The sequence below is a fragment of the Macaca nemestrina genome, chromosome 4, assembly GCF_043159975.1.
Source record: "Macaca nemestrina isolate mMacNem1 chromosome 4, mMacNem.hap1, whole genome shotgun sequence".
Classification (NCBI taxonomy): domain Eukaryota; kingdom Metazoa; phylum Chordata; class Mammalia; order Primates; family Cercopithecidae; genus Macaca; species Macaca nemestrina.
In genome coordinates, this window is record NC_092128.1 from 49,316,010 (window position 1) to 49,388,098 (window position 72,089).

At 35.7% G+C, this 72,089-nt stretch overlaps 1 long non-coding RNA gene and 1 pseudogene across 2 annotated transcripts; one reads left to right on the forward strand and one right to left on the reverse strand.

The window, feature by feature from the left end:
- Positions 1-8,507: 8,507 nt before the first annotated feature.
- LOC105475880 (eukaryotic translation initiation factor 3 subunit I pseudogene) lies at positions 8,508-9,687 on the forward strand (annotated as a pseudogene).
- An 11,300-nt stretch (positions 9,688-20,987) lies between these two features.
- LOC105475283 (uncharacterized) lies at positions 20,988-57,316 on the reverse strand. Of its 2 annotated transcripts, XR_983246.2 has the most exons (5): positions 56,998-57,316; positions 50,588-50,690; positions 43,314-43,408; positions 42,735-42,811; positions 20,988-21,540 (listed from the first exon to the last, which is right to left on the reverse strand). It is a non-coding gene; the product is annotated as an uncharacterized lncRNA (long non-coding RNA). The 2 variants fall into 2 exon arrangements; XR_983245.2 differs by lacking the exon at positions 42,735-42,811 and having other exon boundaries at positions 20,998-21,540.
- Between the last annotated feature and the right edge of the window lie 14,773 nt (positions 57,317-72,089).

Genomic DNA, 72,089 nt, shown 5'->3' on the forward strand with positions numbered 1-72,089 from the left:
AGTTATAACATTTTATCTCTTGATATCCAAGATCAAATGGTATTGAAAGTTCTTTGTATATGTGTGCTCCTCTTAGCACAGAAAAATATAAAAACTTATCTGGCTCACGCCTGTAATCCCAACACTTTGAGGGGCTGAGGAGGGTGGATCACGAGGTCAGGCATTTGAGACCAGCCTGGCCAACATAGTGAAATCCTGTCTCTACTAAAAATACAAAAAACTAGCTGGGCGTTGTGGCTGGCACCTATAATTCCAGCTACTCAGGAGGCTGAGGCAGGAGAATTGCTTGAACCTGGGAGGCAGAGGTTGCAGTGAGCCAAGATCGCACCACTGCACTCCAGCCCGGGCGACAGTGCGAGACTCCATCTCCAAAAAAAAAAAAAAAAAAAAACAAGCAAACAAAAAAACTTATCTTTTGTTTTTAAGGTAAAAATGCTTTCAAAGTAAAATTTTGTGGAAACATATAAGTAGACAATTTCACTTATTTACATCATATATATTTTTTATACAAAAAGATTTTTTTAGAGCACAAAAAAGTACCAGCAGATGAACAGCACCTGAAAACCTGTTGTGTAGAAGATTCTCTGCCAGGCTTTAGAGAATCCTCAAAAACAGTAACTTTGAAAGTAGACTGTAAAATTTTTCTCCACTAAATGCTTACTACAATTTGGTTGAGATAATTACTTACATACATGCACATATAGCACAAGTAAAGACAAAAACAATATTATATATCAGCATGGTTTGTAACATTGCATTTTATATACATGCAATACGCACATGTAACAGCATGCTGGATGAACATGCTTTATTAGAGAAAGCATAGACTTTAAAATATAGATTTGAATCTTAGCTCATGCCTATATATGACCTAGAGCTAGTCATTTAGCTTCTCTGTCAGCTTTTTAATTTATAAAACAATGATAATTCTATGTTTTAACAGCTTTATTTAGGTATAATTGTTTTACAAAGAATTGCACATACTTAATTTGTATAGTTTGATGAGTTTGGACATAGGCAAACACTGTGATCCATTACTGCATTCAAGGTAGTAGACATATTAAACCCCTCCCAAAGCTTTCTTGTGTCCATTTGTCTTAGTTTCTGTTTTTGTGATTGTAATAAGAACACTTAAAGTGAAATTTACCCTCTTAAGTTTTGAAATTTGCGATATTTTATTGTTAACTATTGGCATAATGTTGTAGAGTACATCTCTAGAACTTATTCATCTTGCGTAATTGAATCTGTATGCCCATTGAATAACTCCCAATTCCCCCTTCCCCTAAACCCTGGAAACCACTATTGCATTCTTAGCTTGTTTGAGCTCAACATTATAGATACTTCGTATAAACAGAATCAAGCAGTGTTTGTCTTTCTGTGTTGGGCATATTTCACTTAGCATATTGTCCTCCAGCTTCATTCATGTTGTCATAAATGGCAGAATTTCCTTCTTAAATATGCCTCACATATAGAAGACGCTAAAAAATTATAGCTGCTATTTTTTATTATGTAACATAAAAAGATGATACCTTACTACTCTGAGTAGCACAGAAAGTATCAAATAACTTATAATTGCTTTATTTTTAAAACCCACTTGCTTTTTAATTAGCTATCTGTAGTCCATCTGCAAGAGGAGCTGAGAAGAAAACTGTAAAAGTTTCTTTTAATATAGCTACAAATATATAACTTACTCCATTATTTCCATTTTTATTATTGGAGATCTCTCTCCTGGAAGCCCTTTATACTTCTATTTCATTGTAGACTTGTTGCTTTTAACAAGTCTCACCTTACATTTTTTCTTTTGCCCTCATTCTGGGAATTGAGACTCCTATGTGGTTTTGATCCCAGGTCATCAGCTTCCTCGATTTATTTTCTTATTTTTGGCAGAATACATTTACAAGTAGCTTTCTGGGAAAAAAGTGTAATGGAGATATACTTTATAAGAACCTACAGGTTTGAAAATTATTTTTAAAAATCCTCATACTTGGTTCGTGCATAAAGACAATACAGGGTTAAATTTAAGGTTGGAAAATATTTAAGTTCAGAATTTTTAAGGCATTATTCAATGTCTTTTGATTTCCATTGTTGTTCGTATTATGTTGAATGACTCTAACTCTTATTCCTCCATATTTACTCACTTTTTGTTCTCTCTGAAATCAATTAGGATCCTCTTTTTATACCTGGAAACATAAAATCATGTGATATGTGTGCTGGGGAAGGGCTTTTTATTGAAGGTATTATTTCTTTGATAATTTTTATCGCCTCCAAATTTTGTTTTCTTCTTTTTGGAAATCCTATTAGCAAGATATTCAACCTCCTGGAGTTATCCTTTGATATTGTTAATTCTTCTTTCCTATTGTTCATGTCTTTGTCTTTTAAATCTTATTTTCTGACTCAGATTTCAAGTATATCTTTCAAACATCTACTGACATTTTAAAAATTATGTAATCTTATATTTAATTACCAAGACTTCCTTCTTTTTTTTATGATTATACTTTTTAAACCTTCCTTTTTTATTTCATGTGTGTAATATCTTTTCTCATGGATAATATCAATTATAGTTTGTTCTTTTTCTTTTTGAAGTTATTATTCTCTGTGTATAGCTATTTTCCTTTATTTCATTTTTATTTTTTGTTTCTTTTGGTGTCTTTTACATTAGAACCTTCATCAAAGGTTCGGTGATCCTCAGGTCTCTTTTATATTTAAGAGTGACTTCACTCTTAAATATAAAGGACACCTTGGTATTAGGTGGTTTTGTCAACTGGTTGGCTTCACTGTTCATTAAGTTTAATCAGTTTTTCGCCATCTAATTACTGTTGGCAGCCTTTTCAGAAACTACAGTCTGTAGTTAAGTTTCTTCAGAGAATAATCATGCTGGTGCAGGGCAGAGGTAAAAGTGTACTATTTGGGTTGGGATATTCAAATAACGATCAAGTGGTTTGTTGTTGTTTTCATAGGCCACTGTATTAAAAAATACTACCTGAACACACACTGCTTAGAGAAACATTGAATAAATGAAAGGAGAAAAAAGGTATTTAGGCAGTACTCCCAAGGTAATGGGGCATTAAAAAAGTCTGCTTAAGACCTAAGACTGAAGGCTGAACTGACAACTTCTCTAACCATTAATGCTACATGGCTCTGGCATCAGAATACAATGATCTATGAGCCATTGATTAGAAGTTTCCCCTTGGTTGTATTGAAGTGAAAATAGAGATAATACAATAGCAACCCGATGATGTTATGAAATAAATAAATGGTCTTACGCCAATGCAAAAAAATAAACACAACCTCTGAGTAGTGTGCAAAATGGAAAACAAGCACTCAAACAATTTTAATATTTATCTTAAGAAAGTTCCTTTTGTCAACAAATTGTATGATCAGTCACTGAGCTAAGGCGTTTTTTTAAGGAAGATCTCAATTGCATTATAAGGCTTGATGTTCTTTTCACTGTGAGGGAAGGTAAAACTAGAGGGCCTCAGAAAATATGCACTACTTCACATCACTGATGCTCAGAGAAGAGTCAAAGTCAACTGTTGGATCCCCAAAAAGAAAGATAGTTTTATTATGCTAGCCATGCATGTGAAACTGGTTATCCTCTTCCATTTCACTTAAAATAGCCTATGAAACTTATGGTATTATTATGTGTTACTGTTATTTCTTTGACTGGCTTGTCAACATAGCTGTTATTATTATTATTACCATTATTAGATTTTACTGAGAACCTTAATTTAAGACTCACTCATTTATATTAATTAATAAGTGTTTCTTAGATGGTCTTTAAGGTAGACCTAATATAATTGTGATACTTTTATTACCGTGAAGGAGACTAAGAGAACGTAGGTAACTTGCCTGAGGTAGTGCTACATAAGAACCTAGGTCACATTAAGCATAGCTGTAAAGTATTTAATGTATGCTGATTTTAGAATAATTTTGTCCACTAATGTGATAGAATTGCAATCAAAACACAAAAGTAGTTTTCTTTTCTCATTTTTTTTTCATATAAGCATAGGTATCCTGTAGGACAGGTGACTTCTCTGGTATACCCAAGGGACAGTAAACCATTATTGAAAAAAATATTAGGATTGTAATCAAAAGAAAGAAGGTTTCCCTACTTAGAGGTAAAAACACTGAATAATAAATGATGCTGAGATAAAATCATCATTGGGTCCCAGCTAAAGTGACTATTTAGGTCATTAGGATTATGACTAAATTATATTTATGCCTGATACAGTTTATGCCGAATCTGATAATACAATTAGGATTCTGTCTGAGAAGCTATTCTAGGAGAACATTCAAAAGTAAAAAAACTGTTATGATTCTCAGCAGAGGGAAATGCCAGTGTTACAGGAATCACATTAATAATCTGGAAATCTGGGAAAGACATATGTATGGACATGATTTTTAGCTACTTTAACATGATCAGTTGTATTGCTTCATCTTCCTAAAATATTTCCTCTATATTTGACTTCAAATTCCAATGCAATTAATGTTCATTTATTTCTGCTTTCTTATGATCAGCTTGTTAAATAATGCCTAGTTCTGATAATCCTTGTAATGTTTATGTAACCAGCAATCAAAAAATAGTGTGGGATTTTTACCCTCTTCATCCTGTTTCAGTTCATTTACAGCTCCCATCAGCTTTTTAATTTGACATCTCATAAAGAAATAAAAGTCTTTATTCAGTTTCATTTACATTGCATATAAATGGAACTTTCCTCAGCTCCCATGTTATTTTTCCTATTAAATCAATGATGAGGAAAGGAATTTATTTGTCAGGTAATTTAGTTTAGCTATACTGTTGTCTGGGGTTTTTATATGCAATACACACTATTTTATATCAAAGCTATAGCTCTCTATAGTTGGATAATGCTACAGCAATCTGTGTATCTGCAAAATGTTTCTCCTATCCTTTCCCTTATTTTTTGAGATTTGCAACAGTGGTGTTGAATATTTGGGCAGGGTCACGGGTTAGATTTCCCAGGAAACAGATTCTCAGACACAGATTTGCAGGAAGTTTATTGTACATAATAGGAGATCAAAAGAAGTACAACTGAGTAGAAAGGTGTGCAGTCATAAAAAGGCCTCAGCTGATAGCACAGGGAGCTCCTTTGCTTGGATGCCTCTTTAGAGTTGTCTTTAATCAAGGAAAGCAAGACAAGCTTTTATGTTCTATTAGTCCATTCTCATATTGCTCTGAAGACCTACCTGAGTCTGGATAGTTTATAAAGAAAAGAGGCTTCATTGACTCACCATTCCACAGGCTATACAGGAGGCATGACTGGAGAGGCTTCAGGAAATTTATAATCATGGTAGAGGTGAAGGTGAAGCAAGCACATCTTCACATGGAGACAGGAGAGAGAGAGTGAAAGGAGAAACTTTTAAACAACCAGATCTTGTGAGAACTCACACACTGTCATGAGAACAGCAAGGGAGAAATCCACCCCCATGATCCAATCACCTCCCACCACCTCCTTCCCCCAACATTGGGAATTATAATTCGACATGAGATTTGGGTGGGGATAAAGTCAAGCCATATCAATACTCTACTGCAACCAGTCATTATTCCTGGGCTGCTCCCAGGAAGAGAACTTGACTCTGGATGAACTGCTTTCTTCATCTGAGAATGATGACCTGAGAGGAACTCAGGAGAGAATTGTCAGCTGCCAACACTCCTGAAAAGCTGGGAAAATGAGTGTTTCAGGCCTGGGGTGCAGCAGGTAACCTGCATGGCTCACCAAGGCATACACTACCATCCACTGCTTGCCCTGTGCAGTTCTACATGTATCACATAAGTTCTTAGAGAGCTCCTTCAGGATTTTTGTGTGCCACTTTTCCTGGAGAAGTATATAATAGGAGAAAATGGTGAGATAAATCACAGACTTTCTATTCTCACTTTACTGCAGCTTTTTCTGAGGCTGCAAGTGATATTCTTTGTCTCCCTCCTATATCAACCACTAGACATTCCCCTGACCCTTTCTGTAAGCTGTGCTGACTTGGATGCCTTAACTATAAGGATGGTCCAGAGTTTTATATCTATTAGATTTGAGCCACTAGTCACCATGATCTGCTCAGACCAGGGCTGTTGTATTTTCTGTTTTTTTGTTAGAAATTGGGCTAGCATCACAACAGGGGCTCTCATCTAATTGCCAAACATATTCTTCTTTATCCCCACTTATTTGGCCTGCCTACTCCTGATGGTCAGTCTATTATCCCTCACAGAATGGTGACTCTTTCATTTTGTCTGGTGGTCTCTTGGCATGAGGATTTGGACCTATAAACAAACCACATAATTCAGAGTCCATGGGATGTTAAGCAAAAATAAATAGATTACTAGATGTGTTGGTGAGTGGAGCCATTTCTATGTCTATGTTTTTGTTTCTGGTCTTGTTTATTCTGCCTTACAAGGACATGAAGGCAAATTATTGGTCACTGGTTTAGGGTATTATTTTGTTCTAGTTCATGGTTTTCTGCCCTTTCAGGATCTCATCTCCAAGACGGTGCTTCAGTTGTATCTTCTGTAGAATGTCTCATTGTTTTATCAGGGCAGCAGCTTCTGGTCGGTGCTGTATGGATGGAGTCAGCGGTTATGTGGCTACCACCACATGGCCTTTGCGATAGACTGCTTTTTGTGCAATACTGTATAGGATCCTGTGCAGTGGATCAAATACCCTTTAAACCCAGGGAGAGTGATGCTTACTGAGGCCCTAATAGCACATTAGGCCAAACTTTACCTTGAATATGTGTGTGTAAATTCTAGTAAAGATGAATCACTGTCTCTTCCAGTCTGGAATAGTCCAAAGTAAGCAACCGGCCACCAAACTTCTTGTTGAACCCCTCAAAAGATGGTGCCATGGGTAGAACTGAGCTTAAGTCTTTGTTGTTTGCAAGTTGGACATTTTTTAGCAGCAGTAGCTTGATTAACTTTGTGGAGTGGACCCCAGGCTGTTAGCCTTTATCTGTCACTGTGCTACTTTCTCCATTAATGGCCAATGACAAAGGCTACTAGCATCAACTAGCTGACTGCTGCAAAGTTCTTTGTACCCATGCCTACAGATTTCTCCACATGGCTTTGCCTCTGACCTTTTTAGCTCTGATTTATCAATGTTTCTTCTTCTAAGCACCTGACTAAGCAACTAGGTTATTTGATACTCCCTTAGGGTTGATGACAATTCTATTTCAAACTACTTTTCTTTCCGTACAAAGTGAATTACCGAGAGAACCACATACAGTTCTTCCCATTAAGATTGATCTGAACCAAATTTTACCCTTAAACCAATTTTGACTTTTCTCTCCTCCATCAGCTGGTTATAAAATCCCCCATTAGGCTATAGCTGTGAACTGAGGGAAAAGCTGGTTCAAGAGAGTCAGAAAACATCGGGGTCTGGACCACTTGCTCATCTTACTTATGTCTGCATAACCCTTTTATTGCCTCTAGTCATGCCTAATCTATTATTTCCATTGTACTGTGACTTGGTGTGTCTGATAGAATACAACTTTTAATGGAAAATTCTGGCTAACTGGTATCTCTCTTTTTTAATGGGTTCAATAGCTCACAAGGAGCTATTTTTCAAAAGTGTTTATTATTCTTCACTATAGATAATCCTGAATGCTATGGGTCTATGTTGTGATTATTCTATGGGTACTTCCCATGAATCCATAGCTGTGTCCTTTCTAGCTATATGTTCCACAGGTTAGACCTGATGCAGACATCTTTTCTGCTCTGGGTCCTACTTAAAGCTGGAAGCCTTTTACATTACTTAGAATATGGGTTGAAGAAGTATTCCCAAATACTTCTTTTAAATGTTCTCATATTTAACATGAAATACTGTTCACCTTAATATTGTGCAATGCCAGTTTTAAAAGCAAATATGAGAACATTTAATTCATATGAGGAATTGCCAAAATGACATAATTCTTATTTTCTAACTCATGCATGTATATATACCTCACTCTTTTCAGAAATGGAGATGCTCCATAAAACCCAACCATTTTAATTTTACTTGTTGATATGCACACATTCTACCAACAGTTTCTACCTTCAGGTTACTATGAGTCAGGAATGTCTAAAGGAAAGGACGTAAGTTGCTCTCTTTTCTTCTACATCATTATTTTCAGCATAAGTGGTTGATGAATGCAGGCAAATAACAAGAGTAAGGAAGGAGATAAAAGGGCTCCCTGGACATTGTTTTTCTTAGAATGTAACTGCCTTCCTTCTGTGTTTAAAGCAAGTTTTGATTCAACTGGAAAATGCGGCCTTCAGGACCACATTATGTAGTCATAAGTGCAACACACTTGTTCTCACTCGGAGTCTCAATGAATTCCCATGCTTCCTTGACCCACTGAATTTCCGTGCTCCTGGGGTGATACTATGTGCAAATGGAATGACAAGAATCGGAAAGCACACGGATGGTACCTACTCAATCTCCTCTGCTTGCATACATAATCTTTGTTAAATCAGACATATAAAACACAGAATCAGTTGCAGCTTTCCTTGCATCATTGCTGGGATGAAGCTGGTCCTACTGTAGGGCCATGAGTGGTTCATTAGGCAGATGAAGTATAACTGTGAAGGAGACCTCCTCTTCACCGCGGCCAAGGAACCTATCGTTAATGCATGGTACTCTGTGAATGGTGAGAGGCTGGGCATCTACCTGGGCCATACCAGAGCTGTGTGGTATGTGGATGCTGACTGGGACACCAAGCATGTCCTCGTCCATTCAGCTGACAATAGCTGTCATCTCTGGGCCTGTGAAACAGGGAAACAGCTGGCCCTACTCAAGAACAATTCAGCTGTGTGGATCTGCAGTTTTGACTTTGGGGGCAATATCATCATATTCTCCACAGAGAAGCAGAAAAGCTATCAGTGCTTTGTGAGCTTATTTGACCTGCAGGATCCGAGCCAGACTGACAACAATGAGTCCTACCAGAAGATCCCTTGCAATAACTCTAAAATCACTAGTGCCCTGTGGGGACTGCATCATTGCAGGCCATGAGAGTGGAGAGCTCAACCAGTAGAGTGCCAAGCCTGGAGAGGTGTTGGTGAATGTTAAGGAGCACTCCCAGCAGATCAGCAACATCTATTTATCCACAGACATGACCATGTTTGTCACTGCATCCAAAGACAACACAGCCAAGCTTTTTGACTCTACAAATCTTCAACATCAGAAGCCTTTCTGAACAGAACGTCTCATCAGCTCAACTACCCTCTCCCCCAGCTATGACCATGTTGTGCTGGGCAGTGGTCAGGAAGCCACGGATGTAACCACAACCTTCACCAGGTTTGGCAAGTTTGAGTCCAGGTTCTTCCATTTGGCCTTTGAAGAAGAGTTCAGAAGAGTCAAGGGGCACTTTGGACCTATCAACAGTGTTGCCTTCCATCCTGATGGCAAGAGCTACAGCAGTGGCAGTGGCAGTGAGGATGGTTATGTTCATAATCTACTACTTCGACCCACAGTATTTTGATTTTTTTTTTCAACCTCTACCTTGTATGAATTCTTATTTTTTTATTTTTCTTTTTTATTATATTTAAGTTCTGGGATACATGTGCAGAACGTGCATGCTTGTTGCATAGGTACACATGTGCCGTGGTGGTTTGCACCACCCATCAACCAATCATCTACAGTTGGTATTTCTTCTAATGCTATCCCTCCCCTTGCCTCCCACCCCCCAACAGGCCCTGCTGTGTGATATTCCCCTCCCTGTGCCCATATGTTCATTGTTCAACTCCCACTTATGAGTGAGAACATGTAATATTTGGTTTTCTGTGAATGATATTATGTCCTTTGCAGGGACATGAATGAAACACTTTGAATTTGAGTTTTAGGCGTAAGAAGCTGGATCTCTATCTAGGCCACGAAATCTTCTCACATAATGTTTTGAACTCTGAGAAATAAATTTGTTTGGTAATTAAAAAAAACAGAGTCAAAGAAAAAATTAATAAGAATTTCATGATAATCACAGCAGAGCACTAAACCAAGCACAGAACGCTTCTGAGTGCAGAGGCAAATGATAGGCCCATGAAGCTGGTCCGGTCATAGGTTGCTTTGGAAGAAAACAGAGGAAGTCATTGCCATATACACTTGCCATAGTATTGCAGAGTACTTCCTTATCAAGACCTAGCTTCTTTTTTGGCCAATCAAAATCTGATTTCCAGATCTGAGATTTGGCTCAGGTCCAGAAACTATTGTGACATTTTATTGAGATAGCTGCCCTCATGCTCCAGGTCACTCATCCTTAAATATATTGTATTATTACAATTGATAAACAATCTTTGTTGTCCTACCCCTAGGAACTGAATAGCTTTCTGTGGGCCAGAGTCTCCTGGCTTCCACTTTGATTTTGCTGCTTATTACAGCAATTGTGCACACATTCCTGCTGATGTTTAAGCATATCCAGTTAGCCTCTATTATTTTGGGATCTCCCTTGTTACCAATGAACCTAGTTCTATGAGAGAATTTTCCACCATCTTCCCTGGCTTACAAAAGATGGCCATCACTGAGTTTTTCAATTATATTGGTCCTTTTCTCATCATTGTATTCCAGATCACCAGTAAATCCAGTGTCCTCTGAGATGTCACGTGTAACAGTCATCTGGTGACTTACACAGTATATTCCTCTAGCATGCATCTCTGAACCTTTTGAATCCCTTCTTTTACTACTTTTGATAAGAATTCTGGCACCTCTCTTGCATATAATATGGTCTATCACTTTCTTCACACTGCTGAGAGTCCTCCTAATAACATGATATCATTATTTCCTGGGTCTTTGTTAGGGTGTGAAATTTTACATTATAGAAGACTTTCCCAATATTAATAAACTTTTTTTTTATAAATCCTCCTTGATTCAGTACTCTCAGGATCCAATCCCATGCATCCTCTATCGCAGCCTACTGATATATGTTGCTGATACATGTTCTATACTGAACAGCTCCTCTGAGGTTGGTCTTTTTCTCTTCCAAAAGACCCAGGACTTTCCTTGTCAGGTTATATTGAGACATACTGGTGGCCAGAAGAGCAGATGGCAATAAATTCTGATAGAGTTTGTATTTTATTGCAAGAAACAATCATTTCCATCATCTTTAAGCATAGGGAGTGCTAGCCTTTAATAGAAGGGAGTGAGCTACCAGTGAAGGTCAAAGACTTAAGTGGAATCTAGTAATTTAAGTTTCAAATGCATCAATGTGAGTGTCCCTATCTCACATTTCAAGATCTCACTCCTTCCTAATCAAGGCCTTCCAGGATTGAAAATTCAACCTGTTCTCAACCTCTTCTGCCTGTAAAGGTTAAAATATGAACTTCATCCTCGCCTTCTTCAACCTTTCAATTATGGGAGATGAGAACGTCTTTATTTGCTGCCAGGACTTTCACACTTCATGATTCATTGGTGATTAATCAACCTCAGTCTTGCATTGTTTTTCTCCAGCACATTATATACCCCATCCAATTCTATAATTTCTGAAATCATTTTCTCAGCCTGAAACATTGCACCTGCCAATGAATTTCCTTCCGCCTGTGAAGTTTTAACAATCACATTACTGCAGCATGCCAGGTCTCCCAGCACTTCACATACCATCACGGCTGGATTCCTCATCTGCAGCCCGTCAGAAGGTGAAATAGCTCCAATATCTCCTTTCAGAGTCTGCCTCCTCAAACCCTTTCTGGAGCCAACTCTATAGGTCAGATTCCTAAGAAAACAGACTCTGATGTGGAGATTTGCATTTAGAAAATGCATTAGTGACCACCCTTCAGATCAATATCTAGGAACATTTAAAAAAAAAAAAAAAAAAAAAGGCTGAGTGCGGTGGCTCACACCTGTAATCCCAGCACTCTTGGAGGCGAGGCAGGTGGATCACGAGGTCAGGAGATCAACACCATCCTGGCTAACACGGTGAAACCCCGTCTGTACTAAAAATACAAAAAAATTAGCTGGGCGTGGTGGCGGGCGCCTGTAGTCCCAGCTATTCGGGAGGCTGAGGCAGGAAAATGGCGTGAACCCGGGAGGCGAAGCTTGCAGTGAGCTGAGATAGTGCCACTGCACTCCAGCATAGGCGACAGAACCAGACTCGTCAAAACAAACAAACAAACAAACAAACAAACAAACAAACAAAAAACAGAAAGTAAGTAAAAGGAAGAAGTTTATCTCTGACGGAATTCCTACAAAAGCCTCAGCTGACCCCAGGCTGAGGTCTAGTGCTCAAGAGCCTTTCACAGTTGTTTTGCTGTGAGGCAAGGGGTCTAGGCTTTTAAATTCCTTTATTGATCGTTCACTGGATATGGCCCTTCCTTGGAGAGAAGTCGTGACCTTGGGCTAGTCATATCTCTTCAGTCTGTGGAAATTTTCAGCCAGGAGGTACTCAAACATCCTGCAACTGAGGAGAGTATGGTAACAGTCACTAAACTTGCTTCCACAGTTATTTTAGGAAATACCATTAAGAAATGACACAATCCTAACCAATTTTAGTTTTCTTTAGTTCATTTGTTTAGTCATTTATAAAAATGAAATATATAAAGTAAAATGAAAATCTGACATTATTTTCCAGAAACCCTCATTGAGAGAAATGAAATTACTTAGATTTTCACCTATCAGTAATTTTCATATTGCAAAGAATGACAATATCCATATGTTCAAAAGTACTGATGCAAATTCAGTAAGATGCAAAGTCAGTAAGCATCAGCCATAGTCTTCTCACTCACCAAAATAACCTTATTTGCCTCATTTTGCATTTATCTGAATAGCCTCACTGTATCAACTAGTAAATTAGAGTCTCAGGCTTGGCAGGCAAACCAGCTTCGTCTCAAAAAGTCAATTTAGTTTGGCATTTAAAGATAGTGTTTGAACACTTCAGTTTATCTTATTTCTGTTTTGTTTTTAAAAAATACAAAGTATTAGTTTTAACTGATATTCAGCCAGTTTTTACAAAATTTGAATTAAAAATTACTCTTTTGGTATAGAGTTGTATGATTTTTCACTATTAAGTAATGTGACTAACACCACCAACAGGAAAGAGAACAGTTCTATCAACTCATGAGTTTTTCTCATAATACCTCTTTCTGTTTAAGCCTTCTGTTCACGCTCTGTCTTTCTCTTTCTCTTTCACTCTCTCTTTTTTTTTTTTAGACAGGATCTCACTCTGTTGCCCAAGCTGGAGTGCAGTGGTGCAGTCTCTGCTGACTGCCACCTCTACCTCCTGAGCTCAAGTGATCTTCCCACTTCAGCTTCCCGAGTAGCTGGAACTACAAACATGAGCCATTACACATGGCTAATTTATTATAATTTTTTTTGTAGAAATGAGGTCTTACTCTATTGCTCAGGCTTGGCTGGTCTTGAACTCCTGGTCTCAAGTGATCCTCATGCCATGACCTCTCAAAGGTCAAGGGATTACAGATGTGAGCCACCACACCTGGCCTTCTGCTTCCTTTTAATTCTTAGTAAACACTATTTTCCATCCCTACAGTGATTTTTTTTTCCCCAAAATATCATATATATTGACTCATATAGTATGTCTAGATACTATCAATTAACATAAAACAATTGAGATTCATTTATACATAAATAGTTTGTTCCCTTTATTTGCTGAGTAATATTCCATTTTTGGATATATCACCACTTATTTCTCCATCCCCTAGTGATATGGTTTGGACATTTGTCCCCTCCAAATCTCATATTGAAATGTGATTCCCAGTGTAGAAGGTGGGGCCTAGTGGGACGTGTTTGGGTCATGGTGGTGGATCCCTTGTGAATGGGTTGGTGCCCTCCCTGTGAGTTCTTGTTCTACTCCTTCACAAGAGATCTGGTTGTTTAACAGTGTAGCACCACCCTTTCCTCTCTCTTGGTCCTCTTGCCATGTGGCCAGTTCCCCTTCCCCTTCTACCAAAATTGAAAGCTTCCTGAGGTGCTAATCAGAAGCACTTACTGACACCATGCTTCTTGTACAGCCTGCAGAACTATGAGCCAAGTAAACTTCTTTTCTTTATAAAATACCCAGACTCGTGTATTCCTTTATAGCGATACAAAGAAAACTAATACACCTAGTTAAGGAACATTGGCTTGTTTACAGTTTTTGGTGATTTTGAATAAAGCTCTTAAACAGGATACAAAAATCCATCCTGTATTTATTTTATACATTTCGTTTTTATAAATGACCAAACAAATGAACTAAAGAAAACTAGAATTGGTAAGGATTGGATCATTTCCTAATGATGTTCCCTAAAATAGTTTTCGACGCAAATAAAAGGCTTACATTTTATATGGGTAAATATTTAGAAATAGAATTTCTATGTCATATGGTAAGAATATGTTTTAAGTTTATATTAAATTTTTAAACTATTTTCAAAAGTGTATCTCTATCAGCAATGTATGAAAATTCTATTTGTTACCCAAACCCTTTAGCTCTTGGTTTTGTTAGTCTTGTTGTTTTAGCTGGCAATATATCTATTTAGGTTTACACTATATGCTCTATTTCACCTCATTTACATTGTAGTGTCAGATTTCAAAACCTTTTCTTTGCTGTTTGTCCCCTGGTATCCTCCTCGCAGGTGTTTGTGACTTAGGTGTTGTTTAGATTGTAGTTCAATTCACAAAGCCTTTGTTATGGTTCTGAGATGCATTACATGCATACATACAGTTTGAGGATGACCCTGAGGTTGTATAGGTTCATATACAGAATTAGAAGATCCTCTTCCCTATATGTCTCTTCTCCAGGATATCCTTCACATTTTAGGCTCAAAGAATCATTTTTTCCAGTTTCGCTTGCAAGTGAGATTTTTTTTAACATTTTAACCTTCCATGTTACTGCACAGTTCTACCTAATGAACCCATCTTTGGTGAAGTATTTAAAAAGAGAGAGAAAAATAACAAGAATTCTTTCCATAGTTTTTGTCCCATAGGGACTCTTTTTCTTATTTCTCTACACAGAGAAATTATTTTCTCTTGAGTTTTAGATACAAAGCCACCTCTTCTGCAACTGTGCAGATCCATGACCTTGGGAAGAAATTGGTAGAGGAAAGAGAAAGAGAACAAGAGGGAGAGCAAGAGAGATAGAGAAACAAAAGGGATTTCCTCCATACTTACCAGCTCACAAAGTTTCTTTTTGCCAGTTATCCAGGCAGGAGGATGGATTTCCCTAGGATGTTTTGATGTTTATGCCTGTGGCTAAGTTTCTCAATTTGGGCCTGCCCTTAAGTCAAAGGGTGGAGGAGGGAGGTTCCCTCTAGAATCAGCCCGTTCCAATTGATTTACAGAGTGCTTTCCCACATGGGCTGTATTGGGCTTCTTTTATCTTGGCTATTACTGGAAGGTCTGGCTCCTCTGTCCAACCAAGTTCACTGTAGGCAGCATCTCCCTGCTACAGTCTAGGTACCTTCTTAGCATGGCGCAACATAGCGTCTAGAACCACGGAGAAGTGTGGGGAGTGGCCTGGGGAAAAGTATGACCATCTCAGGTACTGGTCTGGAAGAAAAAAACTCTTTATTTCAACTGTTCCACTTAGGTTCTGGGATTCAGTTTCTCTACCTTAAAACAGCCATTTTAAAAATACATTTTAAAGGTTTAATTTTTCTTTAATTTCAAAACTAGCTGACCAATAAATTAGCTTTCCATTATCTGATATTTGCTACAATTATATATACTTTAAAGCTGGATAAAAAAGTAACTGAAATTAATAACCAATGTAAAATTTTATAGTAATTTAGGAAACATATAAATATGCTTTATTTGTGCCTAAATAAAGAATATGGAATTAAATTAGTTTGCCAATATCACCATTTGCTGGGAATGTATCATGAGCTAAAGGTGAACACATGATAAATGAGCTTAGATGAAGCATTTATTTCTGCAAACTTATCTGAGAAGTCCTCTAATATGTTTGATTGTGTCCCCACCCAAATCTCATATTGAACTGCAGTTCTTGTAATCCCCACATTGTGCCATGAACCTGTTGGGAGGTAATTGAATCATGGGGGTGGTTCATGCTATTCTCATGGTAGTGAGTTCTTATGAGATCTGATAATTTTGTAAGGAGCTTTTCCCCACCTTTCACTTTGCACTTCTCCTTGCTGCTGCCTTGTGAGGAAGGATGTGTTTGCTTTTCCTTCTGCCATGATTGTAAGTTTCCTGATGCCTCTCCAGCCATGCTGAACTGTGAATCAATTAAACCTCTTTCCTTTATAAATTACCCAGTCTTTGGTATGTCTTTATTAGCAGCATGAGAACGAACTAATATAGTATATTGGTACCGGGAGTGGGGCACGGCTGTAAAGATACCCAAAAGTGTGGAAGCAACTTTGAAACTGGGTAACAGGCAGAGGTTAGAACAGTTTGGAGGGCTCAGAAGAAGACAGGAAAATGCTGGAAACTTTGGAACTTCCAAGAGATCTGGAGAGCTCAGAAGATGGGAAGATGTGGGAAAGTTTGAAACTTCCTAGAAACTTCTTGAATGCTTTTTCCCAAAATGCTGACAGTAATATGGATAATAATATCCAGGCTGAGATGATCTCAGATAGACATGAGGAACTTTTTGGGAACTTGAACAGAGGTGACTCTTGTTATGCTTTAGCAAAAAGACTGATGGCATTTTGCCCCTGCCCTAGAGATCTGTGGGCTTTGAACTTGACAGAGATGATTTAGGATATCTGGCAGAATGATTTAGGGTAAGAACAGAAGAGTTTGAAATACGATTCTTATATCTAAACAGATTTTTGTTACACAAAAGTACACCATCTTTTGAAGTGAAGAAGTTATGGCAGAAAGGTAATACCATTGGCATTATCATTTTGATAGCCATTGACACCAGCATCCTGATGTGTGGAGGAAACCATTTGTTCATCAGTCAAATGATTTCATGAGAATCATACTTGTGTGACCTTGGACAAGTCACTTGTGTGACCTTGGAAAGGGGTCCTGATCCAGACCCCAAGAAAGGGTTCTTGGACTCCACAAAAAAATTTGAAGTGAATCCATAAAGTAAAGCAAGTTCATTAAGAAAATAAAGAGTGGCTATTCCATAGGCAGAAAAGCCCCAAGGGCTGCTGTTCACCCGTTTTTTATGGTTATGGTTATTTCTTGATTATATGCTAAACAAGGGGTGGACTATTCATGAGTTTTCTGGCAAAAGGGTGGTCAATTACCAGAACTAAGGATTCCTCCCCTTTTTAGACTATATTTGGTAACTTCCTGCCATTGTCATGGCATTTGTAAATTGTCATGGTGCTGATGGGAGTGCCATTTAGTATACTAATGCATTATGATTAGCATATCACGAACAGTGAGATTGACCAGAGGTCACTTTCATGGCCATCTTGTTTTTGGTGGGTTAGGGCCACAACTTTTTTACTGCAACCTGCTTTATCACCAAAGTCTTTATGACCTGTATCTTGTGCCAACCTCCTATCTCATCCTGTGACTTAGAAGGCCTAACTTACTGGGAATGCAGCCCACCAGGTCTCAGCCTTATTTTATTCAGCCCCTATTCAAGATGGAGTTGCTCTGGTTCAAATGCCTCTGATAACTTGTAAACAGAAATGTATCTGAGACAGGTCTCAATCAATTTAGAAGTTTATTTTGCTAAAGTTAAGAACAATGCCCAGAAGGAATAAACAAGGGACCACGGAAACAGTCTGTGGTCTGTGCCTTTGTTCAAAGATAATTTTGAGGGCTTTAATATTTAAAGGGGAAAAGTGGGTTGGAGGGGAAAGAGGGAGGGTATGGTAATCCACATGTTGCAAGGGAAAAGAAACAGGTAGGGGAATAGTCAATTATGCATTAGTCTTACACTCAATATATCGGCACTTTACATAAGGTAAGGTGAACCTGTGGCGATATTTAACCTTTTTTCTGTAGCTGTCTGCTGAGGAACAAAAGGAAAGGCATTTTCTTTCATGACTCAGCTCTCAGCTTAATTTTTTACTTTTGGCATAATGAATTGGGATCTCAAGTTTTTATTTTCCTTTCACACACTTAATATCTCTAAGGCTTGGCTTCTTCACCTAAAAAAGAAGGTCGCTTATAGTAGTACCTATCCTCAAAGGATTATTAGGATTAAATAAGATAATGCATGAAAAAAGATCTAGCAAAATTTTTGGCAGAGAGAGCACTGCAAACATTAACTCTTATATTTGAGTGAATAGGAGTATAATGTACAAACTCAAAGTTACGCCAGTCTCTAGAAGCCACAGAGAGTTCTATCACAGTGACGTATACAGAAACCAACAAGTTGATGATTCTGTGAAGACAAAATTTCCTGTTGGCCTTGTTGGCACTCAGAAAATAATATCTTGAAGCATGACACCTTGGCAAGCAGAGTATTTTGAACTAAAGAAGATTGAAAGGCTTCAGAAGCAGCCTCAGAACTAATGTCTCTCCGACCTTCTCTACCCTCCTGTCTCTCATTCCTCTTTTCTTCTGGGCACAGGGAGGGGCTTTCTGTGAAGTTCCCTTATCTGACTACAGACAGAAGAAATGCATTGGCATGAGTCTCCACCCTAGGAATCCATTACCCAGTAAAGATTAGGAAGAAGAGACTGAAATTTGACACTGCCCACACTGTCACCTGTTCTTTGGAGGGCCCATTCATTTTTCTTCAAAAGTATTCACTCTCCCTTAAATTGCCTACATCTCCTGTCCAGTCTTCCCTATAAAGAGTGTATGCAGCTTTTAAGTCTCACTGGCTTTTGGGGTACACACTTTTCTTTCCTTTGATGATGCCCCATGCACGTAATAAACGTGTTCGCCCTTTCTGTTGTTAGTCTGTTTCCTGTCAGTTTATTTTACAGACTCAATTATCAACTTCAGAGGGTAGACAGAAAGGTTTTTTTCTCCTCTATAGTCCATAACTACACTCATACCACTCATGAAGAAATTATGTTCCTCTATTTTTTTTAATAATGGGAATTTTCAATGAAAGAGGCTCAGAACAGGCTGGGCGCAGTGGCTCACACCCTAATTCCAGCACTTTGGGAGATCAAGGCGGGTGGATCACCTGAGGTCAGGAGTTCAAGACCAGCCTGGCTAACATGGCAAAACCCTGTCTTACTAAAAATACAGAAATTAGCTGGGTGCGGTATTGCGCACCTGTAGTCCCAGCTACTCCAGAGGCTGAGACAGGAGAATCGCTTGAACCTGGAGGGTGGAGGTTGCAGTGAGCCGAGAAAGCGCCATTGCACTCCAGCCTGGGCGACAGAGCAAGACTCTGTCTCAAAAAAACAAACAAAAAACAAAGAGGCTCAGAAAAATAACTGAAGCTACTATTAATATAAAAATTGAAGAATCCACATCACATTTTCTGAGTACTTGGTAAATAAAAAAATGGCCACAAAAAACTATGTAAGTTTATCCGTTATTATCTGATCATATGCTATGATCACATCTTTAGGAAAAAAGAAATTTTTTAATTTTGTATTTCAAATTTCGAGTGTTGTTTCAATTTTCTAATTTATAATCAAACTTTCTAAGCTGAATTGGGAGTAATTTTATTAAAATAAGTTGTTTAGCATTTTCTGAAGTGAACAAATCAGTTGGTAAAATAGATTTTTGAATAAAACTGGTAAAAAAGAAATAAGTAATTTTGTTATATGCCAATTTAAAAGAAAATACAAAAACAATTTACTTTCTTATTTTAAATGAACAGCTAGAATTATATGTTTGTGTATGTGTATATGGCTATATAACTTAGTAATTATTTTAATGTTGTTTAGTATGATTTGTAACTCTTGTGCTAAAGAGAATTAAACAGTCAGTGGTCGATCTTATTTCTTTATGAAATGCAATGCACTGTGGTTCACTGAACGACAATTAATTAAGACAATAGCTCAACTGGCATGTTTTAGCTTCCAGTAAGATATGCAAATGAAGTATAATGTGCTATCTCATTAATTAATATTATAAATATGAAACTTTTTTCTCTCAACTCACGTCATAATGGAAAATATATTATCTATATTTTTGGATAGATTGTGGAAAAATTCTATATGTTCATCCATATGTGTATTTTTGTAGTATGTAATATTTTACATAAAATTACAAAGTATTAAATTTATGATTAGATGGAAAAGCATCAAGCATTTATTGAGAATGAGAGAAAAAGAAGCTGGTGGGACATATAGTAAACAGGCAACAAAATGTATCACTCCAGAAAAACAAAGGAGATTTCCAACTACTGCAGAGCTAAGAAACACACAAAAGGATAAATGTTCTGTGATTCCACGTACATGACATACCCAGAAGAGGCAAATTCAGAGTAGTTTAGAGGAACCAGAGAAGGCAGGAGGGCAGTGTGGGAGTTATTAGGTGATGATGATGATGTTCATGTACTTATAGTTTGGTTGAAATTGGGGAAAAAAATAAGAAAAAGAAAAATTAAGTATATAAACCCTGGTATGTTATACCAGGTAAGTTGACTTGGGTGTAGGAAGAAAATACTAGATCCTACATTAAAATTTTAGATTTATCTAAAAATAAATAAGACATTATACTTTACTAATTTTAATTCATAGAGTTTAAAAGCTGTCCTAATTCTGTCCCCTGTGTTACATGGTCAAATGTCCTCTATGTTGTATGGGCTACTCAGAGACAATCATAGGGGTTGTCCAATAATAAGTAATGATGTCCTCCCCAGTTGGTTTATCTTCAGCATATTGTGACATAGTGCAGTAATATGTGCCTGTGAAGTGGATTTACAGATTATACCCTCCCATTTCAACCAAATGAACCCTATGAAATTATAAATTTCTTAAACCATTTATGCAAAGAGGCCACACATTGAAGGTAATACCTACAATGCAAGTAGAGTAGGCAACAAAACAAACAACAAGAAATATGGCAGGATGGATATGTTGGGAGGCAGGACACACTACCCCCAAAACATTACTGTAGAAAACCAGAATATGTCATCGCAACACATAGTTCTTTGGCATATTTGGAGCAGATTATTTTGAGAAACCACAGACAAAGGAGTAGCTCTGAAAAGCTGTCCTTTTGTAAAGGAAATTTACATCTATAAAAGGAATTTTTATTAATAAGGGCATCTTCAGTCCATATCACCTAATCTGGCCTAGAAGTTTCTTGTGTCTTGCCGTAATAGCCATTGATGTCATGACACTGTCATGATAGAAAAAGTATTTTTTTAAGTTACTATGTTTTAGATTTATTTGATTCAGTATCTGTTTGACTTGCTTTATATGTGTCAAGATTATTTTATTAAAAGTAAATAGGCATCCTGAGAAGGGCAATGGTACTCACACTGGTAAGTACTTGGTGAGCATATAGCTGTGTTACTGTGGTACTATCATAGAGTCTCCCTTTTATAACAAATATTCAGAAGACTCTAATGTTAACCTGTGAGATAGAATTTTAATATAGAGGGTAGATAATGATTAGGTTTTCATGAACTCATTAATGTGAGCTGCTGGAATGTTTTATATATATTACTTGTATCCCAGTCTGGCTTGGAGGAGGAAGAGAAGTGGGGAGAAGAGGAAAGAGGAATCTTTTCTGAATGCCATTTGTCTTAGATCAGTTTTTGATTTGTTAGCTGACTTTCTAGGAGTACCTGAAAAAGAAGAAGAAGAAAAAAATTATTCTGGGGTGATTTCTGTACACTCCTTCCTGTGAGGCTCTTTCTAAAGCAATGTCTTTTTATTGTCTTTTATGTTTGCCACCGTAACATATATTGGGGTATGTATGGATATTGCTGGTGCCAGTGAAATCCCCTTTACTTTCTTTCACTGTTTTTGATTCCCAGTGTCTGCCTACTTTTTCTTTCAATAGTACACAACTGTGGCTCTTCAAAGAGCTGCTACTACAACTGCTTGGCCTGTTGAAACTAGAAGTCCTCAGAATTTGTCTTCCCATTGCCACCTTCTCAGAAAGCCCTTAGTTAGTGACAAACCAGTGTAGGTTATGAAAGCTCAGGTCCTCTGCTTTAAGCCAGAACACATTTTTGACACAGAATATACATTCCAGGAATTCTTTGCAGAATCAGGCTAAAGCACTCCCCTCAAGACTTTCCTGAAATTATACTTTTGCTTGGGTTCTTCTTCTCTTCTCTGCTTCCCACATTCTATCATTTTTTTTTTCCCTTCAGGGCATGTGCACATGAATTCTCAACATGTCTTTTTATTTGGAGGAGTATAAGATTGAAACAAATTTAGAGACTATTAGTATAGAGGAGAAACCAGTTTACTGTTAAGAATAGCAAAACAAAATAAAACCAGAACCACCACCGCCAACAAAAACCCCACATCCTCATACACAAACAGCAGAACAATGACACCTGCATGTATTTATAGCTCTTAGAATTGTGAAAAGAAAGAAGAAAAATAGACATGTGAGTGGAACAGATTGGTGTCCTAATTTTCCCTCTTTGGCTTTTAAACAAAAGAAGATGTCCTGCTTATCTATCGCTGTAGAACATATCCCCTGAAAGCACATTAGATTACAACAATGAGTTGTTATTATTTTCTTTGATTCATAAAACTGATGAGTTCAGCCTGGTGGGGCTCCTTTGGAGTTGCAATGAGATTATTGTTGAGGCTAAAGTATTTGAGAGATTTCTTCTTCCCCTGTATGTCTGGTGCCAGGAAGTGCTGAGGCTGGTTAACCATCTCTCTCTATGTGGACACTCAACATGAGGAACTGGAGATTCCTCACAGGGCAGTTCTAGAGTACTCAGATTTCTTATATGCTCCAAAGAAAGCATTCTGAAAGACCATGGCAGACACTACCATGCTGCTTCTTGCCTAGACTCAGAAGTCTTACAGTGTCACTTGTGCCACAGTTTCTTGGTGATAAGTGAGTTATAGGGTCGATCCATCCATGAGAGAGTGAATGCTCAGAGACATTATTCACTGGGACCTTCTTTAGATATGTGTTTAATAAAATGAAGGGAGTACAGAAAGCGTGGAATATTTACCTTGTTTCTTAGTGAATTAGGACACCAGAAAGAGACTCTGTGCAAAGCCTTACTACAAAATAAGGTAACAGGCTAATGAAGAGAATAGAGCAAATGGTCAGGCCCTAGCTGGCGTGTGTGAATGCTCCTTATGTCTCTTCAGATGTGGATTCTGAGTTGAGAGCCTATGAGTCTGTCAGGGATCCTACTAGGGTAGAGATAAATTATTTTGCAGCAGAAATTGAAGGCAGACAATCTTAGCAAGGGTTGAGTTGAGGATATAGCAACACTCAGATGTTTTCATCACAGTAGGAGTTGAAAGGAAGCAAATTCAGCAAAGTAGAATGGCCAGTGCTCCCCTCAATCTTATCACAGCACCAGTTTAGGAGGCATATACGGAGTGCAGGGACTCAGCATCTAAGAGACGTCACCTTGGACAGTGGCGATTGTCTGCTAGTGCATGCACAAAAAGAACTTTGAAGCCCAGGGACCTCATTTTTCCATGGAATGAGGTCTTGCATCTCTCCCCTCTACACCTACTGTCTCCCTCAAGTATGTGGGAATTTAACATCCTAATTATTACCCTCACTAAAATGTTTCACCTACTACTGTGTTGCAAACGGTGTCTCTTACTGCTCTGAATAGTGTGTATTTAACAGGAAAGGAATTCTGTTTTACAGATCGAAAATCTGTGACTCAACAAGGTTAAGTGTTCCATCAAGTTTGCACAGCCGGTAAGGGGAAGGATCCACTATTCAGACTCAGGTCTGCTGCCTCACATTGTGTTCTTTCCACTTTGTGATACTATCTCTAATATTTACTTCTCTATAAGGTTGCAATTGAAATACAATTCTCAGAAATTCATCATTTTTTAATCTTCACTTTTAACCAACAAATAGGTTTTCCTATTTGGTAACTGTAATCTGAAAACTGCTACATATTAATAAAAACTGACACTGATTTGCTTTTAGGTGTTCATTTATGCAGTGTGAATGAAGTCAGCTGTGTAAAAGTGACAAGAGAGAGAATTTCTTATGGTTCATTAGTAGAACATACAGCAGCAATCAATTGTAGTATTTAATAGTCACCGCACATTCAAGATAGAGATTTATTTCAACAAAGGAATTAAACTTGAAAACAGCAGGGAATAAATAAAAGACTGGAAGTGATCATAGGAGAAGTTTACCAAAAAAGTCAAACTTTCACCAAGTTACATGATCCTTCCAGTTTTAAAATCACATGGAAATTTAAGTTGAACCAGAAAAGTATATTCCTGACATTTTTCTTTCCCTTCAAAATCTTTCTGTTTTACTATTCTTAACAATATAAGTTGCCTAAGATATTAATCACACAATTGATTTTAAGGATAGCCTTACAAAAACAGCAAAATAATAATTTAATTTAATAACATATTAAGTACTTTCTATGTATCACACATTATATCAATTTCTTCACATGAATTGACTAAGTCTAACAACATGTCTGAAGTTGGATATTGATATCACTATCATGAGAAAATAAGGCACAGAGAGATTGAATAAATTGCATGAGATTATACTCATCTACTAAGTGGTAGATTTGGGATGTGAACCAAAGTAGTCTGGTTTCAGAGTTACTCTCATAACCCACCAAAATGCACCTCCTTCCCATCTAAACTGTATTTGCTTGAACAATATTTCAGTGTGTTCCCTCCCTAAATCCAATCAACATCATAATATGCACAAATAGGCAAAGATACTAAGTATAACTACTGAAAATAATTACTATGAATTTAAAAAATAATCTGAGGTAATAGAGAGGGGAACAGAATGGCAGAGTCCAGAGAGTAGACAGGATGTACACACAGAGAGGCCAGAGAAAACTTCTATCTTCTGATGTAAGACCTGGAAAGTCAAAAAGGCACTACAAGTGTTGTTTTTGGATAGGAAGTCTATGAATATACCATTTATCTGAACATAAGGGAAATGGCCAGAGAATGTGTAGTCACGATTTTGACAGGACTCTGAGCAACTAGAGCAACTAGATTATATCAGACCTTGAGACCATGATAGGATTCTTAGTTCACATTTTGTGTAAAAAGTGGAGCTCTTAGATTGTATGCACAGGAGAATAACATTATCTTTTCTACATTGTATTGATGACTCAGTGTACTGTGTTGAGAATAGATCATAAGGCCCAAGGGTGGAAGCAGTAAGAACACTAAAAGGGTGATATTAATGATCAAGGATAAAGGTGATGTGGTGATATTAATAATCAAGAATAAAGGGGATGGTGATTGAGTAAGTGATAGGATTAAAGGAGTGGAGAAGTGGTTAGTTCTGTGTATGTCCTGGGATCTCAGAGTTTTCAGAAGTATTGATTTGGAGTTTAAGGCAAAGTGGAGAGTCAGGAATGACTCTGGGTTCTTTCATACATTCCATACATTGATCATTGTGGTTTTTAAGATTGCCTGTTCCTCAGAAGGTATGTCTAGCTTCTCAAGAGGACTTCAGTCAGTCCTTCAGGAATGCCCCTTCAGTTTGCCCCTTCAGGAATAATTTCTACCCTTTTTCCCCCTTATATTATCCCTAACTTACTGAATACATCATACTTGTTATTCCGTCCACCTGGAATGTTTTGTTCTAGATTTATTTATACGTCTAACGCCATATTATTATCCAGGCCCCTACAAGCATAACTTCTTCAGAACATCCCTTCAATTCTGATTAATCTCTCTCATTATCCATTTTTATGTTTTTCTTTCTTTTCCAAAGACTTCTCTCTATCTGTATTTATATAGTTCATTTTACAGAATATTCATTTACTGTTTTTCTCACTACAGTGTAAGCCATATAAGATCCTGCATCCTACCTTTACATTTCTAGTGTGTCTGTTTCCCAAATACCTAGTACAATGTCTAGGGCATAGAAAATCATGAATGAATGAATGAAACCATGTTATTAGGCAATAGACAATTATTTAACTTTGCATCTAATATGTATTAACTTACATTAAACTTTAAGATGATAATCTCTTCACTATAGGCATAGAGGTAAAACACTTTAAATAAAACATTCATTATGGTTTGTTATGTTTAATTCATATAGACATGGTCAGAACAAAAATCATCTTCTCATTAAAGTCAGCTAAATATTTTGGTTTAAATGAACATGGTAAATATCTAGACATTTTTAAATGTCATTTTATATATATATATTTCATATATATATATGACTTAGATTTAAGTCAAATTTATTTCAACAAACAACTTTATTGGATGAAAGCTTATATGCTAATATGAATAATGAATATTTATAGAGTATCTACAATGTGCCAGGTACTATAATTAACAATTAATCTAGAATTATCTCAATTAATCTTCATAAGAATCCACTAAGGTAGCTACTCTTATCTTCCACTTGCATACAAGAAAACAGACTCTTAGGTAAAGTTGTAGCAGGACAAGCCACAGACAAGAACCCCTAAGACACCAAGTTGTGGAAGGAAAGGGCTTTATTCAGCTGGGAGCTTTGGCAGACTCACATCTCCAAAAACCGAACTCCCTGAGTTAGCAATTCCTGTCCCTTTTAAGGGCTTACAACTCCAATGGGGTCTATGTGAGAGGTTCGTGATCGATTGAGCAAGCAGGGGGTATGTAACTGGGGGCTGCATGTACCAGTAATCAGAACAGCACAGGACAGGGATTTTCACAGTGCTTTTCCATAGAATGTCTGGAATCAATAGATAACATAACCGGTTAGGTCAGTGGTCAATCTTTCACTACCAGGTCTGCAATGTAGTGCTGGGCTATCTGACTACTGATTTCATTTCTGTCTTTTCTTTAACTCCTACTTTTTCTTTGAGGCAGAAATTGGTCATAAGACAATATGAGGAATGGTCTCCTCCCTTAAAGTGATCTGTTCAAAGTTATAGATATATTAGGTGACATATTTGGAATTTTATTCCAAGTATTCCTGCCTCCAAATTTATACAATATACCTTTTTAAATAAGGTCATTAGTTATAAACAGCCCTATCTTCCATTTGCCCAAGCCAGTATAAAAACATACTTAAACTTTAAGCACTCTAGCCAATTATTCCACTCAACTGCTTCTTTCCTCTAGTATTCTGAGAACAACATTTTTAAAATTCGGACTTCAAATTCAATAATTATACGATTTTTTTCCTGTTCTTTACTAATCTTGTGCTCATTTTTCCATTATTATTCAGTATACATTTCAGGATTCATCACTAAAATTACTCTTCTGAATACTTCCTCAACTGTCTTGCCTCTCTCTGTCTCTTAGTTCTCTCCTAATAAAATCCAATGCTGGTTAAATCTAATTCTTGGGTCACTCTACCTTTGCAAACATCTAAACTGGCACAAGAGAAGAGCACACAACCATGCTGAAAAGTATTACCTTGAACTTATTATCACTAGACTCAAGTTATATCTTAGTAGAGTTGTACAATTATACTAAATTTTTGTAGTTCATTCATTTTTTCCAATTTTCTAGAAAGCCATCATATACTTTCTCTTCTCCTATTGTATCTCCACTTCTTCTTCCATCATCCTCCCTCCAAGGAGAATATTTTAATTCCTATTTCATTCAGGAAATAAAGGCAACCAGAAAACATTTTTTAGCTTGCTTCTATTAACACATATCCTGAAGTCATTTTAGACCACTCTACCTTCTGTACTCTTAGTTTGGATAAACAACCTATGCTCCTTTCTTAGTTCTCCAAAGGTGCACTAGATTTCATCTCCCCTTGCTCAGTTTCTCTGTGGAAAACATACACAAAATGGTCCTTAAAAGCAACTGCTTATACTTTTGTCTCCACATATTCTCCAGTGAGTTTTTGTCCTTATCACTTCACAAAAAATGTTCATGTCAGGGGTACCAATTATTTCCATGTTGGTAAGTTTAATTGGTCTTCATGTTACTCAACAATTATTAAAGGATGAGACACCATTGAGCATTCCTTTTATTCATTTGCTTCTGAGACATCTACTTTTCCTACTTCTCCTCCTATTTCATTGGTAATATAGTTTAGATATTTTTCCTCACCCAAATCTCATGTTGAAATGTAATCCCTAATGTTGGAGGTGAGGCCCAGTGGGGGATGTTTGGCTCATGGAGAAGATCCATCATGAAGGGCTTGGGCCGTCCCCTTGGTGGTAAGTGAGTTCACACAAGTTCTTGACACTTAAAAATGTGTAGCACATGACCCAGCACTTGCTCCTGCTTTTGCCCTGTAAGGTGCCTATTTCTCTTTCACCTTCTACCATGACTGTAAGCTTCCTAAGTCATCCCTACAAGCCAAGCAGATGCCAGCAGCATGCTTCCTGTAAAGCCTGCAGAACAGTGAGCCAATTAAACCTGTTTTCTTTATAAATTACCCAATCCCAGGTATTTCTTTGTAGCAATGCAAGAATGGCTTAATACAGAAAATTGGTACTGAGGAATGGGGCACTGTTATGAAGACAACTGAAAATGTGAAAGTGGCTATGGAACTGTGTAATGGGCAGAGGTTGCAGGAGTTTGGAGGGCTCAGAAGAAGACAGGAAGATGAGAGAAAGTTTGGGACTTCTTAGAGACTGGTTAAATGATTGTGACCAAAATGCTGATAGTAATGTGGACATGAAGTCCAGGCTGAGGAGGTCTCAGATGGAAATGAGGAACTTACTGGGGACTAAAGCAAAGGTCACACATGTGAGGCCTTTGCAAAGAGCTTGGCTGCATTGTGTTCATACCCTAGGGATCTGTGGAAGTGTGAACTAAAGAGAGATGATTTAGGGTATCTGGCAGAAAAAAATTATATGCAGCAAAACATTCAAGATGTGACTTGGCTACTTCTAACAGCCTATGGTCAGATGCAGAAGCAAGGAAATGAGTTAAAGTTGGAACTTATATTTAAAAGGGAAGCAGAGCTAAACGTTTGTAAAGTTTGCAGCCTAGCCATGTGGCAGAGAAAGAAAAACACTTTTTGGGAGGAAAAGGAATTCAAGCAGGCTGTTGAGCAAACACTTGCTAGAGAGATTTGCATAACTAAAAAGGAGCCAAGTGCTAATAGCCAAGATAATGGGAAGGAGGCCTCAAAGGCATTTTAGAAATTTTCCAAGCTGCCCTTATCATCACAGGCTCTGATGCCTAGAAGAATGAATGGCTTCAGGGACCAGTCCCAGAGCCCTGCTGCTCTGTGTAGCTTCAGGACACTGTTCCTCACATACCAGCACTTCTAGATTCAGTCTCAACCCAAAGGGCCCCAGATACAGCTTGCACCGCTCCTCTGGTGGGTGCAAGTCGTAAGCCTTGGCAACTTCCATATGGTATTAAGCCTGTGGGTATGCAGAATGTAAGAGTGAAAAATGCTTGATAGACTCTGCCTATATTTCAAATGCTGTATGAGGAAGCCTGCATGCACATCAGAAGCCTACTGCAGGGTCAGAGGCACCACAAAAAACCTCTATTAGGGAAGTGTGGAAATGTAAGGTTGGAGCCCACATGCAGTGTTGCCACTGGGGCCCTGCCTAGTGGAGCTATGAGAAGTGGCTGTTGTCCTCTAGACCCCAGAATAGTAGAATAGTAGATCCACTGGCAGCTTATGCCTTGCTCCTGGAAAAGTACAGGCACTCAAAAACCTGTCAGAGTAATCATGGGGGATATAATCTGCAAAGTCACAGGAGCAGAGCTGCCCAGAGCTTTGGGAGGCTACTCCTTGCACCACTGTGCTTTGGATGCAGGATATGAAGTCAAAGGAAATTATTTTGGAGTCTTAAGATTTAATCGCTGCCCTGCTGGATTTCAGATTTGCATGGGTCCTGTAGCATCTTTCTTTGGGGGATTTTTCTCCCTTTTGGAGTAAGGAATGTTTACCTAGTGCCTATACCCACAATGTATCTTGGAAGTAAATAACTTGTTTTGAATTTACCAGCTCATAAGTGGAAGAAAATAAATCTCAGATGAGACTTTCAACTTGAACTGAACTTGAGACTTGAGTTAATGCTAGAATGGATTAAGACTTTAAGGGGATTATTGAGTAGAGATTATTGTATTTTGAAATGTACAAAGGAGATGAGATTTGGGATGGTCTAGGTGTAAACTGATATAGTTTAAATATGTGTCCCTGACAAAATCTCATGTTAAAATGTAATTCTCAGTGTTGGAAGTGGGGCCTGGTGGGAGGTCCTTGGATCATGGAAGAGGATCCACCATGAATGGGTTGGGCCATCCCCTTGGTGATAGTGAGCTCTTGCTCTGAGTTCACATAATAGCTAGTCATTTAAAAGTGTATGGCACTCCCCTCCCCACTTTCTTTCTTGTTTGCTTGTGCTTTCACCATGTGAGGTGCCTATTCCCCCTTCACCGTCTGCTATGACTGTAAGTTTCCTGAGGCCTCCCTAGAAGCTAAGCAGATGGCTGCACAATGCTTCCCTTAACCCTGCAGAACTGTGAGCCAATTAAACCTCTTTTTAAAAAAAATAAATTACCCAGTCTCATATATCTCTTTATATAAATGCAAGAACAACCTGATACAATTGACAACTTATATTTTCTGTTTCCTCCCAAAGCTTTAAACATTGGAGTAGCCCAGAGATCTTTGAATATCCTCTTTCTTTGTTCATACACATTGTCTTGGTGATCTGATTCAATATTTTCAAATCTCTAAACTGATGCCCACATACTCATCCTTCCAGTCTGAACTTCTATCCCGAACTGGTGCATGGAACAGACTACTTAACATCCCTGTCTGGAAAGCATATACTCCTTTCAAACTTGACAGGCACAAGAACAAGATTTTGTTTTCCCTTACTGCAAAGATGTTTTTCTTCAAATATTTTCCATCTGAGTAACAAAGAATTCCATCCTTTTAGTTAATCAATCCAAATATTTCGGAGTCTTTTTTGTGTGCCCTCTTTCTTTTACGGACCATATTAAATTGCCATCCATTAGCAAATCCGGTTGATTCTTTCTGTTTTAAATAATAATTCATCCACTTCTTAAATCTCCCATTACTACTGAACAGCCGTTATTATATTTTACTTGGATTACATAATGTAACCACTCAATGGGTTCATTTTGCCTCCTGCCCAGAAAAGCCAATATATTAAGAACAGATATTGCAGCAAAGAAAGAGTTTAATTATCTCAGGGCCAGCCAAGCAAAAGGATGGCAGACATTTCTCAAATTTGCTTCCCTGAAAGCTCAGAGGCTTGGGTTTTTAAAGATAATTTGGTGACCAGGGTTCTAATAAATGAATACTGCTGATTGGTTGGGGATGAATTCATGGAAGTGTCTAAACTGTTTTCCGACACTGAGTCAGCTTCTGTGTGGGAGCCATTTCCTTGGTGTAAGTCAGAGGTTCAGGTGGAGTCAGTCAGTTGTCAGAATGCAAGAGTCTGAAAAACATCTCGAATGTCAATCTTAGGTTTTGATAATACTTATGTTATATATAGGAGCAATTGGGGAAGTTACAAATCTTGTGACCTCCAGAACAGTAAATGATTATAGAAAGGCATGCTGGAGAACAATAGTTAGTTGTCATTTAATGATGCCTATATCTTAGCAGAATTCAGATTTGTTGATAATCCTAATTTTGTGACCTTTAATTAATTTTATAAGGCAATTTCGGTCCCTAAGCAAGGAGAGATTTAGCTTCCAGAAGGACTGTTATTATCTTGTTTTAAAGTTAATGAAGGCAGTTATCTTGTGAGGCCAGAAGCAAGGTAGAGTCAGTTAGGTTAGATTTCTCTCACTACAATAATTTTTGCAACAGTGGTTTCAGCAATAATATCCTGTCTAACTTCTCTGCATTTTAATCTCTTCTATTTTGGTAGCCATGGTCTTGAAAGGAAACAAATAGCACGCTCAAATTTATTAATTAGAAGAATTTAATAAAATGTTTATAAAGTTGTTGAGATGGTTTGGAAAAAGCAAACAGAAAAAAGAAAAAAATTGCAGTAGTTGGAGGCTAGTAACAATAGAGAGTGATCACCACACCTAGAGTTGGATAATCTAGGCCAGGAGGTAGTTATCAGACCCAGGGGAGAGCCACATGGTAAGGGCTATGACTATTGGAAGTTCTGGTGAAACATAATGAAAAACAAAATCTGTCAGTTCTGAAAAGTTCTTTACAAAGGTAAAAGGAAAAAAAAATATTATTGATAAGCATTAAACTAGAACGTGACTTGCATCATAGGCAATTTGCTAAGAGATTTCAAAGGCAGAAAAAAAATCTCAGTTTTTTATTCAATACAATACATATATATTCTCAAGATAATAACTTGTCTTCAAGTAAGAGGACTTGACAGCAACATTTGTCATAAACACTTCATCATAAATTCGCCTGGCTATTAGAGTGGCCATCAGTGTTAGTTAATTGACTATATATGAGGGAAAACTAAATCTCACATTTCTGAATGACAGGAGATAGTTTTGAAACTTAGAGTGAGGTGCCTACTGAAGTTACCCTTCCACTAAAATCTGAAGATAACAGCACTATCTTCTTTGACTACATTTCAAAGAGATGGTCCCCAGGTCTTTAAGAAAGACATTTCTGAGGTAAAAGCTAGCAGAAGTCTTACCTAGGTTTTAAAAAGATATACATTCATTTCAAATGGAGACAGAATATATAATTACAAGTTTTCTAAGTAAATACTCTAAGGGAGGGGAGGGGAGTCTCTTTCCTTGTTTGCAAAAGGGAGTATAAAACCCCTTATTTTTAATTTGTATTTGACCTTACAAGCAAGATGGAGTAAACCCACAATGACTGGTCAGAAAAGCCAGAGAAATTGTTATCTCAACCTCACTCTTCTTATAGCTTCTAGATCTTCTCTCAGTGCCTCCCTATTAGTGTCTTAATCTTGGCTTTCAGATTTTTGTGACAGCAATGGCTAAAACAGACACTCATGTACAGGTATATCATTCAGTAGGTGACACAAGAAGTGAGTAGGAGGAACCAGAAAGAATGAAATAAGAAAAGGAAAAGTTGCAAACGTGCATTGCTGAATTTGGTCCTCTCCAGAGGCAGCTAGGGCTTCATCCTTCTTGGAACTTCTCAGTAACACACAGAATGACTCTTAGATAGGTCAGCAAAAGATTAATGGGAAAAAGCATTTATCCATCACTCCCATTTCCCATTGTTTGAGGATTAACACAGGGGATATTAACTTCTTCCACACTTTCAACTGTGCTTGTAGCAATACCATGTGGGCTCCTGCTGGCATCTCATGTCACAGTAAATGAACTATCAAGGCTTGGGCTTGAAGCAAGAGGCTACTAAAGGGAAGTAAGTAAAAACCTTTAGGTAAATGCTTGGTAAGTAAAAACCTGTAGGTAAATGCTTAGCTGTAGCTGAAAAGGGGAATGTGAGGCTAACCTCAAGAGGTAGCTAATGTACCTCTGTTGGACATACCCAACTAAGAGCCAAAAGAAAGGAAGTCAGTTGATGCCATACATATGGGGCAAACTCCTGGGGCAGAGAGCAGGATGGAGAATAAATCGGGAAGTGCAAATAGAAGATATTCAATATACTTCCTCTACAAGCTATTTTTAAAACTGTTGCCAGAATGATCTTTTTAAAACCTAAGTCAGAGCATATCATTTCCCTGCTCAAAACCCTATTTCCTTAGTTTTATTTATGTTTTTTCTACATCACAAATTGAAACCAAATTTGTTAGGAAGCAAATAGATTTTCATTTGGCAATATATGGAGAATAATTGTGGTATGCTAAACTGAAATGCCATATAAATATTTGAGTCATGAATGTTGCACTGAAAATCACATTTGAACATAGAATTTAGTTGCTAACTGTCACTATGTAGTTTTATATATTTGAAAACATGAAAATATTAATCAGTTCTGGAATGTAAAATTAAGCAGATATTTAGTAGCAAAAAATAAATAAATAAATAAAAAGGGACAGGATATAGCTCTTAGGTTAAAATTAATAAAACTAGTGGTATCTTATTAAGAATACTTACCCTGACTATGTGAATAATCTACTTTATAAAATTATGGTTATTGACTTGTTTAAAGACTATTTCTAACCATTTAACTTTGAATTTTTGTTTAATATAGTGTCCCCACTAAAAATGACTAGATTATGTTCCGATACTTATATGACTGCATACTACAGCAAAAGAATTCATTCTATAGCTATTTTTGCCACTATGATAGATAATGGCATTTCAAAAATATGAAGATGGAACATGGTTTATTTTCTCAGTAAGCTCTCAGTGGCCATGGTTTCTTAAAAGGCCACTGGCAGTATAGCAAAATATTGGACTTTCACACAATTCTATGATGAAGATGAGGAAAAATGGACAGTAAGAGCCATACTACTTTAGCTTTATTTGTCCTCTTACAGAGAGTTTGCTCTTTATCCTAAGATGTGATAGCTAGCTACTGAAGGCTTTCCTGCAAGGAGCTAATGATGTCAAGTTTACTCTTTAAAGAAAAGAACAAGTACTTTTACATGAAGTGCAAGTCTGACTACAGGGGCAATTGGAGCTAGGAAGATCAATCAGAAGCCTATTGCAGTTGCAAAAATGAGAGATATAAATTCCTGAATTAAATTTCTGACTATAGAAATGGAAAAACTGAAGGACTTCATTAGCTACTTAATAGGTAGAATCTATCAAATTGGTAACCAGGAAACCGAAACCGGGCCAACGAAGAGAGAAATCTAGGGAACTCTCAGGTTTCCAACTACTGTAACTGGAAGCATGACAGTCACACAAGGTATGTAGAAAAACTTTTGGGTTTGGGTTAGGTAGAAAAGCCAAGAGATGCAAAGCTACTGTTTCAGTTCTCTATCCTTGTTAGAATAAACCTCCCACATTAAGTGCCAGGAAACAACCACCATTGCTTATGGCCATAGATTCTGTGGGTCAGGAATTCAGAAAAAGCACCACAGAAATGGTTTGTAGCTGCTCTGTGATGTCTGCGGCCTCATCTGAGAACACTCGAAGGACCGGAGATGACTCAGACAGCTGCTGTCTAGAACAACTGGAACAGAAGTCCTCAAAATTTGCACTCAAAACACTTTTACATGTTTAAAAATTATTAAAGATGCCCAAAGCGTCTTTGAGTATGTGGATTATAATCATCAATATTCACAATACTCAAAATTAAAGTAAAAAACGTTTAAAGTACTTATTTTTAAATTTAATTAAAATAGAAATGATAAGCTCTCCAACTGGTGTTGCATATAACTGTGTTAATACAAATCTTTATTTTCCTGACCAACAAAACACTGTGAGAGGGGTGGCCTTGTTTTCCATTTGGGTAAAACGCTTTACTATGTGACATAATAGGAAACAGCCAGGTTCTCATGTGTGCTTCTGCATCCAATGTTGCAGTGTATTGTTTTAATTAAAGTATATGAAGAAAATGTGACCACCCATAGATTTAAAGTTAGAAAAGAAAGGAATATTTTAATAGCTCTTCAGATATTTATGAACATTTTCCTTTTATATGATACCAAAACTTGACAGAAGGCACTTTCTGAAAGTTCGGTTGCAGTATGATATCTGAAACTGTGTTACTGATTTTTTGGACTCTGCTACATTAAAATCCATTAATCTGTCTTACACTTGAATGAATCTTGAATGGGCCTTTTACCCATAAATCATTTTTGTAATGCCATGCACATGTCATTTGAATATGTTGTTTCACTAAGCTATGCAGGTCTTCCAAATGCTGATATATTTCATTGTATAATATCAAAAAATACCATTTATTAAAATTATCACCTATTTCATCAGAAGTGCCTTGGGAAGCTGTCACACTCATAGCAGATGAAACTTAAAATTTACCATTGACAATCAATGCTGTCAATTATTTTCCTTAAAATAATACTTTTCTTTTTCAAGCAAATATCTTCTGATATAACTAATGCTGAATAATCATAGATTTGGGGTTCATTCTTCCATATCAAAATGGTGTTCCGTGAAAGAAGCTGGACTATGTAGTCCAGCCCACAATTCAGTTGCACAAGTGTTTTTCTTTGAGACAAGTGTCATACTTAGTATGCAGCTTTAATAGTTTGCTAAGGCTCTCATTTAAAAAAAAAAAAAAAAAAATCACCAACTGTGTAGGTTAATCTACTTTCTTCACAGTTCTGAAGTCCAGAAGTCAAAGGTCAAGGTGCCAGAAGATTTGGTTTCCTGTGAGACCTCTTTCTTTGGCTTGTGGATAGTCACCTTCTCACTGTATGCTCAAGCGGTTTCTTCCATGCATGCGTACCTCTCTCTCTCTCTCTGGGCTGATCTCTTATAAGAACACCTACATATTAGGCTGGGCGCGGTGGCTTATGCCTGTAATCTCAGAACTTTGGGAGGCCGAGATGGGTGGATCACCTGAGGTCAGGAGTTTGAGACCAGCCTGGCCAACATATTGAAACCCCATCTCTACTAAAAATACAAAAATTAGCCGGGCATGGTAGCAGATGCCTGAAATCCCAGCTACTCGGGAGTCTGAGGCAGGAGAATCGCTTGAAATCAGGAGGTGGAGGCTGTAGTGAGCCGAGATGGCACCAGTGCACTCCAGCCTGGGCTATAAGTGAGATTCTGTCTCAAAAAAAAAAAAAAAAAAAAAAAAAAAAAGAATACCTATATATTGGATTAAAGCCCACCCTAAAGACCCCATTTTTACTCAAGCACCTCTTCAAAGGCCTTCTCTCTAAATACTGTCACTTTCTGAAGTATTGAGGGTTAGGGGCTTCAATATCTAAATCTTGGAGGAACACAATTTAGCCAAGAACAGCCGAAAAACAGTTTATGTATAGTATTCATCATGCTACATAAAATGTTAGAAAAATGAGTACTAAGGAGTTATTTCATACAATTATTTTTTTCTGCACCATCAAGAATATGTATGAAGATATGACAATGACTTTTTTTTTCCTGCAAGTACATGGGAGTGAAGAATTTTAAGATTAATATTTCAGTGTGATGCCTCTGTATTGATTCATGCTAAGGCACCAGTGGTTTTACCTATCACTAATTTCACACCACTTCAAATGTCAACACAGTGAAAAGGGTGTAGAGTGTGTTAGTATTAAGAAACAATTGTGATTCACAGATCTTTTAGAAGAATTGCAGTGACTCTTGAAGTTCCATCCACTAAACTTTGAGAAATATTGATAATTACTTATATGACTGCAAATAGATAATTTGAAGGATGGACTTAGCTAGAATGATAGACAGGCATAGTTAACTTGGCTTTTTCACACAGCTTGAGTTATCTTGCAGCGTGGAGCTTCAGGATAGTTGGAGATCTTAAATTATATTGTTGTGAATGTTGCAGCAAAGCAGAGGCTGAGTGGCATTATATGATTTAGTCTCTGCAGTGACATCCATCACTTTTATCATATTCTGTTGTTTAAGTAGTCACAAGTCCACCCATAGTCCAGAGAAGGAGACACTGACCCCTACCTCTCAATGGCAAGATTACCTAAGAATTTGCAAACATATTTTAAACTTTCCACAGACTGATTTTTGGCCATAAATTATTTTTATTATTCTGCTATGCAACATGCAATCACTCCTCCAAAGACCTCTGTCAAAATTTGATCCCATTATAACATCAGGCTCATGATTCAGGGTCTTGTCATGTAAATCATGTCTAGGTGTAAACAAAGTGCCTTGGGTTTGGTTCATCAGTACAATTTCTTTTGATTTAAAGACCTATAGTCTATAGTATAAGGAGACCGTTTATCTGCCTCACGATCACCCAGTTTACACCACTTTTCAGGGATAGGATAGCACAGCAGACACTTCTATTTACAAAGAACAAAGAGGGCACATTAGTCGAGTTTCTCCAGAACAAAATAAAATCAAAAGGAAATACGAAGAATAGAAATGTTCTTTATTTTCTCTCTCTGAATCTCTCTGTCTCTTATTATAAGATATTGGCTTACATAATCACAGAGGCTGAGAAGTTTCAGGACCTGCTCTCTGAAGCTTGCAAGCTGGAGGCCCAGGAAAGCTGAGCAATGGATACCTGAGAGTATAGATCTAGTCCCTGTCTGAAGACTTAAGAACTTGTAATGCCGAGGGCAGAAGAAGATCAAGCAGTGGGGCAGTATTAATTCAACCTTTCTTTGCCTCTTTGTTCTATTCAGCCCCTCAACCCAGTGGATGATGCCCACTGGCATTTGAGAGGACCATCTGTTTTACCACCAATTCAAATGCTAATGTCTTCTGGAAAATCTCTCACAGACACACCCAGAAATAATGTTTAACCAGCTATCTGGCCCAATCAAGTTAACACATAAAATTATCTCTCACAGAAGGGAAATGGGAGGCACATAGCAGTCACTTGCTATTAGTAATTCTAAAATGTGATAGGACCACCTCTCAGTGGTTCCTTGATTAGGGTCCTTTCCTACTCCCTTCTCTGCTACTTTTAACTCTGCCCACCAACTTTTAATTATGCCAAGGCATCTTTCCTATATCACAGGAAATGATCTGTTTTGTAGCTGAGTAGTGTTCTCGACCTCTTCTTTTTCCTAGAAATGTTGGGGGTTCAGAAGCCTCTTTTTATTTCGTCATGATTCTAGTTTTTCATCTATTCACACAAAATTTTTAAGTTTCCCTTTGTAAATGCAGTTCTTGATCCTCTATTGAATGCTTGATATGCGAAGGCAAGATTAGCCACTGGGATGTAGAAATTAACAGAATAGGCATGGTTTGTGCTATTATGGAGAATAGAATCTAATTTGACAGCTTTTCATCATTAAGATTCACCACACAACAAAAATAAAGATCTCCACAAAATATCTATCAGAATAATAATCCTATTCTGGAGGGTTAAGGGAGGCTTCCTTAAGGAAGTAACATTTAAGCAAATATCTAAAGGATGAATACAAATTAACTTTAATGTGTTCACTATTTCTGTATTAGTGCTGTATATATTTTGGGCATTTAATTAATACCTTCTGGGAGTTAAAATATTATTGTTATTTTTTAATATAAATCTAAAACAATCCACAAAATATGTGTCTTTATTCTGATCTCTCAAGATTAGCAAATATAGACGGGAGAGATTTTCTTCCCTTTTTGTGGCAGAAGTAATTATAATTTTATCCTTACACAACTAAATCTATATGTAGCAATACTGCCATGGCAGTATTTGTAAGCACACATATACTCACATGAGTGATTATTCTTCATCATTTGATCTCTTCCATAAAAAGAATAAAAGTTACTGTTGAAATAAATAAGAATAAGGAATAGAGCTTATGGTTATGGGCCTAGAGCCTATGATTAAATATTTAACAAGGTTCCATTGGAAGCTTGCATTTTCAGCGATTTATTGTTCTGATATAAAATTTGCTGGGATTAAACTAGGCAGACAGCAACTTTTTATTTTTTTAAATCTAGTTAAAATTGGTTTGCCTGTTTTATGTTACAGAAATTTAAAGGAAAAAAACATGATATTTCTAGTCTTCAATTACATCTGAGCACTTTTACTCAGTGTGGGTCTAAATTTAAAAAGTAGTAATGATAGTAAAATAAAAAGATGGGTTTATAGACATGTATTTCATGATAGAAAACGAGAGTATGAAATGGGTTTCTGGTAATTGAATGGGTTTTAACTAATCGTAATTTCTTTTCTTTCACAAAGAATTGTGTAGCATGTGAAAACTGGGACCGGCTGTATGGCATCAAGTATTTAGTACCATTTCTACCCTATAGCAATTGATTTCATCTTCACAAGTGGGTTGATAGATTTTTCTTTTTCGGACATATGCAACTCCTGGCTTTTAATTTGGTCTGGCGTTAGAATAGACATTTGTAACAGTATGATTTTGTGTGTGTGTGTGTCCAGAAATTTAATGGCTTTTTATGCAATGTCCTTTTTAAAAATAACTAATAGCACTGGCCAAAAAAGCAATTTTCACTCTTTGTTTCTAATAAAAAGTATAAATTAATCAGCACAATTAAAGAACAGTTTTTGACATTGTTAGTTTATATAAAACAAGGGAGCAAATATAGAAAAATAAGAAGCCATATGATTAGAGTATACATAGACTTGTCAACAGTTCTTGGTTACCATATTCCCACTGTGATGTTTGGAAGTGTAATTTAATATAGAATAATAATTCATCACATAGTAACAGATATATAAAGATTATTATGTTGAAAATTTTATCAGAAAAAGAATTAGAAAACTGAAATCATTTAAATAAAGGTGGATCATTTGAGGGCTAAGAAAGAATAGGAAAATTAATGAGAAAATCAAGCTTATTCTGAAAGTTTTGAGTTCATATGTCCGTTAACATACTAGAGAAAGATAAGATATGGACTTTTGTTGATTTTTTTTCTAATTTTTAAACATTTTTTAGAGACAAGGTCTCATTCTGTTGCCCAGACTAGAGGGTACAATGGTACAATCATAGCTCAATGCAGCCTCCAACTCCTGCTCTCAAGAGATCCTCCCAACTTAGCCTCTTGAGTAGCTGGGACTATAGGTGTGTGCCACCATATCCAGCTAATTTTTAATTTTTTTTGGTAGAGATTGGATCTTGCTATGTTGCCCAGGCTGATCTCAAACCTCCAGATTCAAGCAATCCTTCTACTTCAGCTTCCAGTGCAAGTCACTACACCTGGCCCAAAGATAAGGTATATTTAAAAAAATCAAAAGCAGACACACTGATGGGCAGTGTGATGGTGGATGGAGTTAGAGATTGCCATAAAGATAATCCAGTGTAGCCAACGTGGAGTAGGAAATTTGAGTTTGAAACTTGGGAGAGGTCAGGGCAGCAGAGGTAGAGTGAGAAGTCACCTACAAAGAGGTGACATTAGATAAATTGGCTCAGGAACAGGGTAGTCCCATTGATTGTCCATGGTGGAATATGGATATTTAAGGGGAAGACTGAGGAAGAGGAGTTGGGAAAGTTAGATCATAAGTTCATTGAAGAAAGAAAGAAAACAGAAAAGAAATAACTTGCTCAAGTGCATGTGTATAGTAAGTTTCTGAGGTAGGTTGGCATAGATGTGTGGAGGATCTTCTATGGGGTACAGACTCTGCTAGACAGTGGTAAATATACAGGCTTGAAAAGATTCAGTCCTTTACTTAAACGAGCTTGCAATGGCAAATAGTTATAAATGAGATATTTTTTAGATATTATAGAAATCATTTTGTGAAGCTAACATCAGAAAAGATATTGAATCAATATTAAAATTGAAAGTGAGAAAGAATTTTCTCTTTATAAAAGTACATAGTTTGTAAACTTATTTTTCTGAAGCAGTTGTGAATTTCATATACAATTTCCTGAGTAAAAGTATTTTTTTCCATTTGACTTTGGGGGAGATAATTGAATGCAAAGATCAGCTGAACTCTGGAGGCAATTAACATCTGATTTAAATTTAGTCTTCCACGGAGCTTGGGTGATTAGACCACCACTTAGCAGGAATGTATCTGTAGGATAGCCAGGGGGCACGCACACCTGTTATCACTACAGCTGGTTGGCAAATGTCACTGCTGCTTCATATAAATAAAGCATCGAAATGGATAAACAGCATTTCACAGACATATTATGAAGTCATTGTAGGGTGTTTTGATGATTTGTGCATTTCTTCATACATTAACACAGTATATTTGTTAAAATGATATAGTAACATTTAAAGAAAACATATGCTCAGCAAGTAATTGAGTCATTATACAATGTAACATTCATCTACAAATTAAAGTATTTTTTTCTTATTATGGATATAAAACCTGTATCTCACTGAAAGAATAAGTGAATAGGCTGGAAAAATGAACAGGATAAACAAATATTTAGATGTTATTTATAAAATGAGGCTAGGTAATAAATATAGAAGCAATGTGTCAAACCATGTATTTTCATCTCTTTTAATGTTCTGGCTAAATTATGATAAGTTATATAGTCTGTGTAATAAAAATTCCCTGAGAGGGCCAAAGGAAATATGTTTAAAACCATCATTTTTATAGAGTGTAGATAAAAGTGATTGATACTACCTTATTGGTAAGATTATTATCAAATACACATAAAAGAATATACATCTAATGATAGTTGTTAGGTACTATTTTGTGTGTACAGTGCTATCTCATAAGAGTTTGAGATATTAAATTACAGTTAAATTATAAACTAGAAATAAGAAAACAAGCACCTGAGGTAGAGAGTTCAAGACTAGCCTGGCCAACATGGAGAAACCCTGTCTCTACTAAAAATACAAAATTAGCTGGGCGTGATGACGCATGCTTGTAATCCCAGCTACTCATGGGGCTGAGGCAGGAGAATCGCTTGAACCCAGGAGGCGGAGCTTGCAGTGAGCTGAGATCGCGTCATTGCGCTCCAGCCTGGGCAAAAAGAGCAAAACTCCATCTCAAAAAAAATAAAAATAATAATAAAATTAAAAAAAAGAATATGCTAGTATTTGAACAACTCTACGGGCTAGGTTAGTTAGGCTCTGAGAAAGAGTGGACCTTCTGAGCCTCCCTAAGCCTCATTCATCTACCCTGATGGGTAACATCTGAGCAGCACTGTAATCTCTTCTAGAAAGTTCTGATAGACAATTTTAAGGGACTAAGGAGTGGAATGACTGAAGATTAACTGAAAATAACACCATTTTTCTTATCATTATTACCCCTTTGTCAGTAGAATAATAACCCAACTTCCATCTCATTGTTGAACCTCCTTAGTCCCCCAGTCTGGCTCCTTCCATCCATGCAAACTTTTCTGCTGCCCCGTTGATAGACACTGTCTGTTCCAGCTACACACGTTTCTTCAGTTTGTACTGTCACACAGTCTTGACTCCAATATTTTGCCCTTCCTAAGACACTTTGCCCTTGCCCTTTGACCTCTCCAAGTGCCAACCATAACTCAACACTCAGTCTCACCTCCTTCATTAGGCTTTCTTTTACTGCTCCATTCTTCATTGATCTCTCCACTTCAAATGTTTATTGGCTATTACTACCTGTAGAATTCATTGAGCAATTCATTAAGTATTGACACAGGACAGATTTTACAATTGTTCCAAGGTTTAGATCATGTCTACAGAAATAGATTGTTTTCTTCTAGAAGGGTTCAGTGTTTTTATACCTTGTTTCTCATCACAGTAGTATTTTGATGAATACTAGTTAAATTGAAAACAAATAAGAAAAGTAAGTGATATTGTAACAGGCTTATGTTAAGAAATTTAGCAATATATAGTATAATAATAATCATTATTAATAAGAACAATATTACTACAACTAATAATCCTAAAAACACAAATAGATCTTTCTAACCAGCATAGGGCTAGGTTAATACACAAGCTATGACCAAACAACACAATTGATATGCAGTTTATTTAGGTACCCTGATTAATAAAAACAATGTAGGTGGCCAAATCTAATGTAACTAAATGTAACTATGAAATAGTAATACGGTCAGTCTAATAATATTCTGCAGAGATATAGCCAGAAATTCCTATTTACCATTGATTGCTTTTCACCATTTATCCATACATGAGACTATTATGTTCTTCCTATATTTGTTCTTTCCTTTGTTGTTAAAGGTGTCAGATGCCTGCCTGCAAATAAAAGAAGGGAATCTTTGGTTGCTGTCCTCTTGGAAACGATCAAAAGAGTAAGGTATAAAGAAATAGCCCCATTTTCCTATTTCCTCACCATTTTCAATGACTAATTAAAGCTAAGTTTTGCTTACAGATAACCTGTGATATGCATTTGGGATTGCAAATGAGTGTACATCTAACATCTTACTATCAATATTCCATCCATATTAAACCCATTGTGATTTGATCTATCTGTTATGCTCCTTTAAAAATTAATTTCAAATTATATGTTATCTACCCACACTGTAGCTTTTAAAGGAAATCATTTTTTAATTATGCTAAGATTAATGATTGTAATATTTCCTGGTTAAGAATTTTATTTACTCAGAATGGAAATTAAATTAAATTATATGTTAAAATGAACAGCTTGTGTTTTATAGAGTAAAAGAGTCTGAATTTGGTAACATTATTTCTGGGATATATTGAAAGACCTTATAATAAATATTGAATATTAAAATGTATTCTTATTATATTAATATTACTCTTATTACTGTTTTTACTATCAATTTATAAGAATCTCCCTAATTTATGAACCTTCTGATCTTTCAAAATTATAAGTTTCCATGACAATATTAAGTGTGCTGTTAAGCATTTTTTAATTTTACTGTGTCCAACTGAAATAGAAATACTATAAAAGATATATTCCCCCGATTATCCTTGCTCAAACTGAGCCCACATCTTGATATGCTGAGAAGATCAAAGTCTATAGAAATGGTCACCTGAAGACAAGTTAACAATTTCCAGTGGTATAAAACAAAGGTATGTCATAACCCATTTCTCTTAAACTTGTATGTTAATGACTCACAACTGCTCCTGGAAGATTTGGGTTCTTGTTCTTTTGCTTTGAGGAAAGAATATTTGGTGTTTTTCTTCATACTGATGACATGATTTTGTTGTCACTACAAAATATTGTCAGAAAAATGGCTCAAGAGAACTATTCTAATACTAAAATGATTATTTTGTGCATGCAATGAAAATATCTAACCAGTCTATTTCCAATTACTTTTTACTGAGATCATTTGTAATTAATCTACATGAAAGTATGATACCAGAATCCAAACTAATAAACAGTAAATATTGGTGCTGTGCTTTACCGAGATTTTTAAATGGTGATTTAGTAATTAGTAACATTTACTTTAGTATTTTTCTAGACAAGATCATTGAGATTGGTCTATAGGTAAATATATTATGGTCGTTTTATCTCTTGTGTTAGAATAGACTCAAACAATTTCTGAAAAATATCTCAATTAATGCTTGAGGGCTAGTGTAGAGGTAGCATGATTATCTCATCAGGTATCAGCTTATATTAGGTTTATATGAGAATGTCACTGTTTTCTTCACTCACAATATGTTTTTGTTCTCAGATGACAGCAGAGTTTACCTGCATTCCAGGCTTTAGCACAAAATAGAACCTCAAACACTGAGTGGTTGAAGTGATTACCGGTGAGGATGTCCATCTATTTTACTAGATATACTATGTTTGTTTAGCTATTTAATCAGTTGTTTTAGTTTTCATAAACCACCAAGAAGACTTGTGTAGGATTTATTTTACTGAATTTTATGACTGTGCTACTGATTGCCTTGCCTTGAACAGCATGCTATTGTGTTTAAGACAGGACTGTCTTTTTTATTAGGAAAACATTTGGAAGACGTTTTTTAAGTCTCAGCACTAGAAAAATGTAACTTTATCAGTATAGTTTTTAAAATATCAAAAATAGTGAAGGCTTGTAACTAAACTTGTTCATCTCTTTGCTTTGGCTTCTAGGAAACTCAGAAAATTATTTATCGATTTATAGCAACTTACGGGATACATCGCTATAAATTCTTCTAATAGTTCCTGCTTAATTTTATTTTCACACCCTCAGTTTTACCTTGAGCTGACTTTTATATCTATTTCCTTTCTCCAAATTCCTTGGAAATGAGGCATTACCCAATAGAATAATTACTTGAAATACTTAACCTTTAGAAACTCTAAAGTGGATCAAAACTTATCTTAGAAAGGAAAGAAAAATAGATGCCTGTTAAGAGAAAGAGGGAAGGAGCAAAGACATCTATGGAGTTCAAACTAAGTTGGGCATTGTTCAAACATTTCATAAAGTTTAGTTTAATCATTATAACAGCCAGGTAAGCTATTTTCATAATAGTCGTTATTACTGAAAATTTATTTTTCTACAAACTTATTTAAATGATTTGCATATGTTAAAAAAATTAACACAACAGTCTTGTAAAATAGGTACTAGGATTATTCATGAGGCACGAATAGATTTAATATCCTGACCCAGGTCACACAAGTAATGTGCAGAGAAACTGGGATCCAAATCCAGATGTTCCTGCTCCAGAGACTCTATCTTGGCATGCCATGCTTTTCCTTATTATCCCCATTTGACCAGTGAAGAAACTTTGGAACTCTAAATATGTAAGTAATTTGATGTAGACAGTGGGTACTGGAGCCTAGATTCAGACCCAGTCTGTTGGCACTAGAATGTGTGTGTTTGTCCTCTGTATCACTCTGTCTTCTCAAACACATTTGATGTTCCAGAAATTGCTCTATGCCAATGTTTCAAAAATACTTTTCCATATTAACATATCAATTATAGTTATTTTAAATGCCTTGCTTGATGATTTTAACTTTTCGGCTATGTCAGGGCTTATTTTCTCTTGCCTAATGCTCATATCCTGTTGCATTTGTACATATGTGATAATGCTTATAAATTTTGCTTGTATAGATAGTGTCTGTACAAGAACAGTAGAGAGAAAAGAAAATATGATTTACCACTGATATTTACCCATTTTTCTGTTACACAGTCAATTTAAGAAGTTGAGTGAATCTAATCTGAGATTTGAGGCTAGACCTCATTGTAGCTTTCCTTGCATTATTCAAACACTGTCCTCCAAACTTTTATGGGTGTGGTAGACTTTTCCTTTAGCGGGGCTTGAGATTGGCCTATCTCAAGATATCCTGACTCTCAAGTGAGAGCTGGTCTTCACACATTGGTAGCAGACTTATTCTGAGTGTGAGATTTATTAGGGTTTATATCTATCATAACAGGCCACAACATACACTTCTGAAAATCATAATGATCATAGCAATCACACAGCTGAAAGAAAACACTAGCTTGAACTAGTCAATGTAAGAAAAAAGTCTACTCTCAAGTGAGAGTCAGGATATCTTTACATAGCTGATCTTCCAGCTCTGCAAACCATGGAAGAGTTCTCTCTGCTTTAGAGACTGACTGACACATTTTTGGTCAGTCAGTTTGCTTCCTAGTTTTCTGCCCTTCAGATGATTTCTATTCACCTGCTACTTTGCCAACAGCCTTTGGAAAACATCTGTATACACTTAATGAGGGCCTTGAAACTCTCAGAGAAATGTTTCTCAGTTATTCTCATCCTGTCCCCAGTCTTTCAATGTATTGCCCTAATGCACATATTGGTAGCAGACTTATTCTGAGTTTGAGGCTTATTAGGGTTTAAATCCATCATAACAGGCCACAACATATACTCCTGAAAAATCATCATAATCATAGAAATCACATAGCTGAGAGAAAATACAAGCTCGAACTGGTCAATGTAAGAGCATTTAGATTGATTTTGGCATATTCATAATTCCGTGACCTATGGAAGATGTATATTCAGAACTGATCTACTGTGAGCAGGTTTTCCTTGCTTCTTGGCTAGGCTTAATCTACTATTCAATATGAATATGTTTTCATACCTATATAATAAAAAATATTTTCAAGTTAAAGAGATCCCCTCATAAATAATACTAGCCAAAAATTAGTCACATTTCCACATCAATATTTTCTTAAAGTACTTGTAAAGCTGAAGTAAAGAACAACAGACCTGAAAGATTAGAACTGCCTTATTCACATCATTGCCAAGCTTGGCTGCTTATTGAGATGACCTGTTGAGGTTTTCAGAAACACAAATTTCCTGCCTACACTGTACCACTCTCCAGGTCCTATCTTTTCCATCAAAATTTCATGAGGTGAAGTGTAAGAATCATTATTATTTTTAAAAAATCTAAATTAGTTCTGACTGAACATGTTTGGGAAATCACTACACTAGGGTTATTACTTTTCTTTTAATCCAAGAGAAAGGATTCAAATAAAACAGTTAGTTACACCAAACAGTATATCAATCCTCACCTGTTTAGCCTAACAAATTTCTTACATATAAATAGATCTTAATATTGTTGGAGAATTGGAATTTTATCGTAAACCGTTTGACATATATATCCTTTATTTCTATTACTCTCTTTGTCTTTTAATCTCCAAGACACCGTGTGAAATATTTAAGTCACTACCTTCTTCCTTGCACAGTATTCCTCTGAAGAAAGTGGCAGAATGTTTTACATGTATTTTCACAGGACTGTACCAGTAAAGATGGCAAGGTCTCAACACAGACTTTTTTTTTCTTTTAACTGAGAAGAAAGTTCAGGGACTAAACCCTTATTCCCAAATATGAAAAATAAATGTTAAGTTTCACAAAACCTTGGAGAAAGCAGCATCCAGGAATGCATTAAAAGCATCATTTTTTTCTTAGTAATGAAAACCTGAACTGAGAAGCAATTTAAGTGCAAAATGAACTTGAAATTATCTGTCATGTCCTCCTCTCTTTAATAGAAACTAGAGACAGAGATAACCATGCCAGGACAAAATACTGGAAACCTAATTTAATATAAGTCACATTCAATAGTGGATGTAGTAGGAACATTGTTTAGATTGAGTTATAACGGCTACTTAGCTAATGCAAGGAAAATAATATCATGAAGACAGGATCTTGAGTTTGATAAATTTTATCTTCCAAATATCTTTGAGCACCAAACTCCAGACAGATGGTTATCTAACAAATGTTTATCACTTCTGACAAAAAGTTCTTAACAAGAGTGGGTGCAAATGTATTACTATCATAATAACCTAATACAAATGTAAAAATTATTAATTTATCATGGACCTTGTATATGAGAAATTATATACAATGAAGATAGCATTAGCCATGAGAACAGTGGATGTCAGAAACTGATAGAAAATTTAAATTATACAATATATATTTAGATGATTTCAGAGTTTGCTAAGTGTTTCACCTAAATCATCTGAGTTAATCTTTAAACAAAGCTACGAAATGCCTCTGTAAGTAGGTTGAATAGTGGTCACCAAAGAAATCAAATCTTACTCCCTTGAAATTGTAAATATTACTGTATTTTGAGAAAAGGGTATCTGCAGATGTGATTAAGTTAACAATTTTGTGATGAGAAAATAACTCCAGATTATTTTGTAGGGCAATTAATGCCATAACAAATATTTTTATAAAACAGAGGTAGAGGTTTCACACAGCCAGGAGATGAGAAGGAACTGTGACCTTGTGGACAGATATTAGAATGATATGACCAAAAGTCAAATAAAGGGAATACTTCTAAACTCATTCTGTGAGGCCAGTATTAACCTGATACAAAACTAAGTTAGGACACATCAAGAAAAGAAAACTACAGGCCAGTATCACTGATGTATATTTATTGATGCAAAAGTCCTCAACAAAACATGAGCAAACCTAATTTAACAACACATTAAAAAGTTTATTCATCATAACCAAGTGGGATTTATCCAAGGGATGCAAGCATGTTTCAACGTATGCAAATTAATCAATGTGATACATCATACCAATAGAATGAAGGACAAAAACAATATTGTTATTTCAATTGATGCTGAAAAACCATTTTATAAAATTCAATATCATTTAATAGTAAGAACCATCACAAATGGTATAGAAGGAACATACCTTAACAGTTAAAAGGCCATATAAGATAGACGCACAGCTAGTATCATACTGAATGGGTAAAAACTGAAAGCCTTTTCTCTAAGATCTAGAACACAACAATGATGCATATTTTCAACACTGTTACTTGACGTAAAGCTGGAAGTCCTAGCTAGAGCCATCAGTAAAAGGAAGAAATAAATGGTGTTCATATTGGAAAGAAAGACATCAAATTATCTTTGTTTGCAGATTATATAATCTTATATTTTGAAAAACCTAAAGACTCCACAAAAAACTGCTAGAATAACTCCATTCTGAATGTGATAAACACATTCAGTAAAGTTGCACAATGAAAAATCAATAAGAAATAATCAGTAGCATTTCTATATGCCAACAGTAAAAATCTTAAAAAGAAATCAAGATAGCATTCCCATTTACAGTAGATAACAGATAAAATAAAATTCCTAGGAATAAACTTAACCAAAGAATTAAAATATCTCTATAATGAAAACCATAAAACACTGATACAAGAAATTGAAGAGGACACCAAAAAGTATAGATATTCCATGTTCATGGATTTGAAGAATCAATATCTTTCAAATGTCCATATTACCCAAAGCAATCTACAGATTCAATGCAATACCTATCAAAATATCTAATACATTATTCACATAAATGGAACAAACAATGCTAAAATTTATATGGAACCTCAAAAGATCCAGAATAGTCAAAGCTATCCTGAGCAGAAATGCAACAGTGAACCCATTTTCAGCAAAGGTGCCAAGAACAAACATTGAGAAAAGGACAGAGTCTGGGAAGGGTAGTGGTGGGGAAGTGGGGATGGTTAATGAGTACAAAACAAACAGAAAGAATGGATAAGACCTAGTATTTGCTAACACAACAGACTGACTGTAGTAAAAAATCATTTAATTTTGCATTTAAAAACAACTAGAAGAGTATAATAGGATTGTTTATAACACAAAGGATAAATGCTTGAAGTAATGGATAAAAAAAGAAATTATTGCTGTCTACTTTGGATAGTTGGATAATTTCTTCCTTATGTTTCTTAATAGACATTTCCATTTGGTCTGAGTCATTAATCCAAGTACAATAGGATATATTAACAATTGCCCAGGCTGCACATTTGCCAATAAGGATGAAATCTATAACAATTCCAGCATCCCTATCATCCCTAGTCAATGAGTTGAGGATAAGCTGAATTCCTTCCAGCTCCAAGATAGTCCAAGATAGTCTGATTGGTTACTTCAGCTAAATTCAAAACAAATATTTTACCACTCTTTCTAATTTGATGATTCACATTGTGGTAATAACTGCCAAAAACAGCAAATAAGTAAAGTGTCAGTTATCCCTCAAGAAATCTACCTTGGAAAATCCAGGGCAGCTTCATTTTAGAGCGAATGCCTCAGTCTTCTGAGCTCTCAGTTACTGGTGGTGTTTCCATAAAGACTTGGTCTCTTATCACCACCTGTAAGATGAAAATAACAATGTTTTTGGAAGGGAAGCAAGTTAATTCCTAGCTTCTACACAAGAACTATAATCCCAGCAATATGCACATGTTGTCCCAGGGGAGAAAAGAAAATGATGATTGCTGAGGTCCTGCTCATGGGACCTCCAACAATCAATGTGGGGGCATAAGTTGATATTGCCTCTAATGTGTTCTCCAGCCCTACTGGTGGATAGAGTCTAGTTCCTGATTTTGAAAAGACTCTGAAGGCAGTTCCATCTATCTTGCTTGTTTTTGCCATCATTTGGATGCTATTCATTTGCCCCAGGCAATGATTGAGAATGTGGATGGTGAACTTACAGAGAGAAAGAGGAGACTTTTCTTTGGGAGTTGCAAAAGCTGGAATCATTCTGTTGTTTGTGATAGACCTTTTGATAAGGTTAGAAGAAAAAGCAGTGGTTGGAGATGTCTAGTTAGGATAGTTGACCCAGCAGACAATTTAAAGTGTGTGCAACGGTTTTTGTTGTGTCATCATCAGGACATTTTTTCTTGGTATGAAAGGATCCAGGACAGATCTGAAGCAAAAAAATCATTAATGTGTCTCCCTGATCTACACCTCAGAGGCCTAATGGATTGCTTTCTCAGGGGCAAGGGTAGTTGCTTTTCCTCCAATACCCCAACATTGGTGTTTCTAATTCCTTTAAGGGGAACTCCACACTTGCAAGCATCTTCTGTGCACACTCAGAGCTTTCACATAGTGGGGTTAGTTCCAAATGACAACGTATTTTTACAAAACTCACAGAGACCCAATGTTTCCCTCTCTTTGACTTGGAGAGCAATGCACTTAACCAAGTGGTCATTACACTTATGATCTGCTACCGTGTCAATTCAACAGGACAATTCAGGTGTCTGGCCTAAAATTAATTTTGAATTACCGACACTCCCTTTTGCTAGGTTGTTAGACTATGAATCAGGCTATCCTGGGATTCTTGTTAGGGGAAAAATAATCCTGTCCAGGGATGTCAGGAAAGAATTTTGAATTTTTGATAGTTACAAGTAAAGATCAAAGGTCTAGTGTCATGAGTCTGCCAGAAATAGACGGGGACAGTGCCCGTGGAATATATTCTCTCACTTAGTGACACTGGGATCAACTTTTGCTCCCATTGATCCACTGGCTTTACTTCAGACAGTAGATTAGGGGTCATAATTTCCTATAAAGGAATCAGTGCTATTTTTTCATGTGAGGTCAAGTTGCTGCTGAGGATAGGCCAGCTGTGTTCCTGAATATACCATTTTCACCCAGCTAGGGAAGATTTGGGGGCCCTTTCTTCCTTGGTAATAATGCAATCTGAATTGACCAACCTCAATATAGATATATCAGGGTAAATATTAATAAGGCCTTATGGGTGAGACATTCAGTGTTGACAAGAGTGCAGTAGTAATTGTAATGGTCTCTTTTCTTTTTAAAATCTTTGTATATATTTAGTGGGTACAAGTGCAGTTCTGTCACATGGATATATTGCGTAGCAGTGACATCTGGGCTTTTAGTCATCACCCAAATAATGTACCTTGGACCCACTAAGCAATTTCTTATCCCTGAACCTCCTCCCACACTTCCACCCATCCAAGTCTCCAGTGTCTATTATTTACACTCTATGTCCATGTGTACACATTATTTAGCTTCCTCATGTAAGTGACAACATGTGGTAATGGACTTAACTGTTTCTGAGTTATTTCACTTAAGATAATGGCCTTCCAATTCCTCGAGGATCTAGAACTAGAAATACCATATGACCTAGCCATCGCATTACTGGGTATATACCCAAAGGATTATAAATCATGCTGCTATAAAGACACATGCACACGTATGTTTATTGCGGCACTATTCACAATAGCAAAGACTTGGAATCAACCCAAATGTCCATCAGTGACAGACTGGATTAAGAAAATGTGGCACATATACACCATGGAATACTATGCAGCCATAAAAAGGATGAGTTTGTGTCCTTTGTAGGGACATGGATGCAGCTGGAAACCATCATTCTCAGCAATCTTTGGCAAGAACAGAAAACCAAACACTGCATGTTCTCACTCATAGGTGGGAACTGAACAATGAGATCACTTGGACTCGGGAAGGGGAACATCACACACTGGGGCCTATTATGGGGAGGGGGGAGGGGGGAGGGATGGCATTGGGAATTATAACTGATGTAAATGACGAGTTGATGGATGCTGACTAGTTGATGGGTGCAGCACACCAACATGGCGCATATATACATATGTAACAAACCTGCATGTCATGCACATGTACCCTAGAACTTAAAGTATATATAAAAAAAAGAAACACATCTATGTATAAATAAAGCACTTTTTTCAAATTAAATAAAAAAAGATAATCACCTTTAGTTACATTTATATTGTTGCAAAATACTTTTTAATGGCTGAATACTATTTTATTGTATATATACATACTACACCTTCTTTATCCAATCATCCATTGATGGACACTTAGGTTGATTCCATATCTTTGCTGCCATGATAAACATATAAGTGCAGGTCTCTTTTTGATATAATGATTTGTTTTCCTTTGGGTCAATACCCAGTAGTGGGATTGCTGGATGGAATGCACATTCCATTTTTAGTTATTTGAGAAATTTCCATACTGTTTTCCACAGAGGTTTTACTAATTTACATTCCCATCAACAGTGTATAAACGTTCCCTTTTGTCCTTTTCTCTGCATCCTCGCCAACATCTGTTCTTTTTTGACTTTTTAACAATAGCCGTTTTCACTGGTGTAAGATGATATCTCGTGTGGTTTTAATTTGCAATTCTCTTAATGATTAGTGATGTTGAAAATTTTTTTGTATGCTTATATTGGCCATTTGTATGTCTTCTTTTGAACAATGTCTGTTCATGTCCTTTGCCCGCTTTTTAATGGAATTATCTGTTTTGGTTTTCTTATGCATAGTTTTCAAAAAAGGCGGAATTATTAGTAGTATGGGGGAGGCAATGGGTCCAAAACTCAAATAGATTCCTCCAGGTGGAGTCTTGCCAGAGTCTCCAACTGACAAAATCATTCTCAGAGAGTTGTAACTCAAAGATGTCACTCAGCATGGAAAACTTGTCTTTAGTGTGACAGAGAAACTTAATTTTTAGTTTAATTTAAATCAAATAATATACATATAAATAGCTAATGTGACTAATAGCACAGGTCTACATAAATATCACCTCTTTGAATTACACATAAATCAAGAACAAAATAAAAGATAAGAAAAATCACAAATGGGTTCTATAAAGGATATTCTGTGAGAACAAGTGAAATATCTTACTGTACTAAAGATTTTAATAAACTGTTGGTCTCTGAAATGTATGTACCATATGGACTAGAAAGACACTAAAAAAAGAAACCTTGTCACCTATGAAAGAATAAGGATGACAGAAAACAGAAGCCAACTATGAATTAAAGATGTTTCTGATTATGAAAGGGCAAAAACTGGAACAAAATCAAAAATCAAAGAATAAAGTAATTCAAATTAATTTCTCCTGTAGCTTAAAAAAGTATAACTATGAAGAGCAAGAGAGCTCATTAAACTTTAGATAGAATTAATGAAAAGAGACACCAAGAAAAATACTCTTAAACTTTCCATAAAAGGTTAATGAAAATAAATCTGTGCTTATCCAAATTGCCTACAGAAGAACAAAAATCAAGCTATTTTTGGTTTTATATTTGCAGTAAAATATGCCTAAGCTAACAGCATCTATAGAATTTTGAGAGACAAGAGGTTAGTGTTTCTCAAATTTTATGATAACCTAAATGGTTTTGATATTTGAAGAAAAGAGAAAAACATTTGCAAAATACTCAAGGGCTCAGGAACCTTGCTAACCACGAGTATTTCTGAACAATATATTGGAAAATAACTCAGTCAACTGACAGTTTAGTCAAAACAGTAACACAAGAATGAAAAATTGTCACTTTCTCTGAATAAGTGGTAAGCATTTAAAATAGTTAAATAAAATTAAATCTAAAACTACTTTGAAATTAATGTTATCAGTCTAAAAGGTAATGCCAATTTTATTGTTGTGAGGGTATGTTAAATATAAATGAATTAGAGATAAGCTGGGTATTAAGATATATATTACACTTACAAAAACCCATGTATACAAGAGTGGGTGGAAAATAAAAATGTGGCAAATATTTCATTTTTCATTCTAAATTGTTAAAAAATAAATGTTAAAAAGTAGTTTTGAAAATTTTAATAAGTATTTATAAAATAACTCTAGTAAACACTGATAACATTAAAATTACTGAATAAATAAAACAAAATAAGTCAACATAGCAAAAATTTTAAAAATTTGAAAAAGTACAATAAGAAAGTATGAAAACTATGAAAGATTATATCAAAAGGAAATATGACCAAACATCTATTATAGTAATAAGCACAAGCATTTATTTTTTCTCTGTCATAAGGTAAACTTAAATGCAAATCTACATGGCTTATATGAGTGAAGACTAAAATAAAATTTCTTAGAAATGTAAAAAATGAGAATTATATAGTTTTATCAAATAAATTTAAATCAGATGAAAATAAGCAACTATTAATTTTATGTAAAATAATAAACATATCAAAAAGCACTAAATAAGAAGTAATTTTGTATCCATAAGAAGTACAAAATACAAAACTATATTTATAAAGCATCATAGTTTATGAGAATAATGAAAAGTATAACAAATATTATTTAAAAACGCAAGAAGACAATGATAGAAACATAACTGTGCAGTAATTTAACAAAACTTTATAATGCTAGATGATTTTATAATCAATAAAGCTGCAAAAATTTCATTTTTTTACCACACTGAAAGATAATATTTCTGCAATAAGCACAAAAGAACGGCATTATCATCAGAAAATCAAGAATTCATATAATTATATCAAATCATTAAAAAAGAAGAGTCAAAATAATCAAAATAATATCCTTTATGGAGAATATCCATGTGTACATAGCTTATCAAACAATCAGTAGAATTATTCTGAAATTTAAAAATCTATAAAAATGGTAAGCCAACACATAAATATATACATTGGCTATATTAAACCAAGAAATTTCACTGATAAGACTATGAGAAAAATTCTTCAAAATAACCAGGCCGTATGTTGGTGGACACATACACACACACACACACACACACACACACACATATAGAGAAGGACAGTGAATGTCACTTATTTATGTAGTCTTAATATGATCATTTAAAAGGGAGAAACACTTTAAGGAAGAAAGTTTATCCTAAATTCACTTATATGATGAATGCAGCCTCTACTAAAGTTTCAATGGATTTCTTAAGAAGAGGACATTCTAGAATTAAAATTCAAGAGTAATGTCAAAGTGAATTTTAAAACAAAAGTGATGAACAAGCTCCTTGACTTTATATTCCAGATGTGACAGTACTTTGCATATAACAATATTATTGTGGAAGGAAATAAACAGATCAATGGGAAAGAATAGCTCTTGTAAAGAGTTGAAAAATATTACTAGATACTGATATTGAACAAAGGATGCAAATCAAAATATATTTCAATATATATTTCAGTCTGCAAAATATTATTGGAAAATTAGCTATTTAAAAATGCATATTTAAACCTTACAATAAACATGAAATAAAGCCAAGAAGCATTAAAATATTAACCACAAAACTTCATATTATAAAAGCAAGATGATTCAATATACTTAAAACATAAAAATTATACACAGTATAGATAAATTTTATATAAAAGTAATGTATTTTATATAAATATATAAAAATAAAATGCTATTACCTCCAATGAAAATTAGCAAATGACACAACCTTCTACTCACAAAAAAATAGAAATCATATGTATGACCAATTAAACTACAAAAAAACATTTTTCTGATATATATGACCAATTAAACTACAAAAAATGTTTTTCTACCATACATAAATGAAAACTAAACTAAAACTAAAAACTGTTATCCTGGGTTCAGTTTTATCTTATGAGCTTTTAAAAGCAGCAGCAGAAGGCAGAAGTGTCAGTCAGAAATGGCACGGAAGGAGGGAGGAGAGATGAAACAGAAGGAGAGTTTGGGGAGATTAGAAGCATGAGAAGGACTCAACCTGCCTTTGCTAGCTTTGAAGATGGAGAAAGGCGCTCCAGCCAAAACATTTGAATGGCTTCACAGCCGACATACAGCAAGTTATCTTGGACTTCAGTCCTACAACTGCATGGAAGTACATTTTTCCAACAGCCTGAACGAGCTTGGAAGTGGATTCATTCCTAGATCCTCTAAAAGTAACACAGCCGTACTCACACTTTGATTTCAGCCTTGCAAAACCAGGACCAGAGAAACAGCTGAACCATACTGTGCCTGAACTTCTGATCCATAGAACGCTAAGATAATAAGAGTATTGTTTTATGTCTCAAATTGGTGGTAATCTGGTGAGAGAACAATAACAAACTACTGGAAAAATTTCTCTCCTGATGATTTGGCAGAGATTACACAAACAAAAAATCATTGCCAGAAGACAGCCACAACTATATTTAGTACTGGCAACATAATTTATCTCAGATTTTCTAGCAACTAATTTCATAGTATGTGTCTAGAGCCTTAAAGATGTTCATAGTCTGTGCTAATTCTATCTCTTTCACAATCCACCATTATGACCTAAGCAGAGCTATGAACTAAGGTTTAAATATAAGGGTATTGACCAGACGCAGTGGCTCGTGCCTGTAAGCCCAGCACTTTAGGAGGCCAAGGCGGGCAGATTACTTGAGGTCAGGTGTTTAAGACCAGCCTGGTCAACATGGCGAAACCCCGTCTCTACTAAAAACACAAAAATTAGCCAGGTGTGGTGGCGAGTGTCTGTAATCCCAGCTACTCGGGAGGCTGAGGCAGGAGAATGGCTTGAACATGGGAGGCGGAGATTGCAGTGAGCCGAGATCATGCCACTATACCCCAGCCTGAGTGACAGAGCGAGACTCCTTTCTCAATATAAATAAATAAATTAAATAAATAAATCAATAAAATATAAGTGTATTATCCATGGTAGCAAACATTTAGAAACCACCTTTAATTCCAAATAAATTATAATCATTTATATGTTGAAGTATTATTAAGGGAATAATGTCATATTATAAAAAATAAATATATTTGAATATACTCAATATATAGGACTAGATGAAAAAGTGTGCTTCAAAAATAAACAAAATCTCTCAATATCTCTACTGTCTATCCATCCACTCATTAGCACACACATGCACATACACCACATTGAAAACAGACTGGGAAGAAATATAATCAAATGTTAATAGTAGGTATTTCTAGTGGAAAAAAGTATAAATATTTTAAGTCTTCAAATTTCTAATTTATAGTTTTCTGTTTTTCAATATTTTTGTAATCATGTGAATTATGTTTGTGATAAAACTATTAAGAATCAAACATTATTTCACATTTTTGAAATAGAAATGTTACATGTGTAGATTTAATATGTAGATAGACTCTTAAATACATTAAAATTTTAAATATGCCTCTTACTTTGTATATCTGGTTTTTACTTTTTTTTTCAACCAGGAAATATTGATTATATATCTGGGAACACTTGATTTTTCAGAAGCATATCTTAGAGTTGTCACTAACCTTTCTTTTTTCTATTTCTTGGGCTTATAATTAATGTTTCCTTTTATGCTTACATATTGACATATGAACAAAAAACCTTGTATTTATTTTTGGATTACACATGTAGAATCTAATAGCATCTAAATAAATGTAATATTCAGCCGATCAAATAACTGGACATCTGTTGCATTGCAAATAAAAAAAGGTACTTTACTCAGTGGAAACAATAAAAAGCTAAAACAAACAAACAAAACCTGACCAGGCCATCTTCATTATGATCAAGGCTGTGAAAATTAGCATCATTTCTTCTCTTAGAAATTGCAGCTTCACAAATATGTTCATATATACTCACAAAATCCAGTTTTAGTGAAGTTACAAGAAAGATAAAACCCACAACCCCCACCTCCCATTAAGACTGTTAAGAACAACTGATATTGGGCAAAAGCCATGCAGGAACAGGTAAGAGGAAAAGAGGAGGATCCAGTGGAACCAAATTTTAGGAAATTTTGGCAAGAAAGTCTTTCAGAGTTAGGGTATTTTTTAAAATATAAAAGCATGATCCTGTATTTTCAACAATGGAAAAGAAAATTAGAGTAGACAGAAGTAGACCCTTTAGAACTAATTTGGTTCAGAGTAAACAAGAAGAGATGGCTTTAAAAAGAACCACATTATAAACCATATTTGTAGAAAGTGGTTTGACTTTGGAACAGCAGAGAAGGATCCTTTAAACTATAAACACATGTCATGACAACGCTGGATGCTATGTGTTTCTTCCTGACTCAGTCCCAACTCCCATATCACAGGAACCTCCTAAAAATAACACATCAGAGACAATCCAAATTCAATACTGAGGCACAAATCAGCACAGCATAGCACAGAGATACTGCAACAAAACATGTAAAAAGAAGTAGCCAAACTTACTAATAAATAAATATCACCAGGAAAATGTTACTACATAGCAGATGAAAATTGTGCCAAAATATTTTGGTTTAAATGTCATAAACAATCAATGGCTTCTTTAAACAAAAACTGTATCAGCAAAACAAGAATTCTGTAACCAGATAGTGAGTCATGGGGAGAAAATGAAATATAAGAAAGAGGGATAAGAAAAAAAAAAGACATGCTTAGAAAACTTAAGACAGAACTGACAGGGATACAAGCAAGAAGAGAGATTATGTAAGGCTCAGCAATGATCAAAGATAATATAGTAATAATACTTTGAAACAAGAATGTATTGTAAAATGTTGGAAAGGCAATAATACACATAAAAAAGGAAATTTAACATGCCAATAACTGGAATTCCTGAAGAAAATAGATGAAATAATGGAACATAGCAAATACTTAAATATATCATTTAGACTTCAACTTTTGGTACTGATTGTACCAACAGATTACCCACCAAAAAGAATATAAAATTTGGGTGTAATAAAAAAGCAGCTACCTTAAGACAGTAGAGAATAAAGAAAAGTAGGCAGATTCCGGTGGCAAGTATATGCTCAGAAGAGTGGAGTTACATGAAGTGGATTTTTGCCTTCCCAGCTGTTATCCTGAGGCCAGATGCAGTCATCCTACTGTGCGCATTCTTTTTCTCTTGAAAATTTAGAAAAACAAATTCAGGGTAACTGTGGTTACTGGAAGGGTATTCTCAGAAGGTGAAGAGCTGGAGAGGGGATTCTGTGACTAGCCACATCACCGGCTCCCGTAAGTCAACAATAAACAAGCTCTACAAAAACAGTTCTGCCAAAGATAAAGAATATGAACTTATAACAATGCTATAACCTAAGGAAGAAGCCTTAACAAAAAAGTTTAAAATAGAATAAAACTTATAGAATAAGAAAATACATATTTTTTGACAGCTGTATATTGTGTTTGTATTTTAAACTAAGTATTGCAAAAGAGTAAAACAGTTTTTTAAAATGAGGAAGTTTACAAAAGTAAAAACAATTCAGTAAGCTGAAGTCAATTTGTTATTAAAGAAAGAAAAAAAACCTTTAAAAAGTAAGTCTACTGCAGTCTAAGTAAGCAGTGTTTATGAAGTCTATAGTAGTGTACAGAATGTTCTGGGCCTTCACATTCCTTCACCACTCACTACTCACCAAGGGCAACTTCCAGTCCTGCAGGCTCCATTCATGGTAAGTGCCTTATACAAATGTACCATTTCTCAAAATCTTTTATACCATAATTTACTGTACTTTTTCTCTGTTTAGTTATGTTTAGATACACAGATACTTACCATTCTGTTCCACTGGCTACAGTATTCAGGACAGCGTGATGTACAGGTTTATAGTCTAGGAGCAATAGTCTATACCACACAGTTTAGTGTGTAGTAGGCTATGCCATCTAGTAGGTTACACTTCGTGTAAGTACACTTTATGATGTTCGCTCAAAGACAAATCACAATATGTTATTTTGATATATTAGATTGATTTTTATATATGTTTAGATTGAATTTGGATATTTCTATTTTTATTTTAAAAATCTATTTTTAAAAATAAATGCTTCCTGTCTCCAATTTTCAGTGAAGCTTTTGGTTTTAATTCCTGTTAATATATTTAAAAGACCTTCCCTTACCCTTTTTTCTACCACAAGGAGAAAAAAATCCTTCCAAAGAGAATAAAATCTAATTTGGCAGTATTGTATGTCAGGGAATCACTACTTTTATTTTGTTATGTTGCAGAATTTTGAAAAGAGATTGCTGTAATTTACATTTTACTAGGGATAAAAAAAATCTTTTTAGAAACTGTTGAATGGTCTGTTGTTACTGAATTCGGTATCTTCTAGTCTGTCCTTGACATGAAATATTCCTGTCCTATGAGTTCACATTTTGTATTTCAGGTCCTTCCACTTTGTCATTTAATCCACTTTGCAGCTTTATAAAAAATAGGCAGTTGAGTGCTTTTAAAAAGAAAATTATCCAACAGAATATTTTAGGAAATAAGATGCTCAAGACCTTTTCACCTGCCAGAGGGAAGAGGAGGGGGCACTATATATGATAGTCACAAATATGAGAAGCCACTGACATTGTGTACTGACAGTGAGTCAATAATTTTCACCAAATATTTTAGAAAAGTTGTGGCTCAAAGTAACTTGGATCAATGCTGAAACTGATTATTTCCAAATTTAGTAGAAATAATAAGTGACAATCAATGTAATTTTTAATCCACAAGGATGAGTGTGTGTGTATACGCACACACACATATAAATATGTGTGTGTGTATATATATATAAATGTATATGAAATTTCACAAGTAATTAACACATTTCTAGTTTTCTTATAGCTTACTGCTGGGAGTATCCTTTACACCAGTAGTCCTAATCTTTCATGTGACTATGAATTACCTGTGCTCAAAACAGAAGTTAAGATACCTTAGTTCTACTCCTAGAGACTTCAATTCTGACAGTCCTGGACTCTAGCCTGGGAATTTGTGATTCTGTTGCGGAGATGGATGGACTACACTGATAAGAAAAGACTTTCATAATCTCTTTCGTTTTAAATAGTGGTTTATTCTTTCCCCATATATTGTTATTCTTTCCTTGAAAAGTTGAGTTAAGCCCCAAATAAATAGCGCACTTTTTTTTTACATTCTGCGTTTCCACTTTTTCCAGCATTGTTTAGAGATACTTCAACCAAGCATGATTCTTTACAACACGCAATTTATTAAAATAACTTATAATAAGCGTCTTACCTTCCTTTCATCTATCAACAATCTGTTCCTTTTCTTATTCCCAAATCACAGTAGAGACATGATTTATTATTATTATTATTATTATTATTATTATTATTATTATTATTTTGAAACAGGGTCTTGCTTTGTCACCTGGGCTGGAGTGCAGTGCCAGGATCCCAGCTCCTGCAGCCTTGACTTCCTCAGTCTCAGGTGGTCCTTCCACCTCAGTGTCCTGAGTAGCTGGGACTACAGGCATGTGCCACCACATCTCACATCTGGATTTTTTTCTTTCTTTCTTTCTTTTTTTTTTTTTTTAGATACAGGGTTTCGCCATGTTGCTCAGGCTGGTTTTGAACTCCTGGGCTCAATAAATCTACCTGCCTTAGCCTACCAAAGTGCTGAGATTACAGGAGAGAGCCACTATGCCTGGCCATGGAGATTTATTATTGTTCTCATTTCTTTCACTCTAGTTATTGCAACCTATAATTATTCAATCTGTACAAAAATTTTCCAATCTGTATATTCCCTGTTTCAGTTTATTGGCCATGAGATATCTGTCAATTTCTTGAACATTTACTATCCCAAATATTGCAAAGCAGCATAAGATCAAAGCTGCTTGAGGTGGTAGCCTACTAATGTCATATAGCTTGAGGCATGCCAGATGGTGTCCTGACAAAATAATAAGTTCTGGGGTACATGTGCAGAACGTGCAGATTTGTTACATAGGTATACATGGTGGTTTGCTGCACCCATCATCCCTTCATCTACATTAAGTATTTCTCCTAATGCTATCCCTCCCCCAGCCCCTGACCCGCAGACAGGCCTTGGTGTATGATGCCCACCTCCCACTATGTCTATGTGCTCTCATTGTTCAACTCCCACTTATGAGTGAGAACATGTTGTGTTTGGTTTTCTCTTCTTGTGTTAGTTTGCTGAGAATGATGGTTTCCAGCTTCATCCATGTCCCCTCAAAGGACATGAGCTCATCCTTTTATATGGCTGCATAGTATTCCATGGTGTGTATATGCCACATTTCCTTTATCCAGTCTATCATTGATGGGAATTTGGGTTGGTTCAAGTCTTTGCTATTGTGAACAGTGCTGCAACAAACATACATGTGCATGTGTCCTTATAGCAGAATGATTTATAATCCTTTGGGTATACACCCAGTAATAGTATTGCTGGGTCAAATGATATTTCTAGTTTTAGATCCTTGAGGAATCGCTATACTGTCTTCCACAATAGTTGAACTAATTTACACTCCCACCAACAGTGTATAAGTGTTCTTATTTCTTCACATCCTCTCCAACATCTGTTGTTTCCTGACTCTTTAATGACCACCATTCTAACTGGCGTGAGATGGTATCTCATTGTGGTTTTGGTTTGCATTTCTCTAATGACCAGTGATGATGAGCTTTCTTTCATATGTTTGTTGGCTGCATAAATGTTTTATTTTGAGAAGTGTCTGTTCATATCCTTCACCCACTTTTTGATGGGGTTGTTTATTTCTTGTAAATTTGTTTAAGTTCTTTGTAGATTCTGGATATTAGCTCTTTGTCAGATGGATAGATGGCAAAATTTTTCTACCATTCTGTAGGTTGCCTGTTCACTCTGATGGTAGTTTCTTTTGCTGTGCAGAAGTTCTTTAGTTTAATTAGATCCCATTTGTTAATTTTGGCTTTTGTCATCATTGCTTTTGTATTTTAGTCGTGAAGTCTTTGCCCATGCCTATGTCCTGAATGGTATTGCCTAGGTTTTCTTCTAGGGTTTTTATGGTTTTAGGTCTTATGTTTAAGTCTTTAATCTACCTTGAGTTAATTTTTGTATAAAGTGTAAAGAAGGGATCCAGTTTCAGCTTTCTGCACATAGCTAGCCAGTTTTCCCAACATCATCTATTAAATAGGGAGTCCTTTCCCCATTTCTTGTTTTTGTCAGGCTTGTCCAAGATCAGATAGTTGTAGATTTGTGGTGCTATTTCTGAGACCTTTGTTCTGTTCCATTGGTCTATATATCTGTTTTGGTTACTGTAGCCTTGTAGTATAGTTTGAAGCCAGGTAGTATGATGCCTCCAGCTTTGTTCCTTTTGATTAGGATTTTCTTGGATATGCTGGTTCTTTTTTGGCTCCATATGAAATTTAAAGTAGTTTTTTCCAATTCTATTAAGAAAGTCAGTGGTAGCTTGATGGGGATAGCATTGATTCTATAAATTACTTTGGGCAGTAAGGCCATATTCACGATATTGACTCTTCCTATCCATAAGCATGGAATGTTTTTCCATTTGTTTGTGTCCTCTCTTATTTCCTTGAGCAGTGATTTGTAGTTCTCTTTGAAAAGGTCCTTCACATCCCTTGTAAGTTGTATTCCTAGGTATTTTATTCTCTTTCTACCAATTGTGAATGAGAGTTCACTCATGATTTGGTTCTCTGTTCATCTGTTATTGTTATATAGGAATGCTTGCAGCACATCAAAAAGCTTATCCACCACGACCAAGTCTGCGTCACCCCTGGGATGCAAGGCTGGTTCAACATATGCAAATCAAAAAACGTAATCCAGCATAAACAGAACCAATGACAAAAACAATATGATTATCTCAATAGATGCAGAAAGGGCCTTCGACAAAATTCAACAGCACTTCTTGCTAAAAACTCTCAATAAGCTAGGTATTGATGGAACATATCTCAAAATAATAAGAGCTATTTATGATGAACCCACAGCCAATATCATACTGAATGGGCAAAAACTGGAAGCATTCCCTTTGAAAACTGGCATAGGACAAGGATGCCCTCTCTCACCTCTCCTGTTCAACATCGTATTGGAAGTTCTGGCCAGGGCAATCAGGCAAGAGAAATAAATAAGGGGTATTCAATTAGGAAAAGAGGAGGTCAAATTATCTGTTTGCAGATGACATGATTGTATATTTAGAAAACCCCATTGTCTCAGCACAAAATCTCCTTAAGCTGATGAGCAACTTCAGCAAAGTCTCAGGTTACAGAATGAATGTGCAAAAATCACGAAGTTTCACATTTTAGGGTTTCACTCATTTGGATTAAACCTTGTCCCCATCATGTGGTGAAAAGGGAACACTTATACATTGCTGGTTGGAATGTAAATTAGTACAACTTCTATGGAAAACAATATGGAGATTTCTTAAAGAACTACAAATAGACCTACCATTTGATCCAGTAATCCCTGGTTCAATACTAGGTATTGAACCGAAAGAAAATAAGTCATTATTTTAAAAAAGTAATTATATAAAGAAGACACCTGCACGTGTATGTTTATCACAGCACAATTCACAACTGCAAAGATGCAGAATCAACTTTAATGCCCATCAACCAATGAGTGAATAAGGAAAATGTGGTGTGTATGTACATATACACACACACCATGGATACTATTCAGCCATAAAAAAAGAATGAAATAATGTCTTTTGCAGCAACTTGGATGAAACTGGAGACCATTATCCTAAGTGAAGTAATTCAGAAAAGGAAAACCAAATACCAAATGTTCTCACTTATAAGTGGGAGCTAAGCTATGGGTACACAAAGTCATATAGCATGGTATAATGAACATTGGAGATTTAAAAGGGGGAAAGTAGCAGGGAGCAAGGAATGAAAAACTACCTACGGGGTACAATACACACTATTTGGGTGACAGGTACACTAAATTCCAAGACTACCACCATACAATTCATCCAAGTAAACAAAAACTACTTATACCCCTAAAGCTATTGAAATAAAAAATAAAAACAATTAAAAATTTTAAAATAAAATAAATAAATCTTATCTTCAGCAGACATCTTCTTCTTCAAATGCTCATCTAGTGGGGAGTCTAGCTTTTAGAATGCAGATTTAAAGAATCTTTAAGGACTCTTGATATGTCGCTTTGAAAAATTTACTTATGTCTAAGAAATTGCAAATGAGGATTACATGCAGGATTTTTATAAGGATCAAATAAAATATCATCATGTAGGTAAAATTTATTTTCATCAATGGTTATTTTTGGGGTGAACTATATTGCTACTTAATTTGTTAGGATGCCTGAAAGGAAGAGGCAACGAAACAAGTTTAGAAGTGAAAGAAGTGAGGTTTGGTAGTGAGGAAGAGGAAACAAATCAAAGAGAGGTCAGAGGAAGAAATGGGGTAAAGACAAGGAGGAATAATGAAAACAAAACTTCATGAAAGCAAGTTAGCAAAGTAAAAAATTTGCCTAATTCATGATTTTGCCTGGGATTAGCTTTGTGTTGAGTTAGGTCAATAGAATAAACTTGTTGGTCAGAACTTGAATTTGTGTTTATTAAGCCAGTGAGACCTCAATTCTTCCTGCTTATGATTGTGATGGTGGTGAAATGAAGGTGTGTCTATAAAGCACTATTCACTCTAAGATATTAACCACATTTTAATACTAATGAGGATGGTGAGAATGAGGTTGATAGAACTTGATCCATAGAGCTACATGAAGGTTGCCACTATTTGTTTATTCAGGCACACTGAATATGGTGGAAAATTAGCTAGTTCAGGTTAAGTGACAGCTGAAAATTCTGACTCCTGTAATGAGAGCAATGTGATTTAAATCTGAGGTGCAAACTATTTGTTTACGTATGACTAGCTAGCCCAATGCATAACAGTTATAGGTGGGAAAAACAGAATATTTCAAGAATAATACGCTGATCCTGAGGAATTTGTTCTTGACTTTTAGGCAATATCACAAGATAGTGTAATTGTTATTCATTCATTCATTACCAGTGGTGGGTGTCTGGATGGTTAATTGGCTTCTTTTCAAGCCCTTGGGAAATACTGGAGATTAGGCAGCATTATGCCCCAGACTCCTGCATGCTTTGAGGAGAATGTTAGTAATAGTCTAGTGGAACAGGAATTTTTTTTTTTTTTTAAATGAAAATTAAGTCCGTGTCAGGAAAGAAAGGATAGATGAGAAAGATCAAGACAGAAAGCAGCTCTCCCTTAAGGACACCAATCTTAAAATGACAATGACAGATGAATGGTGAGCATAAAATGATTATAATGTAATTAAATTATTAAATTTATTTCTACTAAGGAAAGGTTTTTTTTATTGCATTAAAATAAATGAGAAAGTAACATTGGTTTTTATTCCTCTAAATCAAGGCATTGTACTTAACAACTGATACTATTTTAGTATGTTTAGTATTTTAATATTTTTTAATTAATAATTTCATAGGAATACTCTTTCTTTTAAAAATATTATATATTTTAACAAAGCATATATTATTATAAGTAGAGAGGTAAAAAGGTACTTTTTGAAGTCTTAATTTTTTCTTTAGTGAAAATATTTATTTTCAAAAATCTGCAATAAAACCTCACAACTTGTAGTCCATAGAAATACTTTTAAAAATATGTGTATGATTTACCCAAAACTTTGAAATAGTTGTTATGAGTGACAACTGATGTGTATTTTTATGATTGTAAAATAATGTATTAAAAGAGAAATTTCTATCTCTGCTTAGATGAAATGCTTTTCCCTACCATGTCTTCAGGAGTTGTCACACTTTCATGTCTAATTTGTATCCTCATTGAACATTTTGGTGCTACATGGGTAGCTTCTACCTTTTTGGCTTTGCAATGTTCAGCCTTAAAATATGGTTTTACCTGAATCATGTCAGAGAAGCTCTTCATTTAGCTTATCTTGGTATCACTCTCTGCCCCTCAGCCCCAAACCACACGCAGAGTTTAATTTCTGACAGATCCTTTTATGGATGCTGTTGGGCAGCAGTGCACCATCTAGGTGAAAGTGGTGATCTAAATCAGGCCTTCGTCAGGGTAGCATGGCTGGATTTGCTGTGGAACCATGTTTCATTTCAGCTGGTGTCTACAAGGATATCTCAGCATTCATGATGCAGCAGCGACATTCCTAAATTGCTGTGATGCAGAGTCTCTGAAAATCACAAAGGAGTAATTACAGTTACATAAAGTGGAAATTTAAACAATGCTGGCCCTTCATGTCCACAGTGCATTTTTGCTGATTTAAGGCAAATATTGTTTAACTCACAGGATTCTGTTGACACTAACTGTTTTCATTATTTTAACTCAGCTTTTTACTTAAAAAAAGTGTACCACATGGTTAAAATCATTTTGTACTAAGACTATCCATTTAAGATCCCTTCCCCTCCCACTCCAGTTAAAATCTAAAAATAAAATAAAACCATAGTTTTGTTAAAGGAGGGGGGTAAACATTAATGAAAAAATGTTAATTTTGGATTAGCATAATTAATATTTGAAAGCAGGTGGTTTAAAAGTCTCTGGAAAGAATTATGTATTCCTGCATGTATTAGTTAGTATACTTCTAAAATATCTTTTGGAATATTGCAACCTACAGTCTTTTTCAGTGACCACAATACCAGGCAAATAGAGGCCAAATTAATTCCCTTTTGTGGTACTGTTAATATGCTATTAGGTTTGAACATCTAAGTGCTGACAGACAAACCACAGCAACAACAGACAGTAGTTCTATCTTGAAGGTTTGACATGGCCAAGTGTATTTTAATAAAATAACACCAAGATTGTCAAGTTGTTGGTTGAATGATTTTGATCATAATAATTGCAAGACTTAAAACGCTGACACATGATGCACAGAAGAGGAAAAGGAAGGTGGGGAGGTGGGGAAGAATATCTATTTCACATGTCTAAATGGCTATAATGTGAAAAAGAGATTTTTTCATCAGAAGAAACTGGAATCACTTATAAAATTTACAAAATAGAGATTTTAGGACCCTACCCCAGACTATTGAATAAAAAGAATTAGGGGTGTCTCCTGAAAAACTGCATTTTAAAAATATCTCCAGGTAAGTATGATTAGACAGCCAAAATTGGGAACCCCTGTTTATGTGATTCATAATAGAATCAGAATAAATCAGTGTTAGCTCCCTGGGAACAGAAACAGGAATTAAATGAATTTTCATCCTTTTTGTCCTGTATAATGCCTGTCACATAGTAGTCACTGAAATATTTGTTAGATGAATGAATGGAGATACTGGGAGGCATGTTTCATTCAAACGTAATAAAAACGTATTTTATCAACTAGAATTGTCATTTCTCATGCGTGCAGCTGTTAAAGCAATGGCTAGATGATTACTTTTTGGTGTTGCTGGTATCAGAAAAGTGCAGGGACTGACATATAGTAAGCGCTCAAGAAATGCTTCACAAATTAATGCATAACCTAAATGTGAGTTTATACTCCATGCATTTCTTGATCAAATTAAGTGACTGTGAAACAGATCAGTGGTGGAATTATAATCAGATCAATAAGAACAAATGAGCTTATGAATAACTCATTCTATAAGAGAACATAGATATAATTAAACAACTTTTTGGTATTTCTCAAAAATGACAGATCTTCAACTTTAGTGGTATACGAACACCTCTAAGATCCGTAAGTTTAAATGCCAAATCCACTCTTGATTCTTCAGCAACATTCCTGACCCAAATTAATCACCAGCAACATTGTACCATTCAAAGTACCTTGTATTTACCTTTCTTTTACCGTTCATTATTTCTTTGAGAATGTATTTGTTTTTCTCTTGTAAAATCTACCTTCCTTGAGGACAAGGGCATTATCATTTTGCTCTCCTCCAACCTCCTTCCCATGATAGGTCTGTTTGACCTGGTAGTTGTTAACTGTTGTGTCTGAGCTATGTCGTTCATTGCGCCAGCACATGGAGCACTTTTAGTAACTTGACAGTTCTCTTGACTGTCAATCAATGTTAAGGTTCTGCTATTGCTTATCAGGCACTAAAATTGTATGCTGATTTAAAGACAAAAATCCAATTAGACATGAATATTTTATGTCTGATTCTTTACCTCATTACAGCACATGGATCTTCTTTCTTTTTCTTCTTCTTTGGGCGGGGAGGAGTAGCCAGCTGCATGGTCAATTTTCTTTCTTTTTGTTCCTCAAGATTTGCTTGTTTAAAAAATCTGTATCTATCTATCTATCTATCTATCTATCTATCTATCTATCTATCTATCTATCTATCCATCCATCCATCATATACTTAGGCGGAGCTTACTACCATCTTACACAAGATGGTTACATGACTTTCAAGTCTGTAAATGCATTTTACCTGTTCTTTCAGGTAATGGGCTTCGAGTAAGTTATACAATATACATTTTGACAGTTCAAATTGATTTATGCACCCAGGATGATTGATTTGTGTATTATTTCAAGAATAAGGCACACTTCATTTTACAGAGCTCATTTTCACTGTTGTCTCTTGATGGTCTAAAGGAAATGTGAGCCCCCCCTTTTTTTTTTTTTTTTTAATTTGCAGCTCCATTAGTCTCTCTGTGTTCCCTTTCTTCATAGGATTGAAGAAAAATATTTGGTGAATTCCTTCAAAGACACATTATTATTGTCCAAGCTTTTTTAAGGTGTTTAGGCTCTTTGATGAATGTGTGATTGGAGGCAACCTTTAGGCTGAGGTTACTGATGGCATACTAAGTAATCACCCAACTTTTATAGTAGGAAGAATAGTACAGGTGGTGGCTGCTAGCTGACCAAAGAGCTCAAGCATAATCTCCCCCACCCACTTTTCCTTAACTAACTGTTCACAATATGCTCCATGTATGTGCGGTTTAGGTTTGGTAGAGACTTAGGTAGAGAATACACACAATGAGTGGGTTTTGCCCTCGGTTATTTTAGTTCTTGGATTTCCTCATATTCCCATGGCTGTGGTTTGCCATGAAGTCTCTAAGAATTAAAGCTGAAAACAATGAAAAATGTACCCCCATGGGAATACCTTGTTAAGTCTTAGAGCCCCCTCCAGAATCTCCCTGTTCTGATGCTGTAGATGCTCTAGAACCGGCAAGTAGTGTTTATTGTACTTTGTCCAGGGTTTGCATTTTGTATCTGCTGGGAGATGTGTCTGGTAGGAGTTTATTTGGTCATTTTATTAGAACTCCCCTAGTATTTTTCAAATATTGTTCCTTAAATTTTAAAGGAGAATGGCAGCATATCAATCCTACAATTTACCCTCTGAGATTGTTTTCAAAAGAACTTGTTTAGCCTACTTTGTGTAAGTAACTGAGTTTATTTCCCAACATAAATTATAAACTCAATAATTAAAATGGGATTAGCACTTAGTAATTCATTTGATAAGGGCAAAGTTCATGGAAATAGTTAAGGGAGTCTCCTCACATCTAAAATAATATGGAGTAATCTGCCACAAGATCAGACAATTAAGGACTGAGAATTAGAATTCATGGAATCATCAAATCTTGGTATTGGACAGTACCTTAGAACTCATTAAGCTTTGTACCTAAAACTAGAATTCCATCCATAGTATCTCCCAACAACATAGTTATTATGGACTACAAAACTAGGCTGATAAAAATGTTAAACATGGCAGTAGATAGGAATAGTTAGCTAGAAATGGTGAAATGTCACATAACTTTTCTCATACTGAACTACAGTGTTTTCTATTTTATTTTAAAATTTCAAATTTCTAGGTTAGTTTTGCCATTGTACTATTTTATAATTTTTACTGTGTAACTTTCATGCTCATAGAATCAAATAATCAGGACACTTCTGGGTGATTAATGTCATAGGCATACATTAGAAACCAGAATTAATTTATTTTTTGGAAGGATAAGTTACAAGAGAGTCAATTAAAGCAGTTTCCTAATGACAAAATAAGAAAAACAACTTTGGATCACTTTAGTTTCTTTTATAATCCTTACAAAGTCAATTCCAAAGAGTTTCTGAAAACATAAATTCTTATATTGAAAAAATTTAAAAGGAGAATCTAAATGACAAAGAATTATACAATTTCTGATCATGTATCAAAATGATAGCGTTAGGAAAGCATTAGCATCTTTCTTGGGGGTGTTCTATATACCAAGATAAAAGAACATTTGAAATGAACTTTAAAACTTACAAGCCTTTGCCCAAAACTCATTGATTCTCATCTAAAATAATTATAAATATTGGATTAGCACAGCAATCACTTAAAAACTAAATGCAAATAAACATGTGGAATTTTTTTTTCAAATACCCTTAATATTTATGCAGTACACTGCTTCCAAGAACAAATATACATAGTAAATAACTCCAACAGGGAACAGAACAATGTATTGAGGACAAGAACTG